The sequence below is a fragment of the Xyrauchen texanus genome, chromosome 17 (genome assembly GCF_025860055.1).
Source record: "Xyrauchen texanus isolate HMW12.3.18 chromosome 17, RBS_HiC_50CHRs, whole genome shotgun sequence".
Taxonomy (NCBI): Eukaryota; Metazoa; Chordata; class Actinopteri; order Cypriniformes; family Catostomidae; genus Xyrauchen; species Xyrauchen texanus.
The window spans coordinates 8,611,773-8,677,246 of NC_068292.1; the positions used below are offsets into that span (position 1 = coordinate 8,611,773).

At 41.2% G+C, this 65,474-nt stretch overlaps 2 protein-coding genes across 4 annotated transcripts in view; one reads left to right on the forward strand and one right to left on the reverse strand.

Annotated features, from left to right (window-relative positions):
• LOC127657530 (cytosolic 5'-nucleotidase 3) overlaps positions 1-5,976 on the forward strand; it is a 32,097-nt gene extending 26,121 nt beyond the window's left edge. For all 3 annotated transcript variants that reach the window (XM_052146371.1, XM_052146373.1, XM_052146372.1), the window contains exons 3-9: positions 3,927-3,996; positions 4,125-4,171; positions 4,253-4,338; positions 4,424-4,513; positions 4,986-5,148; positions 5,278-5,478; positions 5,557-5,976. In XM_052146371.1, the coding sequence (XP_052002331.1) occupies positions 3,927-3,996; positions 4,125-4,171; positions 4,253-4,338; positions 4,424-4,513; positions 4,986-5,148; positions 5,278-5,478; positions 5,557-5,658 (759 nt within the window). In that variant the 3' untranslated portion in view covers positions 5,659-5,976. The remainder of the gene's footprint in view (positions 1-3,926; positions 3,997-4,124; positions 4,172-4,252; positions 4,339-4,423; positions 4,514-4,985; positions 5,149-5,277; positions 5,479-5,556) is intronic.
• A 13,518-nt stretch (positions 5,977-19,494) lies between these two features.
• LOC127658161 (BMP-binding endothelial regulator protein-like) lies at positions 19,495-56,003 on the reverse strand. Its single transcript, XM_052147291.1, has 14 exons — positions 55,338-56,003; positions 53,056-53,141; positions 51,413-51,512; positions 45,276-45,358; positions 44,056-44,146; positions 43,456-43,538; positions 41,802-41,901; positions 28,600-28,844; positions 28,230-28,334; positions 25,674-25,719; positions 25,162-25,488; positions 24,315-24,651; positions 23,215-23,345; positions 19,495-20,479 (listed from the first exon to the last, which is right to left on the reverse strand). Exons 1-14 carry the CDS (start codon positions 55,426-55,428, stop codon positions 20,298-20,300), a joined length of 2,007 nt encoding a protein of 668 aa, XP_052003251.1. The 5' UTR covers positions 55,429-56,003; the 3' UTR covers positions 19,495-20,297.
• Positions 56,004-65,474: the final 9,471 nt, after the last annotated feature.

Consider the following 65,474-nt stretch of genomic DNA (forward strand, 5'->3'; position numbering starts at 1 on the left):
TTATAACTGGGGATGTGGCTGTGTTCAGAATTAACCAATCACATTCAAAGTCATGTTAAATAGAAGTCATTACACACCTGCCATCATTTAAAGTGACTCTGATTAATCACAAAGTTCAGCTGTTCTAGTAGGATTTTCCAGACATTTTCTTAGTTGCATCACAGAGCAAAAGCCATGGTCCGCAGAGAGCTTCCAAAGCATTGGAGGGATCTCACTGTTGAAAGATATCAGTCAGAAGAAGGGTACAAAAGAATTTCCAAAGCATTAGATATACCATGGAACTCAGTGAAGACCGTCATCATCAAGTGGAGAAAATATGGCACAACAGAGACATTATCAAGAACTGGACGTCCCTCCAAAATTTATGAAAAGACGAGAAGAAAACTGGTCAGGGAAGCTTCCAAGAGGCCTTCAGCAACATTAAAGGAACTGCAGGAATTTCTGGCAAGTACTGGCTGTGTGCTACATGTGACAACAATCTGTTTACAGAGCTGAGCTAATGGTGGTTCTGGTGATGGTGGTTCTGCAGACAGTGTGGTGTTAATTGGTGTGGAGTTAAGTGGTGTCTTCATGGAAAGTTGCTAATTAGTTTATGAAATACATAATGGAAAGTTAATAAAAAATTACCCCATCATTTTCCCTTTTCAAAATAACTAATATAACATTAACCCTGTCCCTGACAACCATGTCACTCCTGTTTATCACATCAGTTTTCTGTTAGCCAGCTATAGTTTGTCAGTGCAGTCAGTAATGTAGCAGATTGAAAGGTAAACATCGGAGCATCTTTTTGCTGCTCAGCTGACCACAGTGCAATGGTGGATTGTGTCTGTTGAGTGTTTATTTCATGCTACGTTGTTACATAGTTGGTGAGATGCAATGTTGTAAAGTAAACAAACAAATCTTATGTGTAAACATGTATTCACCAAACTGTTTTGTAGTTGGTGAAATGCAATGTTGGAATATTCTTCATATGAATGGGCTATGGGGTAGGGTGGCAAGACGGAAGCCTTTTCTTACAAAGAAAAACACCCAAGCCCGGATGAAGTTTGCAAAAACAAACATCAAGTCTCCCAAAAGCACGTGGCAAAATGTGTTATGGTCTGATGAAACCAAGGTTGAACTTTTTGGCCATAATTCCAAAAGGTATATTTGGCGCAAAAACAACAATGCACATCACCCAAAGAACACCATACCCACAGTGAAGCATCATGATTTGGGGCTGTTTTTCTTCAGCTGGAACCGGGGCCTTAGTCAGGGTGGAGGGAATTATGAACAGTTCCAAATACCAGGCAATTTTGGCACAAAACCTTCAGGCGTCCGTTAGAAATCTGAAGATGAAGTTCACATTTCAGCACGACAACGACCCAAAGCACACATCCAAATCCACAAAAGCATGGCTTCACCAGAAGCAGATTAATGTTTTGGAATGGCCCAGCCAGAGCCCAGACCTGAATACAATTGAACATCTGTGGGGTGATCTGAAGAGGGCTGTGCACAGGAGTTGCAATCTGACAGATTTGGAGTGCTTTTGCAAAGAAGAGTGGGCAAATATTGCCACTTCAAGATGTGCCATGCTAATAGACTCCTACCTAAAAAAGTGCTGTAATAAAATCAAAAGGTGCTTCAACAAAGTATTAGTTTGGGAGCGAACAGTGGAGCGCAAAGTCACATGGACTGAGCTTTGGAAGGCTGAACCCTACAGGATAAAATTCCAGATCCAGGCGGTCTACGACGTGTTGCCAAGTCCATCCAACCTCTTCTCCTGGGGAAAGGTGGAGACACCAGCATGCCCCCTATGCCAGAGGAGAGGAACGTTGGAACACATCCTGAGCTGCTGTCCAAAAGCCCTGGGCGAAGGGTGTTACCGCTGGCGGCATGACCAGGTCCTAAAAGCCGTAGCGGATTCTATCTGCAGTGGAATTAGCCACAGCAAGAGCCTTCGCCCAGTGAAGACCACAGCCTTTGTCAGAGCTGGGGAGAAGTCAATACCAGCTGCCCGGGGGCACCTCCTCTGGCCTGTTGGCAACGGCGCGCGACTGGGAGCTGGCAGTTGATCTGGGCAAGCAGCTGAAGTTCCCTGAAGCAGTTGCCATAACAACATTAAGGCCTGACATTGTGCTCACCTCAGAGGCCTTGGGAGGACCGTATGGAGGAGGCCAACGAAAGAAAGAGGGCAAAGTACTCCCAGCTTGTGGAGGGTTGCTGGAGCAATGGGTGGCGGGCAATATGCCAACCTATCGAAGTGGGATGTCGAGGGTTTGTGGGCCATTCCCTTTGCAGGGCCTACAAATGCTTGGCATCACAGGGGTGAGTCAGCGAAGGGCCATCAAGTTGGCCACTGATGCTGCAGAAGTAGCATCAAGGTGGCTGTGGATCAGGAGAGGAGAGGCATGGCGTGTAGGGTAGTAGCGCCACCTGGACATAAGCTGGGACTTGATCACCCCGGCTGGGTTGCCTAGGGGAGGGGGTCTGATTGTTGAAAGACCCGAAACCCCCCGTGATCCTAGGTTACATCACTGATGATATGTCCAGGTGCACCAGACGGTGTATCAAAAACCAGGGTGTGCACACTTATGCAACCAGGTTATTTTGAGTTTTTTTATTTCTCCCCCCCAAAGATTTCAGTTTGTTTTTTAAATTGAACTGTTCATGTTATAGGTCACATTAAAGGTGGAAAAAGTTCTGACATGATTTATCTTTGTCTCATTCATTTACATCACAAGAACCTGGCATTTTAACAGGGGTGTGCAGACTTTTTATATCCACTGTATGTATGCAATTTCCCACAAAATCCGTCCCAACAGCTCTAAAAAATTTATCGTTATTATAGATTTATCAAAGTGTATTTGGGTAAAGTAAATACATGGTTTGGAAGATGGATTTTTGTTGCACTTTTTCATTAATAGCATTTTGTTATTTTTTTAAAAAGTTACATAGTGTAGTTTCAAGTAATGAAACTAATGTTCAGTCAGCCGGTTGTTATCGCAAAATAAACCCAGACAGGGTGATCAGGATGCAAAGCGGAGGGGTCTTGTATCACCCTGAAGGGGTTAATTGTACGAAAACAACCGGGCCGACATTATCCCACATATTACATGGCTACTGACCAAATAAATAAATAACTGGATATAAAATATTGATTTGCATTGAAATTATGTAATTTGAGAAGAAAGAAATCGCTGAACAGCTGGAATCCTTATCCAGTTTGCGTCTGAGTTCTGTTGGTGTTTACTTTGTAAAAATGACCATCTGACAATATTCAGCCTATTACAAGACTACTTGCCAAATAAATGCATATGAAACATTGATTTGAGTTTAAATTGTTTTATTAGCTTACTTGTAGAGATCGCACAGTGATCCAAAAGGCAGGAGAAATGGCTTGCAGAACCCAGATGAGTGGTCTGATACATCTAAATCCCCAGATGTGTGGTTGTTACTTGACTTGACTTACTTGACTTAGTGTCGATACGGCATCTGTTGTCGCACTGAGGAGGCCACACCCAGCCTTTGTCGGTCACAAGCCTGTGATGCAAAATGGGGAGTGTTGGTTCTCGTGGCGACGGAACCATCAAAACCAGCCAAGAACCCAATGGCAGGACAAAGATTACAGTGTGGTTGTTACAGAGCAATATCTGACTGCTGGATAGCACCATTGACCAATCAGAATTGAGTAATTCCAGCCATGTAATAACTAAGATTAATGAATGCTGTCAAAGTATTGTTCTTCGTTTTTCACGTTAACTAATGTAATTTAGGTTAATGAATACAACCTTTTTTTAAAGTTGTACCATAATATATTCTTAATAAAAAAAAAACTAAAAAAGATATGCATCTTGAGTCATGATCTGGACCACAGTTCGCTAATTGGTGACCACTGAAGTAAACTTGTGCAAACAGAAATGTGCTGTTTTGTTTCTGTCCTTCAGATCATCACAGATTTTGATATGACGTTAACCAGGTTTGCTGTAAATGGAAAGCGCTGCCCAACATGTCACAGTGAGGACAAACTAACTCTATCTTTCTTCAAAATATGAATGCTGATTAATCCTAATTAACTGGCATATTTAAAAATCATATAAAATGTGTCATTGGAATGTACTGATCTGTACATTTCACTTTCACAGATGTTATTGACAATTGCAAGCTGGTTACTGAAGAATGTAGGAAGAAGGTATATCATTTTCAAATCATTGCTGTAATAATACTGTGCTTTTGCGACTATATCCACATGCTAAAAGTGTTCTTTTTCCAGCTGCTGAAGCTAAAGGAGACATATTACCCTATAGAGATAGACCCTCATCTGACCATGGAGGAGAAATATCCATTTATGGTGGAGTGGTGAGTGCCGCCCCCCCCACACACACACCATAACTTGCATCAAATGATCTCTCAATATTAATAAACTTGGCCCTTTTTCCTTAAGGTATTTTAACTCACACACATTATTAGTGGAGCAGAGATTGCAGCAGGACAAACTCCCCGAGGTGGTGCGAGAATCAGATGTCTGTCTCAGGTATGAACATCCATTCGCTTTTGGCAACAAATGGACATATGCTCAATCTTCAGTTTAGTAAAGACAAATGTAGCAGAAGTATTTTCCCCCAACTCTCCCAATGGCATAATTTGGAGTGGGGCGGCTGTGGCTCAGATGGTAGAGCGGGATACCAATCGCAGGGTTGGTGGTTCGAATCCTGGCCCACTCTGCTCCACATGCCGAAGTGTCCTTGGGCAAGACACTGAACCCTGAGTTGCTCCCAATGGCAGGCTAGCGCCTTGCATGAACTGGTGTGTGAATGTGAGTGTGGATGGGTGATTGGGACACAGTGTAAAGCGCTTTGGTAACCTCTAAGGTTAATAAAAAAGTGCTATATAAGTGCAGACCATTTACCATTTACCATCATTTCATAAAACAAATCACATCACATCAAAAGCAAATCTGGAGATCTTTGGCTGATGTTTCACATGTGTTTGGCCGCCTGTGACAGGGAAGGGTACGAGCAGTTCTTTGATCGGCTGCAGCAGCACACCGTTCCTGTGTTCATCTTCTCGGCGGGTCTGGGGGACGTGCTGGAGGAAGTGATAAGACAGGCTGGTGTCTACCACCCCAACATCAAAGTCGTGTCAAACTTCATGGACTTTGATGAGAAAGTGAGTCTCAATGGTCTTTCTCAGGCATGGATTGCTTTTATGGGGCTCAAGGATCATGTTTGCCTGTTATGATCATCTGTTGATGTAGATTAAAGCTGGCTGATGGAGATCTGCCATATTGTCTCGCAGGGCATTCTGAAAGGCTTTAAAGGAGAACTGATCCACATTTACAACAAGCATGATGGCGCTCTGAGAAACACTGAGTATTTCAAGCAACTGAAGGACAATGGCAACATTATTCTGCTCGGAGACTCACTCGGTGATCTCAACATGGCAGATGGCGTGCCAAATGTGGAAACCATCCTCAAGATCGGCTATCTCAATGATAAGGTGGTGATTTATTTGATGGGCCTGTTGTCATGTCGGTTGTCCAAATGTCACTGATCAATAAATTTTGTGTGTTCACAGGTCGAGGAATGGTTGGAAAAGTACATGGACTCTTATGATATTGTCCTAGTGAGGGATGAAACTCTTGAAGTGCCTAATTCGATTCTGCAGAAGATCTTATAATTGAAAACACAGCACAGCCTGCTGGCAAAGGACTCAAATTCCAGTATATCCAGGAGTCTCCTGGATGAAACTAGCACTGAGGCCAAGCTCCTTCTGTCTACATGCCCCACAAATCAATCATATACACCCTTTTACCTTTTTAAAGTCACGTTTTATCTTCATAATGAACTATTTTAATAAGTGCCCTTCCATTGTTGCATTCAACAAATATCAAAAGAAAGGACATTAAATCATTGGTAAAATTATTGTTTGCAGTATTTTTTATATGGAAATATTTGTATTTAGTGCTTGCAATAAAAGCTGAGATGGTGCACAGTGCGATGCCCAACGGATGTATCACATTCATGATCGTTTTTCACTTCATGCGCACTTTTGAAATCGGAAGAGCTGTTACAGTTCTCATGGAACTTTAGATTACATATGAGATGAAAATGAAAGCAATACTATTATATGTTGCTTCAAAAACCTTGATGTTTAACGTTTTATGTGTTGTGTCCTGTGATAATGTTTGTCAACATAATCGATCAACCTGTGTTGGTGATTAAATTTGCACTACCTCCTGATCACACATGAGGTGGGCAATAGGGTTACCACGGTTTACGGTGTTACAGGTTTTACTCAGTACAAGGGACAACACTGGTGTGAAATTTCATACTGAGGAAAATGGGGAAACATTATGAATGAAACTTCCAATAATAGCCTAATGAATAGAATAGCCTTAAATAAAGAATGGTTTCTAATGAAGTGTTTGCGAACCTAAATAACACATTAAAAGCCAGATGACAGCCAGCAAAGTACTCGCAATGACAGAAGACGTTTAATTGCTGGTAGGGAATATAATGTGCATGGTGGGTAACTGTAAGACGTCTCGGATTCGGAATGACACAAGAAATGCTGTTAGACGCACAGACATTTGCTTCAAGAAACACACTTTATTATCTTTTTAAGAACAGATGACAGAAAAGCCGACTATGCCCTAGAGCCCGAAGCCATTTGTTTTGAGAATAATGGCTGGCTGATGAAGTTATTGGCTGGCTAGCCGGCTCAGCCAAAACCTAAATGGCTGCTGCAGCCGCCAAACTTTTCATAGCTGCAAATGGCTGAAGCTGCCACTTCATGTCTACAGATGTCTATGTTCAGTGGTGGACAGTAACGAAGTAAATGTAATTCGTTACTGTACTTAAGTAGCTTTTTTGTGTATCTGTACTTTACTGAAGTATTTAAATTTGGGGAGACTTTTACTTTAACTCCACTACATTTCAAAGTCAAATATCTTTTTACTCTACTACATTTTCAAAATCAGTCGTTCCTTTTTATTTATGAGTGGATAAAAATGTAACTGGTCAAACGAGCCACCAATCACAGTACAGCTGCGCTTTGTTTTGAACTTGCCTTGGCGGCATCTACTAAGCGTGAACCAGGGGTGCGTTTCCCAAAAGCATCGTTAGCCAACTATGGTAGCAAGTTCCGTCGTTATCATCATAGTTCAACGAGTCGGTGTTTCCGAAACCATCGTTCCAACGAACATTCGCAAACAGCATCGCGAGAGATGTGTGGTTGGATTGACAGCTCTCGACCTGTGGTTAGAAGCAGAGTTTCTTGTTATTATAACATGTGGGCTTAATAAATTATTATCTTGAGCCAAATAAGCAAGATGACATTCAGTACAATCAGTATCTTTTATTTAGAAGACATACAAATGTCCTTTATGTCTTTTAGTTTGTCAATAGATTTAAAGCACCGTTTTTGAAGAGTGCGCATGTGTGAACGTGCTCTAGTGCGTAAGAACGAGCCTATGATTGAATCTGGAAATAAAGCAAATAACTGAGAAAAATATGAGAGTCCTCAGATGACATGTCCATAATTTATAGCAAAACATCTAGCATTAATTCGATCATTAATTCGAACAGATTCATTAAAAGTAGTTTTTAATCCACCACATGTGTGACATCATTAACCAACGTGGTTGAACAACCAATTTGCGACAATACGGTTTTGGGAAACAGTCGTGACTAGCAAGTTGATTTCTTCAACAGTGCATCGTACTACGGTAGTGGAGCAGCAAGTTACGTTGTTGTACGGGAAACGCACCCCAGAGCCGTTAAATATGAGAGTTGCGAACATAGATGGTTGCGACAGTGATCTCGCCGCCGCGCGGTCACGTGATTCGTGTAGCTCTCAATAGTTCCAAACAAATTGCGTTGCCAATGATTTTAAGCGGGGCAGAGAGCAGCAGCTATTATTGCAGCAATTATCGGTAAATATTGACGCATAATGTACATTGCTTATTATGTTGACACTAAAATGACTTGCATATAATAGCATTGTTTTTCTGGAGAGTAGCAGAAACACTGCATTAATACGTTTTTGTGTTTAATTTTGGAGGAAATTGGCTGCTCCCATAACATAGAATATATATATATATTCTATGTATGTGTGTGTCATGTGCGTGCGTGCGTGTGTGCGTGTGTGTGTGTGTATATATATATATATATATATATATATATATATATATATATATATATATACACACAATATTAAATATAAATATATATATTTAATGGCATTGTGCAGGTTTATGTGAATGTATCATAACATTAGGATGTTAATAATTATGACCATAGGCGCTCGAGAAAAATATATACAGTAAATACTGTAAATGTATTATACCTTATGGGAACAGTCCCTTCCTCCAAAATTAAACACACAAAAAATGTATTCAATTCAAATATAATATATATATATATATATATATATATATATATATATATATATATATATATATATATACACACACATCTGACTAATTAATGTCATATTATTAATAGATTGGTGTGCCAAGAGTGACATTAGTCTTCATGTAGACTGAGTTAAGCAAGAGCCTTGTGACAAATTATAATAGGACATTATGGCCATAAAAAATCATAGTACTTGGATACTTAAGTACATTTGAAGGCAAATACTTTTGTACTTTTACTCAAGTGAATTTTTAAAGGCAGCACTTCTACTTTTACTTAAGTAATATTTTACCTTGAGTATCTTTACTTTAACTCAAGTACATGGTATGTTTACTTAGATCCACCACTGTCTATGTTATACTGATTTATTAGATCTCAATATTTCCAAGCAATGCATGGCTTACACTATATTTCTACAAAATGCAATACAATGTAATAAAAGAAAACATCAGATTTTACTTTCACAACGTATGTACATATTTATTTTGTAGTCTGTATGCTACTAAACATTTTCAAATAGCCTACAATGTGTTGTGTTTAGGCTAAATGTATGTAGGCTAAGTTGTATACAATAACTTGGCATTATCATGGATGAAGCTTATCATATTACACCTTGATTAAGAATGCAAACTTTTGTTGAATTTTATGAGAAATCTACAGAGCATAAACAGACGAAGTGTAGTAAAATAAAGACCTAAATGTGTATTTCGGACTTTTTTTCACCACAAGTCTGAAAGAAGACATGTTATTGAAGACAAATATCCAAAAATCTCAAAATTGACCAGTAAAAAAAAAAACTATGTTTTTGCCTGCCGTGTCTCGCCTTAATATAAACACACACTGTTATCAGTAGCCTATTATTTTGGACAAAGTTTTGCACATTTCACTTCAATGTACACTGATGCATGCCTCGTGAATTAGCAATGTGGAAACGGTGGTTTGTTACTGCAGTAATATCACGTTCAGTGCTATACATCTCTCCGTTCCAGAATATTTGGTTCATAACATCAATCTTTGATTCAGATGTTTGTGCAACCGTGCCCTGAAGATTTAACAAAAGTCTGGGTAGGCCTAAGTTAAGAAAAAAGTAAGTAGGAATTAGAAAAGTATGTGAGAAGTGAGATCAAAATTACCTTGCTTGCTTGCTTCTTTCCGCCATTTCACCTCAGTGCGAGAAAAACATGCATCGCTTCTGTACGGAAAAGCGAGCAATTTTAATTGGTCGATCAATTCACTAGTGAGTCTGTGTATCGTAGCAACGGGCACAAGACTGCGCTGTTATGAATCCAGTGGGAAAATAGATCTCGTGTATTGTTTATATATTTCGTGTGTGTATGTCTCTATGTGATATAATTATTATTTGATGCAAATAATTCTAGCCGGCTCAGCCAAACTTTATCAGATGGCGGCTCAATTTGGCTTACGAAATTATTGGCTGGCGGCGGCTGACATTCTAAATGGCGCAAATGGCGGCGCCTGGCGGCAGCTTCGGGGTCTACTATGCCCATGTCTGACACGCTGTTTGTTCGGAGGTGTGCAGTCTCGTGGAACACACATATGTAAAGGGTTCTCACTCTTTGTTTCAATCTTCTGATTTTTTTTTGCAAGCACAGTATCATCTATGAGTGCTGTAAATGACCTCAGACATCTCAGCTCAGGTGGTGTTTTAAGTTCAGTTCACTTTATTTCCACAGAGCAGTTCATTGTGAACGCAACACTGCAGCCTATACATCTGTAATTAAAGCATAAAATAATACATATAACACATTCACCTCCAACCATGAATTATATTTCAGTGATTATTATTATCAGTATAATTATTATTTTACAATTATAATTGATTTTAGATCTTAATTTGTATAAGTCATTTTCCACCTGTTGTAATAGACGGATTCTTGCGTGACAGTACATTTTAAGGTGGTTATATATGTTACCACTTCGTTATTTGAATTGCTTTTTCGTTTTGTTTGAAGATCAGTTTGAATATAGAAATGTATTTGGTTTAAAATGAATATCATTTCCAATGCAAAATCATTAAAGCAAGAATATTCACTGATCCTTCAACTGGGGGGTTGACGATGTAATTGGGTATTGTGATATTTTATGTATTTATTATTTATATTGTGAACCTATTTCTTGCACACATTCAAAGTCATTACCCTTCCAAAGCAGCTAAACTGTGTCCTGGGATGAACGGTAATAACACCAACATTAAACCCATTACAACCCACAATAAGTGATGTATTTGCCCAGACAACGAAATACCCGACCAGTAGCCCATGATGGAGAGAATGCATGGATGAAGTAGGTTCATTGCCAAAGAGATGCTGCCCTTCACAACTGTTGAAAAACCATCTTTCAAAAAGTTGAACAACACATTTTAATTGCACTTAATTTTTTTTCAGTATCATTTGAATTTTTTGTTAAAATACATAAAAAATAAAGTTCTAAGTTTGAAATAAAGGTGTCTTGCTTTATTGTGTAGGCTGAACCCTAAACCTGCTTAATGAAAATTACCCCATACTACCACCTAGCGTCCAACCAGCACTAATACTGATGTGAGTTTTTTTTTCCTGCGACCAACTGACCAATCAAAACTTGGTTGACCAAGACTCTTCTCATCGATTAACGTTTGATCCACTATCAGGGTCCTGCTCTAGTAAACATGATTCATGTTATATAAAGGCAATTGTAGCTGTGCTGCTGTTCTTCTGCATTTATACATGGGTTTTTTTTTTCTCCAATAAAAATGTAAAAACAATACGATATGATTTTTACAATCTAATTGTGTTACATGCGACCAAGAAGTAAAGGCTTCTCAAAGTGAAACCTAAGAAAGGATGCAGCTAGGTGTTTGGATACTACAAAATTGAACTGTACAAGAACTGTTCTCATGCATTGACACTTATGTAGACAAACGTTTCAGGGTGGGTTGCACCAATAAGGATTAAATTAAACAGAGTTTAGAGGTAATCCAGGGTTTGTTGATACAAATTTTATTTTAATCCGAGTTGTGTTGCAGCACTTAACTTTTTAATACGGTTTAACAAATCAGAGATTAAACTTTTAACCAGTGATTAAATCCTTCATCTGTGATTAATTTTGTCCGTCCTGATGAATTCTGAAACTATCTCAACCGCTATTCTAACACAGGTCGATCAAGCAGCTTAATAAAATGTCTCTACAGCATGTACAATGTTACAAGCCTTAAACATGGCAGCATAATTTAAGAAAAAATTACTGCAGGGGTCTTGGATTGACTGCCTCCCCTCGCGTCAGCACTACTGTTGTGGTCAGAAATAAAGAGGGCAGGCTGCTGACTGAAGTGAGTATGAGAGAGGAGAGAAGCAATAGCGAACACCTGTCACTTGTAAGCGCTCTTGTTAAATGACGAATTTACACTCTCCTTCTGTTTGGAAGATCCGTCTGGCTCATCAGTCGCACCACCAACAGGATTGTCTGTTTCCTTGTTGGCGCAACCCACAATCAGTCTATAAACTTTGTTACGATTATAACCGCAGACTTTGATGCTGTGGAGATGTGATAGGTTCCAATGCAAGAAAACTCCATGGCTATGTTCAGATATGAGTAATGGGGGGCCTGTGCCCCAGTAGAGCTTTATGTCTAGCAACGCCCCTGCATGTAACACAAACACATTGTCACCAGGACTTGCACTCTAAAATGTTTTTTTTTTTTCATCTTTTAAAATATGACATTATCCTTAGTTATATACTAGAGAAATTGAGACAAACCTTTGATCCTTTCTGCTGATGTCAGCCTCTGTTTTCTTGTGGAGCGCTTGCTCTTTGACCTTGTAAATAAACAATGTCCCGTCTGATGGTATTTCTGTAAACTGACATCACCATCTAGTGATAGCTGCTTTGCTAACATAAAGTTACGTGTGGCTCTTGCAAGGCAAAACCAGCAGAAAGGAAGTCTCAAAATTCAAATGAATCAAAGGAAATCGACACAAATAGATGTCAATGAATGTGTGTGTATCTCTAGTTCCACAAATGCACATTCAGTGCTTCACAAGAACAGTTTGATTTGGAAGATCTCCCTTTGGTTGCACACCTAAACTGTGATGTATTTGTACAAAAAGGAACACTTGTATTCACAAATCTAGTCTCTGTTTGTACAAATTCCAACACATTTATTTAATGATAAATTTCACAGATGCAAGCTTAAATGCATTTTTTGAGGGTTGAAAAAAACATTTGTTAATTTTTTTCAAATCAGTGCATAGTTATGCACACATTTATGAATACATTTAGGACTTATTCATTGGTAGTTGTTTGTGTGTGAGTTGGACATGGTAAAAACAGCTAAACAAAGCCTCAAAATTCAAATGAATCAAACAGAATCAACACAAATAGACATCAGTGAATGCATGCGTGTTACTTGATCCACAAATGCACATTCAATACTTCACAAGACAATTTTGTGTTTGATTTGGAACATCTTCCTTTGATTGCATACACAAATTGTAAATTTGTTCACAAATATGTCTCTATTTGTCCAAACCCCAGCACATTCATTTAATTTTTAATTTCACATACACAAGTTGAAAGGCATTTGTCTGTGGATTGTAAGACACATTTGCAACATTTATCAAATTGATGGATAAGTAGGCACGCATTTGTTAATCATTTTGAGTCTAATTTCATCCCATAACTTTTCTGTGTCCCGCACCATTTCCCTGCCAATCATGATACAAGCACGCCTGTGTTTCTTTTTGTGCAGCTGATGATGTCATCATGCTTAAATCGCAAAAAGTAATTTTGCTTCCTGAACAAGTGCGGACCCGAGTACCTTGCTTTCTCACTCATGCGAACCGCGCCACAGTTCCAGTGCAACCGAACTCAGACCACCTCCTACAGGTAGTCTTGTGTTCTGTACTGCAAAACAGTTTTCACATTACCACATTTTCATGTGAACCGTGCTCTGTTTCGGACTAAACTGCCAGCATGAAAGCTCCCTGCTTTTGCTCCGGTACACAGAAAGATCAAGCGACATCAGTGGCAACCAGCACAGGTCTTCTCTCATGTTCCCTTTACAAAAGGCTTCACTACGATGTTGTGCTGCTAAGCGCTACGGGGAACAGCTTTCGCTGTGAGGAACACGTCAATGAACATTGACCGAATTTATAGCCTCGGCTGATGTAATCATTAGATGCACCTGAGGCCAGGCTATAAATGGATACGTCACCAGGTGTCGTCAGAAACTCTTTTTTCAGAGCGATTCTGTTTCTGTGTGTTTCACACACCCTGTCAAAACTTTCTTTCCTCTGTTAGGAGTTAGAATCAGTTAGACAGTGTGCAGTGAACTTTGTTCTTTGTTCTCTTTTCTCTTCTGTTTAGAAAATATTATATATATATATTTCTAAAAAAAGAGAGAATGACTGAAAGCCGCAAACGGTGCGTGTTCCCCTCTTCTCGCTCTATAGCTGAAGATGACACACATCAGTTTTTGCTGTTTGTTTGGGAGCACGCTGCTCTCGCGTTGCAGCAGGGTGGGTGCGAGAACTACGATTTGCTTTAACAGGCAGAGTGCGTCGTGCTCACCTCGCTTGCTTCCGGGAGTCAGCACTCTCGAAAAGAAGATCGTTCGTGGGGCTCTTGCATGGTTTTGGCTGAGGAGCAAGAGACGGGTTGATCCCTTTCTCTCAGTCTCTCCTCAAACCCAGCTGTTTCTTCACATGATCTCGACGCTCTTGGATCATGAGGTGGATCGCTATTCTCTTCCCGCCTCCGAGCTTTCCGTCCGTGATAAAAAAATCTACGGAGGAATTGCTCGATGTTGTTACTCGTGCGGTTGCCAGATTGGTCTGGCCACGCGTTAAGAGACCCCCAAACGCTCCAAATTAGGGGATAGATTTTATCTTCCAGTCTAAGAAAGGGAACGCCTCATGGGTTCCATCCCTTCTTTGATAAACCTCCATTAAGAGCTTTTTCGCTCATGGAGAACCCCTAAAAAAAAAAAAATAAATAAAAAAAAATTAAAAAAAAAAAAATATATATATATTTTCTTCCCGTGTTCACATACCCTCGACGTTATTATAGTCGACTGTCGTGGGTGCTGAGGCACGGCGGTATTCAGTGATGCCGCCGGTCGAAGAGACGCTTGCGGGCTATCTCTCGCCGGGCTCGGCATCGTCACTTAAGAAGCCCTCTCTCCCCTCAAAGCCTTGTAGGACAACCTCCACTTTAGTGGGAAGGGCTTATCAAGCAGCAGGTCAGGCTGGTGCTGCTCTGCACACTATGCTGCTCTGCACACTATGCTGTTCCTCCCAGTTGGGTGTTTTCGCTATTCCTGCATTTCAGGACTCGAAACACTCGACAACCCCTCAACAGGAAGTGTTAAAATATAATACCCATCTCAGAGATCCTGGCAGCGTGGGAACTTCTGCCGGATATATTATTTTCTGTGGGTCTTATAAGGGCGTCAGGATTTAATTCACTCGCCGCTTTTCCGTGTTTCAACGGCATGTTCTCACTACCGTGAACCGGATTTCTTTTTATGTAAAAAAATATATATATAACTTAATCTCCTGGTTAAAGGGGCCATGGTATGTGTTCCCCTTCCAGAGAGAGAGTTAGGTTATTACACTAAATACTTCCCGTTTCCCATGGAGGGTGAGGGGTGGCGTCTGGCTTAGATCTTAAAGCTTGAACTACCCGTGGGTGTTCAAGTCCAAGATGATGCCTGTCAAGACGGTCGTGTCTCAAGCCTTACAACTCGTGCATTCTCAATTATGTAGACGACTGGCTGATCCTAGCGCAGTTCCAGGAACTGGCAGTTCAGCACAGGGACATCGTCTTAGCTCATCTGTTTCTCTGGGGTTGAGGCTCAACGCCAAGAAAAGCGTCCTCTCTCCCACTCAGAACACTGTCTATCGGGGCATTGTATGGAGTTCAATCTCAATGCTGGCACAACTGTCTCCCGCTAGGATTGAGTCCATTTAGATCACCCTGAGCAAAGTCAGGCTAGGTCAAGGTTGCACTGTTATCAGTATCAATGATTTCCAGGTCTCAGGGCGAATGCGTCCACAGTGATCCCTCTGGACCTTCTGCTCATGAGACCGTTTTTGTTGTGGCCAAAAGCCAGGGGATTTCTTCCAAGGGCCAAAACCCCTAGGCTAAATAGGGTTACGCGCCTCAGGCTTCGTTCCCTATGTGGTTCAGACCCCGGTTTTCTGCCTTGGGTCCCACTCTAGATGCGTCTTGTTGTCGCAGGCTGCTGACGACAGACGCCTCCCTGATGGGCGGGGTAGCGGCCTTAAGTGGTCGTCCAGCTTAAGGGGATAGGAGGGTCGTCAGCTCGGTTGTCACAGTCTGTCTCGGGCTGATGGCTGTATTTCTGGCCCTGAAATACCTCCTCCTGAGGCTGCCATGTCTTGGTGCGGGTGGACAATGCAGCGGTAGCCTCTTACATAAATTATCAAGGAGACCCATGTTCTTGTCAGCTGTATTTCTGACACATTGGGTTCTCCTTAGGGCCCAGGGCAAGCTCCTGTCACTCAGGTCAGTTATATCCCTGGATGCCCGTATATGGGAGCAGATTTACGGTCCATACCAACGGGGGAGTTAAGAACTCCACCCTAAGGTAGTAGTTGCCCAGAGTTCGCCAGCAAGGGTTTTTGCCTCTTACTGATAGCACAGCGCTGGCCGAACAGGGTTTGGTTCTCGGAGCTAATCTCTTCCCTCGACGGCTCGCCTTTGGCGATGCCGAACAGGAAGGATCTTCTGTCTCAGGCACAGGGCAATATGTCATCCCTGCCCCAAATTGTGGAATCTTTCATGTTTGGCCCCTAAGGGTACCAACTGAGGGACACAGGGCTCTCTACTGAGGTTATCGAGACCTTTTAAATGCCGGGCTTTTTCCACTTGGAACAAGTTTGGGTGAGATCTTAGGGCAGAAGAGGACCTCTTCGCCTCTATGAATAGCGCAATGTCTCCTCTACTTCTCCCTGAAATCACCCAGCCCCCTTGGGTCTGGACGTTAAAACACATACATGACCCAGAATGCGTCTGTATGCGTTTCTTTCCCGGTTTCTCTGCTCCCGGGAGTCTTGGCAATGTTTAATGGCGCTGCGCTGGCTAAACAGGATATGGTTCTCGGAGTTAATATCTCTCCTCGACGGCTCGCCTTGGGCGATTCCGAACAGGTAGGACCTTCTTTCTCAGGCTCAGGGGGCATATTCATCCCCGGCCCTAATTGTGAAACCTTTCATGCTTGGCCCCTGTAGGGTACCAACTGAGGTTCACAGGGCTTTCTCCTGAAGTTATCGAGACCATTGCAAGTGCTAGGGCTCCCTCCCTTGGAACTGATCTGGGTAGATTTTACAGGGCAGAAGAGGACCTCTTCGCCTCTGTTGATAGCGCAATGTCTCCTCTACTTCTCCCCGAGTTACCCAGTCCCCCCCCCTCGGGGGTGCTGATCGTGGTGGCGCATACATGGCACAAATGCGCCTGCATGCGTTTCCTTCTAATAAGTTCAAATTACAGAACCAGCTAACTGCCAGTTTGCTTCAGTTCTGGATTTTTTTTTGGACTTGCCTCGCCACTGCCAGGTTCTATGTGGCTTCCACTTCGTTTTGCCACGCCTTGGTGGGCGGGGTGCCCTCTAAGAGGCATCCTTGCTAGGACCTCTTCATAGGGTAAGACCCCCCTTTTTAAAACCTCTAGAGCCAGCGTTTGGTAGACTTCTGACTCTCAAGATGGTTTTTCATATGGCAATTACATCTCTAAGGAGACTTGGGTACCTACAGGCTCTGTCTCATTTGCCGGCCTGTTTTGAGTTGCCCCAGGTAGGACCAAGAGCATTCTTTGCACCCTCACCCTGACTACCTGCCCAAGGTGCCTTTCTCGACCCTTGGCCAGTCATTCTCTAAGCCTTCTGCTCCCTGCCGTTTGTAATGCCGGAGCAGCTAAAGACTACTCAGACTTTGTCCAGTCTGTGCCCTTCAGAATTATGTCCACCGCATTTGCTAGTGGCGTAAAGTCAGGGCAGCAGTTCTTCACTTTGAAGCCGTGACCGGGTTGTCACTTTGGGTGAGGGACCTTACTGCCCGGGCCTACGAGGCAGCGTTCAAGCTTCGCCAGTAGGTTTTAGGGCGCACTCTTCCAGAGGGCTCTCCTCCTCTAAAGCCTTGGCTAGAGGTCTCCCTCTGCAGCAAGTTTGTGGTGCGGCAGGTTGGTCCTCTCCACGCACATTCATTAAACTTTTATAGTTTGGATGTTCTTGCCACTCTTGGCTCTTACGCCCTTGAGTTGACACCGAACAAGTTTGTGGTGCGGCAGGTTGGCACTCTCCGCACACACTAATCACATTTTATGGTTTAGATGCTTTGCTACTCCGGACTCTTATGTCCTTGAGTCGACATCTCAGCCCATGCCTAAACAAGTTTGTGATGCGGCAGGCTGGTCCTCTCCGCTCACATTCATCAGTTTTTATGACAAGTTTGTGTTGCAATAGGGTTCTCTTCGCACACATTCATCGAACTTTATGGGTTAGATGCTTTGCTACTCTGGGCTCTTATGCCCTTGAGTCGACATCTCGGCTCATGCCTGAACAAGTTTGTGATGCGGCAGGCTGGTCCTCTCCGCTCACATTCATCAGTTTTTATGACAAGTTTGTGTTGCGATAGGGTTCTCTTCGCACACATTCATCGAACTTTATGGGTTAGATGCTTTGCTACTCTGGGCTCTTATGCCCTTGAGTCGACATCTCGGCTTATGCCTGAACAAGTTTGTGATGCGGCAGGCTGGTCCTCTCCACTCACATTCATCAGTTTTTATGACAAGTTTGTGTTGCGATAGGGTTCTCTTCGCACACATTCATCGAACTTTATGGGTTAGATGCTTTGCTATTCTGGGCTCTTATGCCCTTGAGTCGACATCTCAGCTCATGCCTGAACAAGTTTGTGATGCGGCAGGCTGGTCCTCCGCTCACATTCATCAGTTTTTATGAAAAGTTTGTGTTGCGATAGGGTTCTCTTCGCACACATTCATCGAACTTTGTGGGTTAGATGCTTTGCTACTCTGGGCTCTTATGCCCTTGAGTCGACATCTCAAGCTCATGTCTGAGACCTCTCGCATTTTTGTGAGTACACTGCGCAACCGTAGGGGTCCGGACAGCCCCAAGTGCGGCGGCGTGGGTATTGCGTTCCCCGTAGCGCTTAGCAGCGCAACATCGTAGTGAAGCCTTTTGTAAAGGGAACGTCTCGGGTTACATGTGTAACCCTTGTTCCCTGAAAAAGGCGGAACGAGATGTTGCGCTGCTTTGCCGCACTGGGACGTCCCAGGACTGCTCTTCAAAAAGAAGTATCTGACGACACCTGGTGATGTATCCATTTATAGCCTGGCCTCAGGTGCATCTAATGATTACATCAGCCGAGGCTATAAATTCCGGTCAATGTTCATTGACGTGTTCCACAAATTATTCAGCTCGGCTCACAGCGAAAGCTGTTCCCCGTAGTGCTTAGCAGCGCAACATCTCGTTCCGACTTTTTCAGGGAACAAGGGTTACACATGTAACCCGAGACGTTTTCAGGAGAATGTATGTAAAAAACAGGAGAATGTATGTAATACTGAGACTTTTAATGATTGCTCCTCAAGAAGTGAATAAAAACACTGCTCAGACTCACAAGCAAACATCACCATAAACTTAATTATCATTAAAGTTATTACATACTAACATGTGAAACCTTAACATATTCAAACAATAATGTAAAAAACAATAGTAAATTTACTCATTCCTTGTACACTATCCATATGAACTTGAGCAATCATGAGCAAATGTTTCTATCGTTAATGATTTGCCAAAAATGACGCCTATTCACAAACTACTCAGTTTTATTTATGCAGCAATGCATTTTGCATACTGCTGCTTCGCGCAGGCTCTGAGTAGCGCTTATTCACGTTTCTCCGCTATCGCACCAAACTTGAAGAATTATTAGCACACACGTACTGCTGAAAATATTTGTTAGAAAATTCAATTACTTTTCCAAGACATTTGTTTTTTCATTCCACATGAACCCTGATACACGATAACATGGCTGAATATGAAGAAAAACACACTTGGATCTGGTCAGTATTGCAATTTTTATTAAATTTTTTTAATCAATTTACAGGCACTTAATTACATTATCCCCCTGTTATTGAACATGCAACCAGCCAATTCTTGCCATATTATAAACATTATGAGGTTAGTAAAAAACAAAAAAGTCTTTAGTTGTTTCTGGGCTCCTTTGCCACCATAGGAGCAAAATCATACTGCCAACCCAGTCCTGAATCAGTCAGCACACAAGATTTCTGATCCTGAACAAACTTCAGACTCTGGTATGGAGTCCCTGAAGACAAATACTTTAAGGAAATACATTTTTCTTTGATAGGATATTAGCTTTATACTGTTCATATATAATATCTTAGGTCAAGTAAAACAGTTGTAACACAAACACACATCACTACACTGAGCTGGACAAATACAGTACACTTCCCCTCCACTTAAAATAAACAACAAACACTTAAATACTTTCCCTTTCAGTCAGGAAATTGTGTATTAAATACCAGGTTGACCCAATAAATGGATAATACTATTAAATGTTTAAATACACCTTTACCACATTTAACTCACAGGTCCGTTTAGCTTGAATTTGTGGCAACAAACTGAGTTAATTCTAGAAGTCGGTAAGGCACTAAGGATTCAGTTTTCACCACGCATGACAAATCCTAGAGGCAAGACATCCATTAAAGACAGCTCAGGAGTGCGCAGGGCAGATGCACAGTTTGTGTCTCTCTGCGCTCTTTTTCTCAGAGTAATGTTGCCTCCACGTGTGCCTGAGCAGAACAGCCGGTTCTCTTCTGGACCGCTCGCAGCCCTCTTCAGATGTCACATGGGTCATCGGCCGGGGCAGGATCTGGGTTTAATGCAGTGGCCCTGAAACATGACCAGGCCGGCTTGACAGTGGCATCCAGCGACGCAAGGCCTGTGGCAGGGGCCGACCTCGTTCCAGTTACTGCAGGTTTTAGTGCAGCCAGGACCACACGTGGCGTAGACTGCACCATGTTTGCACTGTGTAGCTGCAGCACAAGAAGAGAAACAAGGGCAATAGCTCAAATGCAGAATTGAGACTCCCTTCTACAAGGTATGCTTTATGTATTCGTTCATAATATATACAAATCCAATTCTGAAAAAGTTGAGACAGTATTGAAAATGCTAATAAGATCTAAAAGGAGTAATTTGTAAATTCTATTCACCATGTGCTATTTTAAAACCCTACAACACATTATTTTTGATGATTTAATTCTTTGTTTTTATACACTCTTTTCATTTGAAAAGATTTCACAATTGCAACACACCCCAACAAATTGGGACATTCGAGTGTTTACCACTGTGTAACATCACCATTTCTTCTAATAACACTTATTTCACATTTGAGCACTGAAGACACAAGTTTGCTTAGTTTTGCAAGCAGAATTTCCCCCCATTCATCCATTATGCAGATCTACAGCTGCACAATTGTACAGGGCCTTCTTTGCCATATGGGGCCCTCACAGAAAGGCATGCTACCCATGCCATGGGCACTGACACACCCCCATACCATGACAGACACTGGCTTTTGGACCTGATGCTCATAATAGCTTTGATGGTTCTTTACCTCTTTAGCCGTGAGAATGCGACAAATGTGGACTCGTCGGCCACAAAACATGATTCCACTGTTCTACTTTCCATCTCAGATGAGACTGAGCCCAGAGAGGTCTGCAGCGCTTCTGGACATTTTTGATGTATGGCTTCTGCTTTGCATAGTAAAGACTTAACTTGCATCTGTTGATTGTGTTGACTGTCAAAGGTTTACAATGTATTCCCAAGCCCATGTCATTATATCCATTACAGACGAATTACTGTTTTTAAGGGATCAGAGAGCATGCACATTAAGCCTGGAGCGACCCAATACTGGGCCCTTAAGGGGGGTGCTAATCACAAAAGAATATATATATATATATATATATATATATATATATATATATATATATATATATATATATATATTAAGGTATTACTAAACAACCACTTGATCTGCACAAATTAGGTGTCGTTTTAAAGCTTAAACTCAAATTGTTACAATGAAAAAAACTGATCTGACCAATTCTAAAATTCTGCTTTTAAACTGGGTAATAAATTAGAACTGTTCCATTTAAAAAAAGTCACAAATTTGTGATAAAACACAGAAGAATAAAAAAAAGATAAAAAAAAAGATCACACAGCCATGTGTTGTATATCTTTGGAAAGGTCTTGATTAGTAGAACATAACAAGCAAATTTGTGTCATTCATACACCAAACTACATTGAGTATAGCGTGTAAATTCCAAATGTATTATCAAAAAAAAAAAAAAAACTTTCTGTCACATTTTGGTAATTACTTCATAAAAAATAAACAGAATATAGAAATCCTGAATCAAACAAGCCCTCAGTCGACATCATATGTTTTGTAAATCCAGAGATACTGCTCAAAGATGGATTGCTATAGCAACATTGTTTTCTGGGAGTGATTCACTGAAACACCATCACTCACCTCATAGATGTGTCAGATCACTTTAATTTGGGTCTCTAGAGAGTGTCAGATTCCACATTTGGACAAGCCGCACATACATAGACTGCGCACAAGAGGGAGCTCGACACACATTCTTTGGAGTAATAGAACAAGTGATGGAAAAAGAAGCCAAAGTGCAACGAAATGTATCAAATGGTACAAGTTTAAGTATTATACATATATTTTTAGATATTTGCATTCATAGTTTTCAGTTAGTCTGTTTTAATGTTCAATAAAACACATTAATTATAGCTTGGAGAGGTTATTTGGACATTTTGATAAATAGAAGTCCACCTTGGAAACCATGATTCAGTATGCTATAAGTTTGGATTGCTTTGTCCTATCAACAAAACAATGTTTACATGTAAATGTTTTGACCATCCATACTTCCCGTCTAAAACGTAAAATGTCAAACTGAATAATAACTGAAAAAGATTTCTTTATATTTTGTGTTATTCAGCAGTATTGTTTCATAAGTGCATCTGAGAGGGATCCAGATATATTTTCTTACATTTTGAAAAAAACAACAAAAATAAACAACATTCTTTGCTATTTTTTTTTTTTAAGTTATCAGCTCTTACTTTTGGGTATGCCATTGCCCAGATTACAAGTGCATGGTTGCGTAAGCAGAAAGTACGGGTGCTAGATTGGCACAATGTTGCTTTAGCAATCCATCTTTGAGCAGTCTTTTCCTGACTACAGTTGAGAATGTGAGGCACATTATGAAGTGCAAAAGATGGCAATGAAGGCAGCAGTAGATCTGCATAATGCATAAATGGGGTAAAATTCTGGTTGCTAAACTTAACAAACATTTTTCTTCAGTGCCAAAATGCTTAATAAGTGTTATTAGAAGAAATGGTGACGTAATGTTACATAGTGGTAAACAGTAAACTGTCCCAACTATTTTTGAGCGCGTTGCAATCTTCTGTTTTGAAATTAATGCATATTTTAAAAAACAATGAAATTCACAAGGTGAACCATCTAATAATGTGTTCTTACACCTTTAATATAGCACAGGGTTATATCATTTACAAATCCCTCCTTTTTGTTTTTTTTTTTGCATTTTCAACACTGCCCCAGCTTTTTGGAATTGGGTTGTATATATTATGTGAAAATTTCAATATTAATACATGTATTATTCAGCTTTCTAAAATAAAAAGCAGCACACAACGACTTAGAGTTTGTGTGGTTTCTGTCACTGGATGTGGGTCAGGTTTGACTTACTCATGCAGGTGAGCTCTGGTCTCCAGTGCAGATGTACACCCTCCCTCTCACACGCGCGACTGTACGCTATGAACGACTCACAGTAACAGTTTTTATGCACTGGACACTCGCACATGTCTGTTACACATGACCTAAAGACAAGAAGACATAAAGAGAGAGAGGGTGTCAGGGTTTGTAAAGGAGAACCCAATCACTAGCAGTCAATGCTCAAAAAATATATTTATTTAGAAAGCCGACAAACCATTAACAGGCTGTAAAGAAAAAACACCCATAAGAGCATAAAAGCAAAACAAACCTAACTAACAAACAACACAAAAAGCACTAATCAGAATCTAATAAAAGGTTAGAAAATTCTGCAACACCAACCAACTTTTGGAAGTAGAGGAACAGACTGAATACAGAGGGAAGAATACAACACAAGACAGAACACACGAGAGGGATATAAAGCAGGAGAAATCAAGAGGGCAAAAAACAAGGCAGGTCAAAGGAATAAACCAATAATGAGGCAAATGTGGAGGTGGGGGTCTGGCAGCTAGGGGAGCGGCTCCAGGAAGGGAGAAGGGTCCAACGGCCAAATTATGTGCTTCAAGAAGGGAGCAGGGTATGGCGGCCAGGGAAGCGCCTCTAGGAAGGGGACGGGGTAAGGTGCTTCTGGAATGGGGACGAGGTTAGGCAGCCTCAAAGTGGGAAGAGGTGAGGGATGGTGGCAGCCACTGGGGAAAGGATATGCCTCCTATATCTAATGTCAATCAGAACATGATCTCCCGCTGGGGAGAGGAGAGGGATGGCAGCAGCCACTAGGAAAAGGAGAGGGATGGCGGCAGCCACTGGGAAGAGGGTTGGTAGCGGGTGCTGGGAAGAGAGGAGAGGGTCAGCGGCAGCCCATGGGGAAAGGAGAGGGATGGCGGAAGCTGCTGGGGAAAGGAGTAGGACGGCGGCAGCCACTGGAGAGAGGGTCAACCCCTGGGAAGAGGAGTGGGAGCGCCTCCTGGCGGTCAGCTGCTGCCTCCTATATCTAATAGAACATGATCTACCTGTCCAGATATTCAAATACAGCAAATATGATTATGATGATTAAATAAGACTGGGTCACTCTGTACCTGTAGAAAGAGGTGAAGTCTACAGCAGAATGGCACTCCTGAAACTCCCAGGACTTGAGTTTTTGGCATGCTCGGTGTGCACGGAGCTTCACCTTCACTGTGCCTGCGCACAGGAATGGTCTTGGCCTGCGGTTTGTCACCTCACACACTTCGTTGTCCTCCACGCGCCACGACTCTGCAAATTCATCCACGTCAAACTTGAAGTGTCCATCTCCTCCTAGAGTGTCATCTCGCCGGTGACCGTTATAGTTTCCACACAGACCACAGAGATGCTCCATCAGATGTGGCGCTGCAACCACCTCCACCAGACTGTCCCCGTCCCAAGTGATCTCCAGCCCTGATGGACACACAGCCATCATAAGCATGAGACACAAAGGAAATGTGCTGTAATTAGCCATTTAGCATGCTAGCGTTTTGAAAGAGAAAGAGCAATTCTTTAGACATCCCCATGGATGTTATTTTCTCCTAAAACATTAGATAACAGAAACATTTCTCTGCAACAACATCCTAAACCCCTGTCCATTTTGAATCATTAGAGATTCATTTATCTGCAATACCCAGATGACCGGTGAATTAGACAGCCTCTATGTAAACCACACCATTGAGTACACATGATTACAGGATTGACATAGTTGGTGTCGTGACAACACATGATGTGTTGCGACACAGGCGTTGGATTACTCTTGTTAATGTTTTAACAATTGTATCAATATCTTATGAGACATGAGCTGCTAACATAAGAGATAACCCAGATAAGAGTGATACAGCTACAGGGTGGTTACTGAAATCACAATCCTCAAGCAACAGGTCAATCCAGTTAGCGTGCTCTATCAGAAATGAGCTTTACCTGCGATGGTGGTGAGTTTAAGCAGATATCCATCCAGGTCGATGTGAACTCCAGTGCTGTGGAAGGGCAGAGCGATGCGTGTGCCGTTCTGACGGACAGTCAGGTGTTGATGGAGACTGATGCTCAGGCCTGATGTGTGCAGTTCCACTGATTTGGTCCAGGAGAAGGAGCGTGTGCGCCGTGCGTTGTTCCTCACCAGTACAGTGAAGCTGGCGGCAGGCGAGCAGTCCTTAGTGAGCACATATTTACACGTGCCCTGGAAGTTAAATGTGCGGCCGTCAAAAGTGTTATAGTGAGGGTCTCCAAATACCGTACACACTCCTGGCTCTGGAGTTATGAAGAGAGTGATGGAGAGGATATTGGCTGGTGAAATATCCACTTTGTTAAATGAAAAATGAAATTTGTGTGCAAACAGATGACAAATGCAGGGTTTATACTTTGAATTTGTACAGTTAGATTGAGTTGACACTTCAGTGATGCGTGTCTGACACATCTGATTGCTTTCAACTTACTGTCAGTGCACACAGGACAGCAGCCAGTGCGATTCAGGATCTTATTCTGAAAAGACAAACAGAAAGATCGTCAAGACACACAGAGGGACAGACAGACAGAGACTCGCACTGACGCAGCAAATACATGATGTACGCTCTCAACCGCAATCTATTCTGAGTCAGATAAATGAGCTGCTGCTTAATGGTTTCCCTGCCAAATCTATTTAAGGCTGTCAAAATGCCTTAAAACTTAATTTACCACAATATACACAACTACTCTCTGACAATGTATTTGCCTGGCAAGCTTTTACATTCTTTGCGTTTAGCAAAATGCTGAATAATAAAAACGCAAGAAATAAATCAAAATGAAAGTGGTGAAAACCATATATTGCAGCAAGTGCTGGTTAGTCACAGTGTGTAACACTGAAATGACACTGACAGCTGTTGAGCTCATGATTGCTCAAGAAATATTCATACAACACCACTGACATTTCCTTTCATATTGCATTACATGCATGGATGTTTATTAATGAATAATAATTATCCTACTATAGATTTAATGTTATTAAGAGTATAGAAACAATATAACTGAAGTGTATTGCAAACTATTTAGACATTTACAGAGAAAAAGGTAGTTTGAGAGTGTAGAGAGAGTGACTCGTTTGTGTCATTCACAGTGCGTGATGGAAATGGGCGGTCGCTGCAGAGCTCTTTTGCCTCTGATTAGTGGATCTTCTTCATCAGGATCATGGGCAGTGCAGTTTTTTTATCAGAAATTCAGCTATTCAGCACAATTATAATTGTTTTAATTTAAGTTCAAATAATGCTGACTGATGTCTTCAACAGAAGCATATACTCTCAATTAACAACCTCGAGGCACATGGTATTTCTGTTTTTAATTGTTTATAAGTTATTGCTAAAAAACAGTTCACCAATGGAAAAATGAATGCAATTTTTACTTCCAGAACCAAATCACTCTATTGTTAAGGAGCAGTTATTTAGTAATTGTGTGTGTAGTGCAGAGCAGTCCTGATGTAGTTTCATGCTGTGGAGACATTCACATGTCATATAGGCTTTGTGTTGCTGTATTTAAAGGTGTGTTCTTGTCTTGCTAAATAAAGGTTTTAATTTGAAATTGATTGCTCATGTGCTTAAGTTAATCCTCAACAGAATCACTAGCCCTCATTAGTGACTACATTTCCATGGACACCAGAAAGCTGGTTATTGCGAGAAAACAGCGTTTCTGTTTACATGCACTGTATAAGTGTGGTACTCTTTACATGCGGCTTGTTCAGCAAGCAGTTTTCTCCACAGCAACATCATTTTATTTTTATTTACATATTTTATTCTCTGTTGCTTCACTTTATAAAAGATATTACAGAATTGTTGCTTCATTTGTTTCCTTCACTTTCTATCCAGCAGCTGAATTGTGCTACAATAGTGGAGCTTATAGTGTATGTGATTTTCCCACTCTACTCCCAGAAATCTTGAATTATTTCCGCTGTGTTGAGTTGTTGTTGGGCTCCATCCTATGACGTTTATTATCCCGATCTGTTCCACGCATGCGCACTCTTCAAACACCCATCAGAATGCCTCTTGCATGACCACATTAAGCCGCATTCTCCGAGAGAAACCCAAGTGTGTTAAACCATTTTTTCTTAATCGTAATGAAATCAGTGTTCTTGTTTACATGACGTTTCAAAACGTTGCTTTCTGCTAAAACCCTGGAATAAACCGTTGTTTTAAGAGCATGTAAACTAGGGCTGAAAAAATTAGTCGCCGTTATAGACAACGTCGACAATAAAAAATTGTTGAATGTTTTTTTCATTGTCGAATAGTTGTTTGACATAATTTAACGTACCATGGGATCACATTAAACTGTAATGATGAAAGCAGCACTGCAACTCATGACTGACTGATGAGAGGAAGAATTACACAGATCACAGATGCACTCTAAACTTTCCAAACAGCTTCAGCTGATGTACATCACAAAGTACAAGGGAATTATAATGCAAAAATACAAAATAAACTGATGGGCACAAACTGAATAATCATTAAGAACTAATGATTAATTGTCGCTATAATCGCCAAATAGTCGAATAATCCTTAGATTAATCGATTATCAAAATAATTGTTAGTTGCAGCCCTAATGTAAACATAGTCAGTGTTAAAACCTGTACGTGTACATGTGAGCACACTGAGAAAGAACACAAACAAAGACAAAACAAGGAAAAGTTTAAACTGTTCATTTGAATAAAAATCAACCACTGGGACATGAAAATGCTCGAAGTTGAAGAAACACACATATAGGAAAAGGCATTTTAGCCATACTTTTGCAGAAATAACATTGTTGAAATTAGATTTTTTTCCCTCCCTAAATATATTTTTCTGTCTTGCCTCTGTTGTTGTTTTGTTGTTCTTTTATAAAAAGTGCTGCAGAAAATTATAAACTATAAGTAAACTGTACTTATATATTATACATTTATTTATTATATATAAGTACAGATGACATTTAGATATAACTGTAAATGGGGTTAGGTGTCTGGGTGTGTTCTTTTTTTGTAAAGCATGACTTACCGAGGGGCAACTGGTGATGGGAACACAATTCTTGGGCTGACATTCAATATTTCCCTTCACACAAGTGCACAGAGTGCAGTTAACTGATGACCATCTGTCACCATCCTACACAAAAAGAGATAAAGACATTCTTTTCTGATCTGCACGCATATTCTTCCAAAAAAAAAAAGTTTGTCAAAGCAACTTAGATTGCATAAACAATAGCTAAACAATTAATCAATATGTGTGTTCCCCAGGAATCAAACCCATAACCTTGTTATTGTGAGTGCCATGCTATACCAGTTGAGCTGCAAGAACACCAATCTGTCATTGCATCACTTTCACATTTATTAATTATTGACCTATTCGTCCATATTCTTGAATGTCTCACCCTGTAGATCTTGCTCTTTACCCTGCAGTACTTCACATCCTCCATCTTGAGAACAGACTGGCACTCTTCACAGCACACAAGGCCGTGACAGCTGCTGGGTGGCGAACACCTACTCCTGCACACCACCGTGGAGTCCACACACATGCAGCTGGTGCAGTTGTCATAGCTGAAGGATGTGCCATTCTCATACACCTCACTGTGGAACAGACAGCTGCCAAATGACAGGTCAAACACCTTCCTCTGGCCTACAGAAGACAAACAGCACCCTATCATTTAACATTTCTCATGTCTGGACCGCCACCAGTGTGCAGCATCCACCTGGATGATGCGACAGCAGCCATAGTGCACCAGTACACTCACCACACACCAGCTATAGACCCAATTAATGCATGGGGATTAATATGCAATGATTGAGAAGGACCAATGGTGGGAATTTGGCCAGGACAACAGGGTTACACCCCTACTCTTTACAAGAAGTGCCCTGGGGATTTTTAATGACCAAAGAGAGTCAGGACCACTGTTTAACATCTCATCCGAAGGACGGTACCTTTTTATATAAGGTATATAGTTTCCCCATCACTATACTGGGGCATTAGGACCCACACACATCACAGGGTGAACACCCCCTTCTGGCCTCCCTAACACCTCTTCCAGCAGCAACCTTATTTTTCACCAGGAGGTCTCCCATCCAGGTACTAGCCAGGCTCAACCCTGCTTAGCATCAATGGGCAACCAGCCTCAAGCTACAGGGTGATATATCTGCTGAATACTTTGTTCATGTTAGTCAAGCCCCCAAAAAGGACAAAACATAAGGGCCCTCTTTTAAGAGTTCATTAATTGCAGTGTAACCATAAGTCATAAGTGCAAAGTCAGTGGGCATGGCCATGACATTTTGGTATTATCAGGCAAGTATGCGCTAAGTCTAGGTGCAAGTAGGTTTGGCGAAATTGCCCGCGAAATGTGGAAAAGGGCTGGATTTAGTGCCATTGAATTCTCAGGTTAAATTACAGGGAATGTAAATATTATTGTCATTTTCATCTACTGACACACAAATTATGTAATTAACACTGACTGTATCGACACAATTCACTTCTACTGGTCGATTTAGATTATTTTATTCATGTATTCAAACACGAAAATTAAACCAAAAATATTTCTAAATTCAAATGACACTTTAAGCGAAACAAAAATATAATCAAAATAACAAAGTGGTACAAAAATCATACCAAATCCAAATATTTTAGTCTCTCCTTGTTCTGCCAATCTCAACAACAGGTGGAAAATTACTAGTAGGCTACAACTTAAATAAAAAAATACAATTGTAAATATACAATAATCATAATCATAATAATACATATAAACATAACAATAATAATACAAATAATAAAAATAAAAAAAACATGACCTCTAGAAAGTTTAATCCAAATCTCAATCATTTACCATATTTCCCATACAATACACCCACAGTTTACATGCCTACACCCACAATAGCGCAAACACTCCCCCACACAGCTACTTGTGTTGGCTCGAAAATTGCACTTATAATTAGAGCTCTCACAAAAATTTTATAGGACATTGTGCACGCTCAAAGCACGTAGCTAGGCAATTTGTGCACTCACGAAAATAGAGCCCTAGGGCTGGGTAAAAAATATATTTTCAGATTAATTTCAAACTTCATTTGAGCAATTACAATATTGATTCTTAAAATCCCAAGATTGATCTTTTCCTCTATGCACAACTCTCAAATCACCTGCATGTTCAAGATTTACATATCAATGTAACTACTTGTAAACAGTACAAAATTATGCATAATGTAAACAATAAATATTTAAGTATATACTGTACATGCAATGTGTATTCAATTATTAAAGTGCAAAAAGTAATCTTTGTTATTGTATTATTTTTTAAAACATATTTTCCCTTTTCCTTTGCCAAAATCGTTCCATAATAATGAGGCATAATAACAGCATAGCCCCATCCATGGACGCACAGAAATCTGAGCAAGTAAAGAAGTGCACTTAATTGTAGACTTCATCTAGCACGTTTATATAAAAAACTATTGAAACAAGGACAGAGGAAACTTTATATGGAGGCTTGAGCGAGGATGTACAGGTGGATTAGTGTGGAAAAATCTTTTGTGTCGAACACCTGACGCACAAATAAATTCTCCTCCCCCTTTACATCTGACACAAAGTTTTAATTCATGTTTCATCGCTGTTTTAACTAAATGTAATTGTCACATACTTCGACATTGCATCTTGAGTTATTAGGATTTATTCTTAATATATCAAATAATGATATTTGAACAACATTACGGCAAGTGCTCCAAGGAAATGCAGCTGAGGCAACGCTCTGAAATGACGCTTCAACGAGTGGGACATTTCACATGAATTCCTCTGTCCTCATTTCCAAAGAGGGAGCTGACAGGACACGGTGGAAAGGGACAGTTTTAGAAACATGAATCCAATAGACGAGAGTCGCTCAACTGTTTTTGATCAACAACTGACAGTAAAGAACATAAGAAATATTCAAATAGACATCATAAATAGAGTTCATGCATTACTGATAGCTGACCGTTGTGGCCATTTTACAACATTTTAAAGTCATGTTCTTTAGAGTTTATTAGACATTTGCCGATATTCAATAATAAGGTATATCATGATAATTATCATGCACAATATTGTCATCATGAGCGATTCAAAATACCATGAAAATGTCTAAATAACCTATTAAACAAATTGTTTTGATTTTTCAAATAAGGTCTGATAAAGCAAAATAATTGTTTTGTTATCTTTTCATTTAAAAACTACAAAACAAGTATGAAAATCTTGTAATTAAGAACAACAATAAAGTTGAATTATCTTTCAACCCATTTTGTAATTCAACACAATACCATGATAATACTGTATACCGTGATAAATGCTTCAGCAATTATCATGATATCAACATTTGATACTGTCACATGCTTTGAGTATATAAAGAGACAAATACAATAAGAAAACGACGTTGTGTGGAAGAAGCGACACTAGGGGTCTCTGCCTTGAGTGCCGAATATACATCTGATCTATGAAAAAAGGCCAATGAGAAGTTGGCGGACAGAATTTGCATGTCCCTCCCCCGGACGTACGGGTATAAAGGTGGGGAAATGTGTCCGTTTCATTCAGAAATTTTCTTCGGAGCCGATGGTTGTGTATGCAGTGAGCTGCGAGTCACACACCTGTTCCTTACCTCTGATCGATAGTGCTGTTGGATCTACGGCGCACATCAGTGGCTTTCTCCTTCTCTGCACGGCAGTGCAGTTTGCCCCTGGGCGCTTCGACAGCGCAAAACTTAAAAGAGTGTTACATAAAGAGGGATTTTCTCTAAAAGAGTAATTCTCTCTAAAAGAGCAATACACAGCGGCGTTGAATGTCCTTTTCAGGACGTGTCTTTGTAAAGATGCCTTTCCACCCCTGTGTAGTTCCTGGATGTGGTAGAGTGCTCTCCGCTTCAGACGGCCACAGGCGCTGTCTCGTGTGTCTTGGGCTGCGATCACAACGAGGCAGCGTTTGTGGATGTTTCATGTTCTCACTGCGAGAACATGACCATGGCAACTTTGCGGTCACAGCTTTCCTTCAACCAAAGGAACGGCACTCCAGCCACCCCCGCGTCGCTCCTTCTTCCACGGGATTGAGGACGATGCGGCGGGCGATGGAGGTGCATGGGTTTACGGCGATTCCCCAGGTGGATAGGGCGGTTGCGATCCACCTATGCCCCGAGACACTTTACCCCTGGTTTGTGATTACAGCTTGTTTCCTGTCGCCGCTTCATATACACACCGTCTATGAGACCACAGAGGTGGTAGTGTGCAGCGTCTACTTATGCTTGTGCTGCTCTTATCATGGACACGATTGGCCGAACAAAATGCTTGTTCACCTAACACTGAAGTTTACCTAATCATTAATATGGATATAAAGGCTACTTCACCCCAACTAAAAAATAGTCGACTAGGCGACTAGTTTGCAAGGTATGTTTACTCTAACGCATCTACCACTTATTCCAACGTGATTGACTTGATTGTGCAGTATCTCACCTGATAGAGTTTTGGACTTTGGACTCCAAGGCTCAAGCCCAGTCAAACATGCTTAAAACTAAACTGAAAGTGTAATGAAAGTGTCATAGAAGCAACACAAAATGACATGGTTGCTTCAGAAAATGTACTTTTCATGTTGCATTTGCTTTCAGAACACAATTGTTTAGGTGTAGGCGTTGGTAAGGAGGTCTGTTTTGTTCAGCTCTCATTTATCTTTTAGGAAACTATCGGTTTGGTTTAGGTTAACCCTCTGGGGTCGATGGACGCGCAGGCGCGTCCTGCTGGATATTTTAATTTAATTACAGCGGAAACAACTTAAAATACTCATTTTTGGGTATAAGACATCATTAGAAACTATAAAGGGTCTACTTTTATTTGTGTACACTCACAATAACAACAAAACCTTGTGCTTTTGTAAAATAAAAAAATAAAAAGGGTGAGCAGTCTCTGTGTTCATGAGCATATTTTAGAAACACGTCACAAAAATGAACTGAAAATCCGCAAATACTTTTCACACAAACGTGAAACATATGTCAAAAGAAAGCTTAAAATGTATATTTTTAAACAAAAATATTCAAATTTAAAACAAATATTCTCCTACAATGTAATCTGTATGAAACAAAGCGATGTACATTTTCTTCTGGCTCAACTCATTATCTCTAATTTGATCACACCCACCAGCAGATCGCACCATTCATACGCTAATGTGCTGAGACAATCAAGGGAAATGTGCACTCCCCCGACGGTGAGGTTTAATGTAAACACAACACAGCTCAACTTTTCTGCGTCTTTGTAATGATACACATGCGATCAAACTCCTGGATATTGAGGAAGAGTTAACATTTTCCTCAGAAGAAGAGCAGGACTCCGATGAACATTTGTATTTTGAAGAGAGACTTGATCCAGCCGAGGATACAATTTCAGACGATTAAGTCCTTTCTTTTTCATTAGCTGACATGCTATTTTATATAAACGGACATATTTTACTAGTTTTTTCATTTTACTCATTATACTAGGGACTGTTTCCAGACTTTCCAGCCAGGATTCAGAGTATTGACATTTGAAATATGTCCTAATAAGCAAGTTTTTTGTTACATTTAAATGCTGTTTCAGCTAAAGTAGATATTTAAATTGTATGCTGTATGATATAAATATGATATGTAATATGATATAAAAATAATATGAATGTTTAGATTATATTTTAACCAGCGTTTATGCCGCCTTATTATCATCAACAAAGCTTGTGCTTATGTGTTCAGGTTAAATGAGTAAAATACACTTTAAATATGCCCATATTAGAAAATCATCATATTATAATGATTTCTAAAGTATCATGTGACACTGAAGACTGCAGTAATGATGCTGAAAATTCAGCTTTGATCATAAATTGCATTTTACAATATATTCAAATAGAAAACTGTTCTTTTTTAAATTGTAAAAATAGTTCACACAATGTTTTTACTGTAAAAACTGTTTTACTTTTACTGTATCAAATAAATGCAGCCTTGGTGAGCAGAAGAGACTTCTTTTAAATGGTAGTGTAGATATAAAATTAAGTCTTTATGTAAAGAAAATGTATAGTCAGATTACTTCTTTTAACTTAAAACTTGATTTTGATCATTAAGTCTCCTCACATTCATTCTCTATCCCTCATTGATAGGCCCAGGGGAGGCGTCTTTGTCTCTTCAGGTGTAAATTACCTTCATATTCATGATCGTTCACGCCTCCTTGCATATTACCTTTCAACACTAAAATTGTCTTACAAAAGTTCAATTACTACATTGTTTGTATGAATGAGTGATCAGGATGGTTTTCACATCATTTTGTAGCAAAAACTCTAGGCTACAAGATCCAGTTCTCAAAAGTCTTGTGGACAAATATTTATTATGTGTTATATGGCCTTATTTCGATGACTTAAAATTTAGTTTTTTCAAAAACCAAGCATAAATGTTATTTTCTCAAGAATACAAACCTGTACACACATGTTGCTCACATATTATTGTAGCCCAGTTTATGCTGAATACAGTGCTATCAGACTTAATCCATTAATATGTTTTTAAGCAACTGAAAAAAGCACAAATGTCAAGGCATGTCAAAACTTCTCCAGGGCTCAAAACACCCTCAGACCCCAGAGGGTTAAAGTTTTTTGTTAGGGAGGTGCTTTTTACTCATTATAACATCCCTCTTTTCACTCATTTCACTAGGGAAACTACAGCAAAACGTATGATAGCACCTCATTTTTGTTTGCAAAATGTTTGCCATGCTCATGCAAATTTCATGAGATAAGGCTGGAATTTGTACATTTTAAAAAAACTAAAACGTGACCAAAATGATAAATAAATCATGGCAACATTTGTAAAATCAATATTTTGATAATCTGATAATCTTTCCCTCTTCCTAAAGCTCACATTCAGTCTGCTTTTACATTGACAATTCAAAAAGATGTGGGCACTATGAACTGGCATTGTATGGAGAGAGTTGCATAAAGATTCTTCAATTATTTCTACTTTTGTGTTTCACAGAAAAATAACAGTTCCCCTTCTGTCGCTCTCTCCACGTTGTGTCAGAGAAGCGACACTAGGGGTCTCTCTTGAGCGCCGATATTCACCTCTGAACTATGAAAAAAGGCCAATGAGAGTTGGCAACCAGTATTTGCATGTCCCGCCCCCGGACATACGGGTATTTAAGCGGCGCAAATACGGGAGTTCATTCAGAAAATTTCTTCGGAGCCGATGGTCGTGTCTGCAACTGCTGTGTGTACACACCGAGTTCATGCTATCCCTCTGCTGCATGCTGTTGAATTCTACGGCGCACAACAGCGGCTTTCTCCTGTTGCACGGCTGTGCACTTCCTGCCCCTGGGCGCTTCGACAGTGCAGATTAAAGAACTCTCACAAGTTTTTTTCATAAAAGAGTGATTTTATTTAAAAGAGTAATTTCCTCTAAAAGAGCAAAACACAGCGGCGTTGAACGTCCTTTTAAGGACGCGTCTTTATAAAGATGCCTTTCCGCCCCTGTGTTGTTTCTGGATGCGGTAGAGTGCTCTCCGCTTCAGATGGCCACAGGCGTTGTCTCGTGTGTCTGGGTAGCGATCACACCGAGGCTACGTTTGTGGATGGTTCATGTTCTCACTGCGAGAACATGACCATGACAACGTTGCGGTCGCGGCTTGCTTACAACCGTTTGCCCCCCGTGTTGCTCCTTCTTCCCACGGGACGATGAGGACGATGCGGCTGGCGATGGAGGCGATTTGGGGATGGCAGTGGGTGCAGCTCCGCCGGGTACGCCCCCTCGGTCCACCCGCACCCCAGCACGCTCGTTGATTCCCTTCCGTGCTCGAGGCGGCGGCGACTCGCCTCACAGCCAGTCTGCCGACCCTCTTGTGATGGAAGCAGATGAGCTCGTCGCGGCATCGGAGGGCGTGGTATCTGATGCTGAGGACTCCCCTGGGCTGCCGCTTTCGGGCCTGCACGCCCAGGCTGAGGCCGACGCACAGATGAAGGACATGCTTTCCCGGGCAGCCAACAGCGTGGGCTTGGATTGGAACCCTCCATCCTCCCCACAACCATCACGGCTGGACGACTGGTTCCTGGGGTCTGGTCGCCACTCACAGCCTCGCCCCCCGGTTCCGTTTTTCCCAGAAGTGCATGACAAGCTGACGTCTTCGTGGAGAGCACCCCTCTCCACTCGTCACACCACCACAGGCTCGTCCGCCTTCGCCAACCTCGACGGCGGAGCGCGCCACGGGTACGAGGCGATTCCCCTGTGGCTGAACATGGTCGAGATGCGTGAAGCCGACAAGACTCGCTTCCTCAACGCCCCTGTCTCCCAGTTCGGCCTCTTCAGCGACACCATCGAGGACTTTTCCCAGCAGTTCTCCACGGTAAAGAAGCAGACGGAGGCCATCTCTCACATCATGCCTCGCCGCAAGCATGCTGCCATGGCCCATGCCCCGTCTGCTCGCCGAGGGCATCCTCCCGCGGCCAGAAGACAAGCTCCAGCTCCGCCTAAACCCGGGCCCAGCTCTCAGCCCCAGCGTTGAGCAAACTGCGGGAAGCACACGCCCCCTGTCTCACGGACCCCCTCGAGGACCGGGAAGGCTCCCAGGCGCTCCTGAGACAACGCACCCAGAGCCCAAGACGTTAGCTCCGGAGGTGGTAAGACCGCTCCGTCCCCCGGTGGAGGGCCGGGAGGAGAATCCTTTGTTTCTTCATTTGCCGCACCCCCTAACAGGGGCTGCGATACCCAAATTCTCAATAAAAGAGCTATTTCCTTTGTCTCTGGGGCACATGGCCCGCAAATGCCGTTCTCACGGCACTCTGCTTTCAGGCCTCAACAGTCCCGGCTCCATGGACACGGTGTCCCCGCCTTCAGCCTCACGACTGTTCCCCGGCCGGCCGGTTCAGACGAGTCCAGAGGATGCCAGCATCAGACCTCCTCCTCAGTCACGAACCCGCCCCCTGCCGGATGTGCAGAGCAAGGTAAGTGCTTTGAGTTTATTCTCAGCACCAGAGCCTCTGGACACCACGTTGCCTCCTGACGCCGCGTTACCTGTTCCGCACTGCGGCGAAGCTCCGCTGGGTACGTCCAAAAAAACTCGTCCCCTTGGTGCCCCTAGCACGGAGTTTAGAGGCGTGGCTTTCACTGCCCAACCCGTCACGCTGGCTGCACCGGACCATTCAACTCGGTTACACAATTCAGTTTGCCAGGTCTCCGCCCCCCTTCGTGGGCGTACATTTTTCCGCAGTACACGGCCAACATGCCCATTCCCTGGGTGAAGAAATCGCCTCCCTTCTATTAAAGGATGCGATAGAGCCTGTCCCTCCAACCGAAATGAAGAAGCATTTCTACAGCCCTTACTTCGTTGTACCCAAGAAAGGTGGTGGCTTACGACCGATCTTGGACCTGCGAATTTTCAATCGGACCTTGTCCAAACTCCCGTTCAAAATGCTCACCCAGAAACAAATTCTATCTGGCGTCCGGCATCTAGATTGGTTCGCAGCGGTAGACCTGAAGGACGCGTACTTCCACGTCTCAATTCGCCCTCGACATCGACCCTTCCTACGGTTCGCGTTCGACGGCCAGGCGTATCAGTACAATGTCCTCCCCTTCGGCCTGTCTCTGTCCCCTCGCGTCTTCACGAAAGTCGCAGAGGCAGCTCTTGACCCGCTCCGAGAAGCCGGCATACGCATACTCAATTACCTCGACGACTGGCTCATACTGGCCCACTCCCGAGAGTTACTATGTGCAAACAGAGACCAGGTGCTCAGCCACCTCAGCCATTTGGGGCTTCAGGTCAACTGGGAAAAGAGCAAGCTCTCCCCGGTCCAGAGCATCTCTTTTCTCGGTCTGGAGTTAGACTCAGTCTCAATGACAGCACGTCTCTCCAACGAGCATGCTCAGTCAGTGCTGAAATGCCTCGCTTCCTTCAAGCCAGGCGCCGTGGTTGATGCATATGAGACCACTTCAGCACTGGCTTCGGACTCGAGTCCCAAGACGAGCATGGCGCCGCGGCACGCACAACGTAAAAGTTACTTCTGCCTGCCGCCAAACCTTCAAACCCTGGACAGACCTCTGCTTTCTAAGGGCAGGAGTACCCTTGCAGCAGGTGTCCCGATGCGTTCTGGTCACAACCGACGCCTCCAAATTGGGTTGGGGCGCCGTGCGCAACGGGCGCGCAGCCGCAGGCCGGTGGAACCGAGGCCGCTGCGCTGGCACATCAACTGCCTAGAGCTGCTGGCTGTTTTTCTGGCCCTGCAGAAGTTTCTCCCGTTAATTCGGAACAAACACGTCCTAGTCAGGACAGACAGCACCACGGTCATAGCCTACATAAACCGCCAAGGCAGAGTACGCTCCCTCCACATGTCACAGCTCGCCCGTCGTCTCCTCCTTTGGAGTCAGCAGCGACTCAAGTCACTGCACGCCACTCACATCCCCAGCAACCTCAATGTGATAGCGGACGCGCTGTCAAGACAAAGCTTGCCCGGCGGAGAGTGGAGGCTCCACCCCCAGTCGGTCCAGCTGATTTGGGACTGGTTCGGCAAGGCTCAGGTAGACCTGTTTGCCTCCCAAGAAACCTCCCACTGCCTGCTCTGGTATGCCCGGTCAGAGGCTCCCCTCGGGGCAGCCTTCTTGCACAGTTGCTATGCAAGGTCAGGGAGAACGAGGAGCAAGTCATTCTGGTAGCCCCTTACTGGCCCACCCGGACTTGGTTTTCGGACCTCTCGCTCCTCACGACAGCCCCTCCCTGGCGAATTCCCCTGAGGAAGGACCTTCTTTCTCAGGGACGGGGCACGCTCTGGCACCCGCACCCAGACCTCTGGAACCTCCACGTCTGGCCCTTGGACGGGATGCGGAAGATCTAGCTGGCCTACCATCGACCGTCATAGATACAATCAATCAAGCCAGAGCCCTCTCTACCAGGCATCTTTACGCTCTAAAGTGGCGTCTGTTCATGGACTGGTGTTCTTCCCGAGCCGAAGACCCGCAGAAGTCGCGCAGTTAGGTCAGTGCTCGTGTTTCTTCAGGAGAGGCTGGAGAGGAGGCTGTCCCCCTCCACCCGCAAGGTGTATGTCGCCGCCTATCGCGGCCCACCACGACACGGTAGACGGCAAGTCTCTTGGTAAGCACGACTTAATCGTCAGGTTCCTAAAAGGTGCCCGGAGGATTACTCCCTCCCGGCCTAACCTGTTCCCCTCCTGGGATCTCTCGGTCGTCCTTACGGGACTCCAGAGACCCCCCTTCGAGCCGCTTGACTCAGTTGGACTCAGGGCCCTCTCTCTCAAGACCGCCATGCTGATCGCGCTCGCTTCCATCAAGAGGGTCGGGGACCTGCATGCGTTCTCTGTTAGCGACGCTTGCCTGGAGTTCCGTCCGGCAGACACTTTCGTGATCCTAAGACCGCGACCGGGCTCCATGCCCAAGGTTCCTACCACACCCTTCAGGGATCAGGTGGTGAACCTGCAAGTGCTGCCCCGGGAGGAGGCAGACCCAGCCCTTTCACTGCTGTGTCCAGTACACGCTTTGCGTATTTATCTGGACCGCACACAGAGCACCAGACGCTCTGAGCAGCTCTTCGTCTGCTTTGGGGGACAGCAGAAAGGGAACACTGTCTCCAAGCAGAGACTCGCCCACTGGGTTGTCGACACCATTTCCCTGGCTTATCACACCCAGGCCGTGCCCCCCCCTTGCGGGTCCGAGCCCACTCCACCAGGAGTGTTGCGTCCTCATGGGCACTGGCTAGGGGCACTGCCCTAGCAGACATTTGTAGAGCAGCGGGCTGGGCAACACCTAACACTTTTGCGAGATTCTACAATCTCCGAGTTGAGTCAGTATCGTCCCGTGTTTTCTCAGGTACCAAGCCCGTAGAACTCAGTAGCACGCCCACGATCTGACCGAGTGAATCGCTTGCACCTAGCGCCCTTCCCCCTAACCAGGGGAAACAGTGCGCCTTCATTCCCAGGAGATCCCAGGATTGGGACACTGGTTGATTCCTCCCTAGCCCTCGTGGGTCGCAGTTCAGTGGAGGAACTCGCCGACCCAAGCCACTGCGGGTACCGCAAGCTACCCTGTACTGGTATAGGTGCTCCACAGGTAAGGCCTCTTTCGGACTCCCCCTGTGTGTAACACCACGGTTCTGTCCCCTCTGGCGAGCGGACTCCCGTGTTTCCCTTAGGCAGTCACGGCTGCCTCGGTTGCCGTGCTGTATGTTCCCCCTCTATGAGGCTGGATCCACCACCGCACCAACTTTTCCACATAGGCCCTAAGTCAGGCCTCTGATGGTTTTGCCACTTAAACTTGCCTCCCTCTCGGGTAGGCGTGGCCTCCACAGGGTCTTCTCCGCCCTGAATAAGGGCTAAGACCCCCTTCCCTCAATGCGTGTAAGGGCCCCGGCCTTAGTGGCTCTATCGCGAGAAACATAGAGAGAAAGAGGCCTGGCCAGGCTTGGCCCGTTCCCAGATTGGCGGCCAGCACCTTGTTCCCCCTCCAGGGTAGCGATAAGGAATCCTGATGGCTTAAATGGGGCATTAGGGAAGGGTACGTGCAGCCTGATACAGTTGGTCGTCCTGCACGTAAGAATACCTGCTCGCTCCTGTATCAGCAGTTCACGTACACGGCTCAGCGCATGGCACTTTTATAAGTCGACCCCTAGTGTCGCTTCTCTGACACAACGTGGAGAGAGCGACAGAAGGGGAACGTCTAGGTTACGTATGCCTCCGTTCCCTGATGGAGGGAAGGAGACGTTGTGTCTCCCCTGCCACGTCGCTGAGCCGAGCCACTGTTGTGGCCGGACCATTTCCGGCTCCTCAGAAAAATCCTGAATGAACTCCCGTATTTGCGCCGCTTAAATACCCGTATGTCCGGGGGCGGGACATGCAAATACTGGTTGCCAACTCTCATTGGCCTTTTTTCATAGTTCAGAGGTGAATATCGGCGCTCAAGAGAGACCCCTAGTGTCGCTTCTCTGATACAACGTCTCGTTCCCTCCATCGGGGAACGGAGGTTACATACGTAACCTAGACGCTTTGGAATGTCAAGTGGTTGAGTAAAAATAAAAGAATTATAATTTTATGGGTGAACTATTCTTTTGAGAAGGATGTCTTAGTTACAGTATTGTGTGGCAGTTTGCTTTTTGAATGTCTTGCTGTAATGCAGTTACAGAATATTAGCTAAATTACAGGAAAACCATTGGGTTGCTTTTACCATGTGCTGTTCACACATACCATCAGTATGGACATTTCTAGGTAATGATACATCTTCTTATTAAGAGAAATTGCCAGAGCAAAATTTACCAGTATTTTCAATAAGGTTGTGTTCACACATGACCTCTTCCAGAAAATTACCTGCAAATTTCAGGTTAAAGGCTGTATGTGTGAATGGGGCTTCTATCTTGGACGTAAATAAGAATTTAATATATCTAGGTGATTGTTTTACTAACTCAGTGTAGAACTGTTTGTTCAATGGCTCAAAATGTAATGTGACTTGCAAAGTGCTGTAGGAGACGCTTGGCCAACGGGAATGGTCAGCATCTGATAACGTGAAATGTTCCTTTAATAATAATGCCGTGTGTGTGGCGTTCTTTATTGTGAATAATCAAGAATTGAAGTTGGCGTGAAATGGAAATATCTTACCATGACATCTCGGGCAGCACTGACCAGAGAGGGTGTGAGTGAGATGAGATGGACAGGAGAGAACTGGACACACCACTTTACGACACATACTGTGACCTCCCTGAAAAAACACGACACAAACACTATTACACAAACAAGGTAAAGAAAACAATGGGTCATTCCTAGGAATATCATAAAATATTAATACACGTTATTTTCTCGATATGTTTTTGAGGTATTGATATATTAACATTAACCGACATTTAAATTAGAAGCCTAATTTGTGTGCTTTCCAATTCATTGTGTTGGGTGTTTCTAAAGTAATTACTTAATTTTTAATTGAAAAAAGTAAAGTGATTACTTTAAATTTTTCAGTAATTTAATTACTGATGTAATTGTATTAAATACTTTATAGACTCTAGAACAATTCTATATTAAACAATAATTAATTTTAAATTGAAATTTAACATCTAATGTTAAAATATATGTTTTCTAATTTAGAGCTGCCACCTTAAATTATTTGGCCAGTTCATTAATAATTTTAGATTTTATATTATTTATTTGAAAGAATTAAAAGACAGTTTCATGTCTATTCTTGAATTGTTCATCTGGTCAGGTTGATAAGAGTTTTAGAAAGTAATTAGTAATTTTTACACTTTAAAAGATGTAATTAGTAGTTAGTAATTAATTACTTTTTTTGAGTAACTTACCCAACACTGACTGTAAGTTGGCCTTCTGGTTTAATAGCTTAGGGAGACCACAAGAGGGTGATATAACATTTACTGTACTTGATACTGAAGGACGCATCGATGCAGTGGAGGTGGAAGTCCAAAGTTGTGAATCTAGTCACCATACTGAAATGTTATGGAAGTTTATGTATGACGTATGAAACTGGTGTAACTGTGTAAACTCAACGATTGGAAATGGCAACATTTATTATCCATTTTCTCTGTATGTATTCTTAAAAGGTTTTCATACGAGCTGTCAAACCACAAAAAGACATCCTTGTACTTGATAATACATTGTGTAGGCTATATGAAAAATACATACAATATATCATCCAGTGATGGTTAGAGTAAAAAATCTTTGTCCTTTGATAATGATTTGGGTCGAATTTAATCGGAAACGATGCGAGTTGAGCTCTGTGGTGATGCAGAATTTTAAGCAGACTCCGGAGTCGTAGCTGGACAACAATAGACTATGAGCGGCGATGTGCGAACCTTTACAGAAACAGTTTCTAATTTTAGAACGTGCTCTTTTCTTGCTCCAGATGCGTCCAGTGTGCGACCCCCTTTAATTTACCCCACCACTCACACTTTACCAAAGTTGTGTTGAGAAATATATATGAAGAAACAAACACTACTGTGCTATGAGTAGAGCTATTTATATCTGAAAAAATGCCAATATATATTGATAATCATCTGGAAAATATTCTAATAATCGATGTATGAAAAAAGGCATGTATCCCAAGTCTAGTCGTTTCACTCAACTACTGTATATACTGAATATAAGAAATATTTTAACATATTTAAATAATGAAGGTCATCACCTAAACTGAGGACAGCATCACAGTTACCCACAGTGGGATGATTTGGACGTTATAAAGTGTTCCAGATCTGTCTGTTTTGTCTGTTATCGGCTGCAGTCTGTGAACAGTTAATTCAGACATACTTACAGTGCAGATGCATTTGATACAAGGATTCCCTTCAGGGTGAAACTCCTCCTGTTCTTTATATAGACGCCCCTCAAAAACACATCCTGTGAACAGCCAGCATATAGACAAGAACTGTGAGGAGAATCTGGAAGAACGCTACTTTAAACTACTTTAGTCCATGTAGGTTATTTGATCCTAGAAGTGAAATGATTAAGGACATACTGTATTTTGTACACAATATGCAGAATGCTGTTTATATCATTTTGAACACAGCATGTTTACGAGTCTCGATTTCAAAAGTTATAAAACAGCCAGGTCTGCCAAACTCACAACCAATTCTCATAATTTAAAACTCTGCTTTAAAGGAATATTCCAGGTTCAATACAAGTTAAGCATAATATTGATTACCATAAAAATTAATTTTGACTCGTCTCATAAAAAAAGGAAAAATCGAGGTTACACTGATACTCTAACAATGGAAGTGAATCGAGCCAATTTTTGAAGGGTTTAAAGCAAGAAATGTGAAGAATATAATGTTATTAAAGCATTTACATTTATTCTTCTGTTAAACCTCAAGTTATCCTGATAAACCTGAACACTCACATAGTAATATTCACTCACCAGGGCAGGATGGGCAGCATTTCTTCGGGTGGATTTTGGGGTTCTTACAGTGAATGACGCACCTCATTTCTGCTTCAGTGACGACACCTTCCTGTCCAAAACAAAATCAAAATATACCTTTCAATGTTTCTCTTCAAATGCTTGATTTTGCATGTCTCCTTATCGGCCCAGCGACTACCTGGAGCCCCCTTCCTAGGTGCCGGACCACACCCCTTTCCTGGATTCCCCTCCCCAACCGCTAGACACGGCCCCTTTACTGGACCATCCTCCCTGTCTGCAAGACCCCATTCCTACTGCCTACGCCCTCCTGGTCTGTCTACTGCCCTCCTGCCCTCAACTAGTTTGCTCTGCCCGGGTCCCCTCCCTGGACCGCGCCTCCTGCCCCGCCTTGGAGCGCATCTCTTGCCATGCCCCAGTTTCCCGCTCCCACCGTCCCCTGGTCTGCTCTTCCCTGGACTGTCCCACCAGCTTCGCCCTGGCCTGCAGCTCCCTTCTACTTTTGGACTTGTGTCTGTTTTCTTTTATTGAACTACCTACCTTTATTTGTCTTTGTTCAGGTTGGGACACCTGGAAGTCATCCCATAGAAACCCATAGGGGTAGTGTCAGGTTCCCGACACTCTTGTGAAGTTTTTGTTCAGTGTTGGGAACCTGTCACCAGTTTTTCTGTTTTAGTTTTCCTGTCTAGCACATGGCTTTTGTATGTTTCTTGTCACCATGTGCTCCATCTCGTTTCTGGACCCCACCCCCTTGTTTGTCTTGTTATTGATTAATCTGTTTCACCTGTTCTCCATGTTTGCCTTGTGATTTTCCTCTCTATACATTTTGTCAGTTACCTATTGTGTTTGCCAGTTCCTGTCTGTGTTTGTTCTTGTACCTGCCCTTGCCTTTGCCTGTTTTGCCTGTGACTCTACCCTCCCTGGAGTCACTCAGCACGCCCTGGATTTGAACTCATGACTCCAGGTGTGGTAGTCAGCGTCAATACTCGCTGAGATAACCAGGCTCCCCTTTGCAGCACTTAATTAACATACAATGCACCCACTTGCACTGGCACAAAAAATGTGCTTAAAATTAGCACTCACACAAAAGCTGCATGATCGTTGCACACATCGCTGCACCAAGCACAGCCACACAAATAGAGCCCAATACTTTTTATAACCTTTATGACAATGAGAAGCAAACTGAAGGAAAAAACATTGAAGGAAAACCAGCTGAACCTCACCTGACAGCTGTATGTGACACAAGGTTTGACAGGGCTGATCCACTGATGGGAGCTGTTGTACAACTTCCCTTTCAGATGACAACCTGCAGAGAGACAGAGAGAGGAAATCATGTGGTGAACACACTATCAGGATACATTTCTATTCATGTCATTAAAATTAGGCTATCATTTAATCCTCATATTATAGTAATGGCAGTCTATCAAAGACAAATTCTATACATGAACATCAACTACAGATTAAGATTTCATTGAGATCAAATTTACTAATCTATAATTCATTATATGAAGTAAGCATTCGTGTTATGATTATTATAATGTCTTGAAATGTTGAATTCTTCAGAGGTCTTCATTTTAAAGAAGACAGTGAAAACCTTGGATGAACTCTGACCTCACTTAAAATCAACCAAACAAAATATCTGCCAGATGAATGAACTTGACATGACAGGAATGAACACACAACAACAACCTAAACCAAAAAAATTTAGTAGTACATGCAGTAGTCACTCTTGTCCATAGTGTGGCAGTAGTGCTAAACACACACAATATGACTTTAACCCTCTATTGCCAGCATTATGAAATCATTGTTTAAAAATGTTTGATTCACTTTTCTTGTATTAAATTGACCTCATTACTAAAAAATTTACAAAATGTAGAAAAATAATAATTTTATATAATAATTTTAAGTATGATTGGCAACATTAAAATAAATTATTCAAAGACATGTTTTTATTTATTTAAATATTTGAAGTGAACATGAGTCACTATACATTTTGAGGATGTCAAAATACAAAAAGTGTTAAATTGGGATTTCTGAGGTGGGGGAACCCTAAAAATGGTTGATGTCGCAGTCATGACATTTACACAAGAAAAAACACACACAAAATAAAAATAAAGGTTGAATCAACATTTATTGGAGTACACACATAAATATACAAATAACAGTAAAAACTTTTCCAATGTGTTGGTCGAGTGGTCTTTTGATCTATGTTGCATGTGAGTATACCCTTCGTGTATACAGCTTTTTCATAAACTAAGAAAAATCACTACTGTGTATCAGTGGAAAGGGTGAGCAGTTGATTCCATATTACATGATTTCTATGAAACAGAGATCGGATCACAGCGCGAAAAAGAAAGGAAAAGTGTGTCTATGCGGCTGGTCTCGTGCCACTCTCGAATATGCTGCCTCTACCAGTGTCTGTAACGGACTAGGCTGCATTTCTCAAAATCATCATAAGCCATTGATCATAGAAATTATCATACAAATCATCTTAGAATTAAGGGCTGTTTCCCAAAATCTTAAATTAAGTAGCACTTGAAAATGGTTGTAGATCTGCAAGTGTTCTGGAATAATCATAGAGCACTTAAGTGCATCGTAATGACATTATGTTATGCAGACACCTGCAGGACATGTGCAAAATTACAATGCATACAATTAAATACAGTGAGTTAATGTTCAGATTCTTTAACTTTATGCAGTAGCCTAGTATACAGTGACAATTATACACATTTTTTTAATGTAGTTTATATATATTTAAATAGATTATAATTATATCAATCTGCTTATGTCAACTACATGGGTATGTTTTATTATATTATATATAATAGCGTAATATAATTTTATATAATTTAAAATGAGGTCATAAAAAAATCTGCCTATTGTAAATCAAAAGATGACTTGTGTCAAAGAATTGTGTGCAGAACCTCGTAGTTGGTACAAAGTGGTTGATTGATTGTATTACAAATTAAATTCAGAGGCAATGGAGATGTTATATTTAAGAGGAATACTGTCTATCTTTGCTCGTATTTCCACCTTACTCTTCTACAACATCCTCATCTTCTTCTTTGACACCCAAGGACGCTGTTACCTATATCGCAGCCTTGTGCTGCATTGATGTCATTAGTATCATTTTGGTAGCAGATGTCCATTTGATCAGTGAATATATGTACTGTACATGCACCCCACATAAGTGCTTCCATCGGCCTATTGTGCACTTGCAACACAGTAAACCTCATTATACAGTATTATATATACAGTATTTATATACACACTACCAGTCAAATATTTGGGGTCACTTGACTGAAATGTTTCTCACGATTGTAAGATCTGAAGGCGTATACTTAAATGTTTTAAATTAGTTTTGTAGACAAAAATATTATTGTGCCACCATATTCATTTATTTCATTATAAAATAAAAATGTAATTAAAAAAAACTTTTTTGAAATGGACACTTGGACCAAATAATAAAGAAAATCAGCCTATAAGGGGAACTCCTTCAATACTGTTTAAAAAGCATCTCAGGGTGCTTCCTCAAGAAGTTGCTTGAGAAAATGTCAAGAGTACATGTCAGCAAATTCTAGACACATATATATATATATGACTATATATATGTGTATATATATAACTGACTTGAAGGTCAGTTGAACACCACTGACTCCACAAGTATGTGGCAGGGAATTAACACAATCACGGACTACAAACGGAATAAAGTCTCCGCCATGAACACCGCTGCATCTCTCCCGGACGAACTCAATACATTTTATGCTCGTTTCGAGGACTACACCACCGCCCTCGCGGAGAGAGCACTCGCGGCTGACGCTACAGAGGCTGATTCACTCTCCGTCTCTGTTGTGGATGTAACCCGATCCTTCCGACGGGTGAACATCCGTAAAGCTGCGGGTCCAGACGGCATTCGGGCCGCGTCATCAGAGCGTCGCGCGAATCAACTGGCTGGTGTTTTTACGGACATTTTCAATCTGTCCCTCTCCCTGTCTGTAGTCCCCACATGCTTTAAAACATCAACCATTGTGCCTGTACCAAAGCAAGCCACAATCACTTGCTTAAATGACTGGCGTCCTGTTGCTCTGACCCCCATCATCAGCAAATGCTTCGAGAGGTTAATCGGAGATCACATCTGCTCTGTTCTGCCCCCCTCTTTGGACCCATTGCAGTTTGCCTACCGCAACAACCGCTCCACCGATGATGCCATTGCATCTACAATACACACTGCTCTCTCTCATCTGGAAAAAAGGAACACATATGTGAGAATGCTGTTTGTAGACTACAGCTCAGCATTCAACACCATAGTGCCCTCCAAGCTTGATGAGAAACTCCGGGCTCTGGGCTTAAACAGCTCGCTGTGCAGCTGGATCCTGGATTTCCTGTCAGGCAGACGTCAGGTGGTCAGAATGGGCAGCAACACCTCGTCATCACTGACCCTCAACACTGGAGCCCCACAGGGCTGTGTTCTCAGCCCACTCCTGTATTCCCTGTACACACATGACTGTGTGGCAACACATAGCTCCAATGTCATCATTAAGTTTGCTGACGATACGACGGTGGTAGGTCTGATCACTGACAATGATGAAAGAGCCTACAGAGAGGAGGTGCACACTCTGACACGCTGGTGTCAAGAGCACAACCTCTCCCTCAACGTCAGTAAAACCAAGGAGCTTGTTGTGGACTTCAGGAAGAAAGACGGAGAACACAGCCCCATCACCATCAATGGAGTACCGGTGGAGAGAGTCAGCAGCTTCAAGTTCCTCGGTGTCCACATCACTGAAGAACTCACATGGTCCGTCCACACTGAGGCCGTTGTGAAGAAGGCTCACCAGGCCTCTTCTTCCTGAGACGGCTGAGGAAGTTTGGAATGAACCAACACATCCTCACACGGTTCTACACCAGCACTGTAGAGAGCATCCTGACTGGCTGCATCACCACCTGGTATGGCAATAGCACCGCGCACAACTGCAGCCCTGCAAAGGGTGGTGCGAACTGCCAGAACATCATCGGAGGTGAGCTTCCCTCCCTCCAGGACATATATACCAGGCGGTGTGTGACAAAAGCTCGGAGGATCATCAGAGACTCCAGTCACCCGAGTCATGGGCTGTTCTCACTGCTACCATAAGGCAGGCGGTATCGCAGCATCAGGACCCGCACCAGCCGACTACATGATAGCTTTTTCCCCCAAGCAATCAGACTGTTGAACACTTGATCTATCAGGATCAATAATTAGCACTGCACTTTATTCAGCTGTAATCTCACACTGGACTGTCAACATATTCTCCTCAATATACTACTTCATATATATATATATATATATATATATATATATATATATATATATATTTCATATACTCCTTACTTATTGTATTGCATATTGTGTATTCTATATTGTATTCTATATTGTGTGTATTGTATATAATTATCGTGTTGTGTAAGTATGTGTACATTTGATATGTAAATTGTGTTGTGTAAGTATGTTGTTTATTGTAATTGGTATATGTCTCGTCACTGTCATGACTGCTATGTTGCTCGGAACTGCACACAAGAATTTCACCTACTGTTGCACTTGTGTACATGGTAGTGTGACAATAAAGTGATTTGATTTGATTTGATTTGATGTATGTCTTCACTGACACTGTGCTTGCACCTCAACTCACAGATGATTTGTGTAAACAAAACATTACAATCAAATGTAGGCCTGCATTTGATGAACAAAGCAGCGATTGTAGATCGTAGTCTACTGCACAACATGTTGAAAGAGAATAAAATTTCCAAGCGCGGTAAATGATGTATTTATAACGTTACGCACCAAGCTATAAAAAAATTACAATGACGAGTGTCACAATACCGTCACATTTCAGCACTCACACAGGGACAGCGACTCTTAAGAGGCACTTAAAGTGCGTAGTTGCAAAGTGCAGTTTTGGGAAACGCATGTGAAAAAGGAAAGAACATTCATAACTTAACAAATAGAGAATGCTCTTAGAGCAAAAATCTATGGTTTTTGGGAAACAGCCTAGTGAGCATAGTGAGCTTGAAATATTTTGAACAAGTGGACTCGCCAAATACAGACACTCGTTAAATGGATCAACAAAAACCACATTGGAGAATACAATAAATGGAATGGATTGACAAACAAGCATTTATTTTCTTTTTGGAACTGAAGGTGAAGAAACGGTGTTCCAGACCGTTACAGCCCAATTTAACAGCTGAATATCATCTATAGTGGCTGGATGTATGACATTCCACTGTCACACAATTAATAAACGCATTTCAGAAATATCTCATTACATACAAATCATTTATTTGACTCTAAATGTTTTAAAATAAAATGTTCTTACAAATTCTGAATCATATATTTTGGAGGGTTTCAAATTACTACAAGGATGTAGTGTGACCAAGAAAAAGCTTTTAATTGTTTTATTCAGTCATTTCTTCATTATGACTATTTTATTTTGAATCTTGTATTCATCATATGCTTGCAAATAAAATGAAGCTTGTTACCCAGAGGCAATAGATCTTGCAATAGAGGGTAAAGCCCTAGACAGTTGATGAACACAGATTATTAATACAGCTTGGTCTCATGAATATTACATGACCGTGACAACATTTTTGCAAAAGAAAATTATGTGCCTTATAACACATTTGACTACAGTTTCCCAGTGAAATGTCCAGCGGGTCATAATCAGACGAGGTTTTAAAGGTGAATATTAGATGGAGGTTTTAAAGTAAAAAGTTAGTTAAAGCTAAAACTTTAACCTAATCTTAACCAATAGTGTCCTAAAAGATAAATAAGAGTTTAACAAAACAGACATCCTTACCATTAACCAACACCTAAACCAGTGTCTAAAAACAATAGCAGAAATGAAAAGCAAATATTCTGAAGATACCATGTCATATTGTGTTGCTTCTATAAAACTTCTGTCTCATGTGTCAGCTTGCGTGTTTGGCTGAGATCGAACCTCGGTCTTCTGAGTCCAAAGTCCAACACATCAGGTGAGCTACCGCATATGTGAACCATAATGGAATACATTATTAAATGTAGTTGAGTTTTTCATATGATCCGTTCGAGTTCAATATCAGAACATAGAAGTGTGTGAGTAGTAGTGTGAAAAATATGTTTTTATAAAGTGATAATCAGCCGTTGTACCCGTGATTTGTTTGAAAGTGAATAAAACACACAGTTGTAGCCTCTAGTGTTCAGTTCACCAAGAAACTGCAGCAAAGTGTAGACAACTGCACTAAAAACTCAGAACTGGGCTGCATTAATCATATCACTTTATTTCGAGGTATAATTTCTCATATTTCACAACATAAGTGTGTTTAGTGATCTCATTAGGGTGCATGTATTGACCTTTGCATCTTTCACAGCAGGCTCCTGTCTGTTTGACAACCAGTGCACAATCCTCTGACACCAGCGCACACTTCTCCTGCTTACAGTCTGCTTTCTTGTCCTGTAGAAAGAAAAGAGAGAATTAGAGGCCAGTACCCTGTGTAATGCAATATTTCAAGATTTAACTTGGTGACAAAGGCAAGCTATGGATTTGTAGAGAAGTGTGTTTGTTCTCTTGATAGATCAGTTTAGTTGAATCATGTTTGCTTGATGACAGCAGATAAATGTCAGGAATCATCTTTCACTGCATCAGTGATAAACTCTTCCTGTATTGATCTCCATTCATCAAGTAACATGCTCCAGAATCAATACCAGACATTCATCATGCCATTATATCAGCTCTCTCTCACATACACACACAGACACACACACACAACATGACGTGTTCAATATCCTCAATAAAACACCTTATTCCAGGTTTAACGTCTACACTCGACAAAGTTTCTTCCCCAGTGTACTATTGAAAAGCTGTTCTTGCACATGACTGTCTGCAGTCAGGTTGAGACATTTTCACCTGTCATGGTGCTTGATAATGCAGAGATTTAGCTGTTTTTCAATCCATACTGTTGTAAAAATCTTACGTATCACAGTAACGATACACAAACCATCGTCTATATCACAATCCATGTGAAGGGTTGCAAAACACCAAAAAACAATCTCAGACAGTCCAAAGAGCTGCTTTACAGACAGATACCTGAAAACAGCCCCAGAAGACACACAAGAACTGCATACTGATAAAAAGACATGGCCTTACCAAAACTTCAGTCATTAACTTTTATAGCATCATCACAGTTTAGCAAATACCGTGGTTTGGGAACATTGCGACTGGATGGATCTTAAAAACCAGTAGCATTAAGATCAACACCCACTGCAAAAACAGCTTGGATTTTATCCATCAGTTTAGTGAAACAACCAAGTCTTCATTCCACCTTGAATATTAATCCCACTGTGGATAAATAATCACTTTATCTGGGGTTGTTTGAATCAGTGATGTATTCACTGAATCGTATGGAATCGTATGGATGACGTTTATGATGACTGTCTGTGATTTTTGGAGCTTCAAAAGAGAAATCTCCATTCACTTGCATTTTAAGGACCTACTGAGGTAAGATATTTTTCTATTTTTCTTCAAATGTGTTCTGGTGAAGAAAGAAAGTCATAAACACCTGGTATATCATGAGGGTGAGTAAATAATAAGTGAATTTTTATTTTTGGGTGAACAATCCCTTTAACTTTCATTTCACTCAACGTGCCCCACAGAGCCAGAGCGCTGGACACAACTCAAGCCCTGTCCTGAGCCAGCCCGGAAACCCGCAAAGTCTTGTTTGCTCACCCCTTGCAGGATCCAACAGTGCCAACTCAAAACAGATCATTTCTTAGATGGACTGTTATAATCAGCCAAATTATAACAGAAATCTGTAGATTTGTGAAATCTACAAACTGTGCAACAAATATCCACCCGTCTTCTCAGGTGTAACTGTGACTGTCTGTGCCTCACTGACTCTCAGGTAGTTGCTCTATCTCTCTCCTTTCTCTGGTTTCTTTAGCACATCAAAAATAATGCTGAACAAGAACAACAATGATGCTGAGGTTGAATTTCTCACCAGACAGACACAGGAGATGCAGGGATTGTCTGTGATGTTGGGGATGTGTAACACCTCTCCCTCGTCCTCACAGCTCGCCTCTGTGCCTGAATGAACAACACGATCACAAATTCACACAACTTTACATGAACTATTTCCTCTAAATATGTTATTTCATTCAACATTTCATACAGTTCCTTACACAAGTTACTGTATTTGACAGTAGGTCACTTTATTTTTACAGCGATCAAGTTACTATGTATCTACTAATGAACAACATGCACTTACTGCTTACACTTACATTTTGTTATTGTTAAAACAACAGAAATTAATATTAATCACATGTAATACAGTTGAAGTCAGAAGTTTACAACATTTAAACTCAGTTTTTCACAATTCCCGGCATTTAATTGTAGGAAACATTCCCTGTCTTGGGTCAGTTAGGATCATTACTTTATTTTAAGAATGTGAAATATCAGATTAATAGTAGAGAGAATTATTTATTTCAGCTTTTATTTCTTTCATCACATTCCCAGTGGGTCAGAAGTTTACATACACTTTGTTAGTATTTGGTAGCATGCCTTTAAATTATTTAACTTAGGTCAAATGTTTTGGTTAGCCTTCCACAAGCTTCTCACAATATGTTGCTGGAATTTTGTCCCATTCCTCCAGACAGAACTGATGTAACTGAGTCCGATTTGTAGGTCTCCTTCTTCGCACACGCTTTTCAGTTCGGATTGAGGTCAGGGCTTTGTGATGGATACTCCAATACCTTGATTTTGTTGTCCTTATGCCATTTTGCCACAACTTTGGAGGTATGCTTAGGGTCATTGTCTATTTGGAAGACCCATATGGGACCAATCTTTAACTTCCTGGCTGATGTCTTGAGATGTACCTTTAATATATCAACATAAGTTTCCTTCCTCATGATGCCATCTATTTTGTGAGGTGCACCAGTCCCTCCTGCAGCAAAGCACCCCCACAACATGATGCTGCCACCTCCACGTTTCAAGGATGGGATGGTGTTCTTTGGCTTGCAAGTCTCACCCTTTTTCCTCCAACCATAATGATGGTCATTATGACCAAACAATCAGACCAGAGGACAAGATCTTTGTCTCCATGTGCACTTGCAAACTGTACTCTGGCTTTTTTTATGGTGGTTTTGGAGCACTGGCTTCTTCCTTGCTGAGCAGCCTTTCAGGTTATGTCGATATAGGACTCATTTTACTGTGGATATAGATACATGTCAACCTGTTTCCTCCAGCCTCTTCACCACTTGATTTGCACTTTTCGCACCAAACTACGTTTATCTCTAGGAGACAGAATACGTCTCCTTCCTGAGCGGTATGATGGCTGTGTGGTCCCATAGTGTATACTTGTATACTATCGATTGTATAGATGAACGTGGTACCTTTAAGCGTTTGGAAATTGCTCCTAAGGATGAACCAGACTTGTGGAAGTCCACAAGAGGTCTTGGCTGATTTCTTTTGATTTTCCCATGATGTCAAGCAAAGAGGAACTGTGTTTGAAGTTTGAACTTACAATACATCTACAGGTACACCTCCAATTCAATACAACTCCTATCAGAAGCTAATTGGCTAATTGCCTAAAGGCTTGACATCATTTTCTGGAATTTTCCAAGCTGCTTAAAGGCACAGTTAACTTAGTGTATGTAAATTTTTGACCCTCTGTAATAGTGATATAGTCAATTAAAAGTTAAACAATCTGTCTGTAAACAATTACTCATGTCACAAAGTAGATTTGCCCAAACTATTTTTTGCTAATATGAAATCTGTGGAGTGGTTAAAAATTAGTTGTAATGACTTCAGCCTAAGTGTATGTAAAATTCTGACTCCAACTGTATGTGTAACAGACAGTGTAAAACAGTGTTACTAGACTGTAACATCTTTTCACAGGACATTAATTCTATTTCAAACCGAAATAAATCTAAGTTTTATTAAATGTTATAGAAACATGTAATGTGTGACACGGGCCCTGTCAAATTATTATTATTTTTAGAAATGCACGTTTAGTGTTAACGAAAACATATTAAAGAAAACTGCGCGATTTTACCAGATTTGCCACAAAAAAAAAAGAATATTTTTTTATCCAAAAGCGACATTTGAAATTTCAAGCCACGCTTACATGAGCATAATGAGGTTGATCAAAATCAATAAAACTGACCTGATGTGATTATGAGGGTGATGTGTATTTTATTTGACACACACTATAAATGTAGCAGAAATGTTTACATGGATTGACTGTGACTCATTAAGAACGTTTAGAGTTTGAATGATTTTTACCTGTGATTAAAGGTGCAGTTAATTGCGTTGCTTGTAAAATTAAAAACCAGAATAAGAGGTTGTGGGTTACTGGAGGAGACAGACACAGCATCCTAAATTCACTCCAGACGCAGAAAAAAAGAAAAGAAAAATGATGGTGTGATGATGATGATAATAATAAAATAATAATATTATCCACAGCCTGTAGAAATAGTTTGCGTTATGATCCTGAGGGAAGGAGACATGGGCGTCACAAGGGATTTAATGCCACAAAATTTAACGATTGACAGTTAGCCGAACATTATAATGACAAAACCAGAGCAGCAGAGTCCAAAAAACGTCGACAGCGAATCAGACGATGACAGAACTTCTTGAATATCCAGATTCGCGGATCATAAACTACCCGAAGAGCCCAATTCTGAGATAACATGGCGAGATCTTCTGAAGAAAAGCCTGTGGAGAGATGACACGGTCATAGCTGATGGAAAATGATCCCAATGTAGATAAAGATGGAGTTAGAGATGTCCAACAGGACTCGTGTCCGGTCAAACTGATGTGGTTTGATCACCGGTGCGTCTCTCGGTGGCGCGGGGATGCACGGCTGCTCACGCGAGCTCCCGAGCTGCAGTTAAACATTACCGCGATGTGGTACTGTCCTGTGGTTCACACAGATCTGTCCCTCTTTATTTAAATGTTCGTGTTGGTTTATAATGCCGCTGATCTGCAGCAGGGTGAGGTATATTGAGATACGCCCTCAGCACTCATGTGTCTTTACCTTCAAACATGTGCGCTATAAAGACGCTAAAGCTGTACAGGAACATTCCAGACCATATGCATTTATTTCTCTGTGTATTATCACTTAGAATAACAATGGCTTCATGCATGGACCATTAACTAAAGTAGGTGCCAAATGCCCAGAAAAATCCAGAGAATCTACATGCACAAAGGAGTGTGTCCATATGCATTTCAAAGATCAAATTAATATCCATAGATTTCGGCTCAAACAGACACTAGTCCCTAACTAGTCTGCGTACACATGGGAGACTGTATATGACAGGAGAACTATCGTCTCTAAGAAGGGAATCATTTATTGCGGTAATATTACTCACTAGATGGCGCCAAAGAGCACTTTTACTGCAGTTGTCGCTAACTCGCCTGGTGAAAATGGCATTTTGCCAAACTCAGAGGATCACTGCAGGTTTGATACATATAATGTACCTCATACATTTGATAAGCGTTGATAATGACGTTTATTTGATTTAATCATCAATAGCAAATGGTACCTAGCCCATAGCAAACCAATAACCGGGGCTAGTTGTCACAATTTTGGCAAGTTTATTTTAATGTCTGTTTCTGTATAGGCACATACTGTGGAGTCGTGTTCCCTTTATAAATGGGTTCCTTAATGACTAATAATTAATTTACAAATGCATTATAAAGAATCAACATGCGGTTATTTATAAAAAGGGTGACTTGCATTCAGTACCTGTCAAATAGTGAGCCATTTTACCTCAAATGTTTGAAATGCTTAATAGCACTTATTCAACATTAGTAACCTGTGAAAATGTACTTCAATGTAAAGTGGACACTTCTGAAGCATTTATTAAGGAGTTTCTAACATTAGAATCATATGTACATAACGTTCAGTCTGGTTTAATGATCATCAGTCTTTATGATATGAGATCTGCTGTGAATGAGCATGAAGATCTGAAAAGTGTTTCTGCAGAGGATTTTATGTAACTAGGACTAGTTAAATTGGGACATCACTTGGAGTAACACCATTCTTTTCACATCAACATGACAAGAAAAGTTACAACACAAGTCAAGACATTACAGTCATGAACAGAAACACTAATTGACATAATCCCTACTTTTAGTCTCATTATAATAGTCGATTTTTGTTCTGCATTGTCAAATTAATCATGAATTAGACAATTTTTTGTTTTTGATTAATGTAAGTTTGGTTATAAGTATTTATTAAGCATTCACAAAATGTAAATGAAAATTCTCACTATTTGGCAGGTATTGCATAAAGTTGCCCTTTTTATTCATATTGTTATAACTGCATACCAATCATTTATAATGCATTTGTAAGTGATGTTGTAGTCATTCAACCAAAACATTGTGTTCCCAAAATGTTCAACTAAGTTTAAATGTGTTTGAGACTAACATTTACTGCTAGGGAAAATTTGTGAAATTGGACGTTCGTCTCAAAATTGTATAGTTATCGAGATACAACCCTTGTACCAGCTAGTGCCACACAAAGGACAGATATGTGTTCTGTGAATGCTGTGTGAGTTAACACAGGAAATAAACATCTCCACAGTGTCTGCTGTTGTGATCAGATTGTCGCCTCTTGTCTTTAATGTGAACTGTGAGGTTTTATCTACTGGTTTACCATTAAACTGTTGGTAATCATTAGGAATGGATATAGCAGTTCTCATCTAGCAGTCAGTGGCTGTATAGATTAAAGATATGACTAATTTCTTCCCACTAACAGCACAGAGTGATGATTTTGTGTAACTGAGGAGGATTATAAATGGCCCTATCGAGTTGCCAAAATGGAGCAACATAATACAGAAACTAAGTCCATTCAAATATCTCTAATCCTTATATAGGTGTACAAATGCAAACTCAGACACACACAGAGAGAGACCTTCCATTATCTAACTGAAGCATTTATAAATTGTAATATCTGGAAATTCTAATAATTAGTGAAATTCTTTTTTGCCTAATTTGACAGTGTAACTGATGTACAGAGAGAGATCTTATCTCATCTTACATAAAACACACATACACACACACACACACACACACACACACACACACACACACACACACACACACACACACACACACACACACACACGCACATGAACAACTCTATATAATGGAAGTTCGTGTACATGAAATATTCATTCAACAACAACCAGAACAGAAAAATCATGAATAATAATAGTAATAATAACAATAATAATAACAATATCATGGAATTAGGAGCTATTAATATAATTCTTGAGGACTAAAATGCTAAGACAAGTACATTTTTGAAGATATATTTAATAGATGTTGGACATATTTATGGGATTCTGGTGATCATTCTAAATTCTGGCATTAAATTTGTACACATTATATGGAAACAAGTTCTACAGTATTTCACAGTAGCCTTTAAAAAATGACAAGGACATCAAGCACATCTAAGCCTAACAGGGACATAACCTCATCTACAAATCCTACTTTTCTTAACATTTACATTTATGCATTTGGCAGACGCTTTTATCCAAAGTGACGTTCAGTGCCCTTATAACAGGGACAATCCCCCCGGAGCAACCTGAAGTTAAGTGCCTTGCTCAAGGACACAATGGTGGTGGCTGTGTGGATCGAACCAGCGACCTTCTGATTAACAGTTATGCGCTTTAGACCACTTCGCCACCAACACTCCACGCTAACAGCACATCCATCTACAAAAATGGTCTGTAGATTACTCTGTAGTGGGAAGCAACCTTTCTCTGACATCTGTGATTGTCTCTTATCCTCTACATGGGGTTGAATGAAAGTGACAGTGTTTGAGTGTGAGTGTTATTAGTAAACTGCATGTCTCACTCTCCCAGATAAAGAGAAGATACTGTGAGACAGACAGTGAGAGATAAAGAGCAGACAGACAGGGCTATTCTTAGTGGTCTCAGTGGGGCGTGGTGCCTGTAAAGAGACGTTATAAAGGGCTGAAGACAAGATATGATGGGCACACAGACTACATACTGCAGTAGCAGACAGCTGAGTTTAAATATAATCTCTCCTACACACACGGTTTCCCTCAAAGAAGGTGCAAAACATGCACTTTTTCAATGGTTTTACTGCCACTATGCTATTAAATCTGGAATTACAGCAAAAACATCAGGATGAGGGACTGGCCTCGACACAGACACGCTGCGTAATGCCTGTTTTACACTGCACGCCGAAGCAGGACAGAAGCAGTGTGTGTTTTTCGTTGTTCATGTTAACAAATTAGTGTATTAACAAATGAGTGTATTTACATCGGAAGCAGAAGCAGTGCGTCAGTCATAGGAATATAAAATAAATTAATAAAAAAATGTCAATGACACAAAAAGGTCATTATTTTAATGATTTAGCTTAAGCAGACATGGTATTGTCATTTAAAACTACAGTATACTACAAGTCGTAGCCTTAAACAAACAAAACTACCCTATTATACAGTATATTATTAAATAGAGAGCAGGTCTAAAGGCCAATACTTATTCACAGCACAGCACAGCACAGTGCTGTCAGCTTAGGTTAACAATTGCACACAACAGCACATGTGATCGGTAAATTCAGAACTTACCTCAGTCTTGTATTGAAAGACACTTGTATTGAAGTGCTCTATTGCTCTCAACTTTTTACAGTACAAGGATTAATTAAGGGAAAAATCATGGGATGCTGTACCTGGCTGCTGGTGAAGATAGTGAGTTAACATATTGGAAGTGCAAAGGAATTAGAACAGCCCAGACATATTTCTGGATCCTGAATGCTCGTGGGCAGTTTGGGCAGCTATTTTTCTATACAAACAAGTGGCATGAAAGTACAGCTCCAACCTACTTGAATGGGGAAAGACTGAAATCTCCAAAACAGTTGGCCAAGATTATGATCAAAGAACATATTTCAAATCAGCAATAAAATCTTACAAAACTGTGTGATGGTGTGAGCAAGAGACGGACACAGTGGGTGTGGTGTCAGGCATTAATTTCAAATGAGCGGCCTAGCATCCTGGCCCATTGGCCGCGACGCATTCTCCAGTCCCAGGCTTTGAATCTAACTTGCAGCGAAATGGGGAAAAGTCACCACGGGCACGGGCAACATTCATTTTCGTTCTTTCACAACAGTATAACATTTACATTTATGCATTTGGCAGACGCTTTCATCCTAAGTGACTTACAGTGCACTTATTACAGGGACAATTCCTCCGGAGCAACCTGGAGTTAAGTGCCTTGCTCAAGGACACAATGGTGGTGGCTGTGGGGATCGCATCAGCGACCTTCTGATTACCAGTTATGTGCTTTAGCCCACTACGCCACCACCACTCATATAATAAAAAAACGTCCACAGAACACAAAGCATCACACTGGTTCGGAACAACATGAGCGTTATTTAAATTATGGCTGAGCAATCACTTTAAAGGGGTAGTTCACCCAAAAACTTTTATGTGTAGGAGAGAAACAGATCAATATTTACAGTAAGTAATTTTTTTTGCGATATGCAGAGAAGAATGTGAAAGTGATCTGTTTCTCATCCACAACTATAATATCGCTTCTGAAGACATGGATTATTTTATGCTGATTTGTGTGATTTTTATTTATTTGTTTGCTTTAAAACGTTGTATCCCTTTCACATGCATTGTATGGACCTACAGAGAAATTCTTCTAAATATCTTATTTTGTATTCAGCAGATGAAAGAAAGTCATGCACATCTGGGATGGCATGAGGGTGAGTAAATGATGGGAGAATTTTGATGATTTTTGGGTGAACTATACCTTTAAGCGCTCTTGTCAGATTTGGATGATTATGTCAGTAAGTGAGGTTTGGAAAACTGGTCGCAGAACACTCTCTTCGCCATCTGCATATCTCTCAAGTGCGCACATTGCTGTCTGTAACTTGGATGTTTACATGGATTTATACATTAGGCAGTTTAATACACATGTTAAGAATGTTTCCCTGCTCTAATCATCCCAGAGTAGTTGCTATAGTTTCCACAACCTCAACAAGGGTGTGGGGTAAATGTGTAAATACTGACTTGCCAGATGCACTGATATATTGCTGCACTGATTTAAAAATGTAAACTTAAAAACTGATCCCATATTTACAGAAGAACCCTGAAAATGACCATCACCATGTCACAGAAAAGACTGTGTTATCATTAGTGCCAAAACTTACCAGCGTGCTGCCTTAAATTGGAGCTGTGACTTTAATCTTGAAATATCAGCTTGTGTTGGTGTTAAATGAAGGCATTGGATGACAAAACTATTCTTTTTTCACTGTGCGGACTGAAGAAAGTGTTTCACTTTGAATAGCATGATGTTGCAACAGTGATGGACTCGGCTTGAGTGACAGTATGTGACAGCGCGTGCCGCTGTGTGAACTTCCGCTGTCGTAAAATTCCCATTCAATAATCTCTCAATAAATTACATATTAATTAAAATTAAACCCAGTAATGTAATGACAGGTAAAAAAAAAAAGTCAAACATTTACTAAGAAATGTACTTGAGTGAGAGTAAAAAGTACCCACTTTTATACCTACTCTAAATTAGTTTCCCTTTTTTTCTTAAAAAATGTACTCAAGTAAATGTAGTAAATTACTATCCACCTCTGCACGCGTTGTTTGCAGAGAAACTGTCGTGACGCGCTGCTTCGGTTCATGTCATGTACTGCTTCAGCATGCAGTGTAAAACAGGCGTAATAAAGAGTCAGAACTGTATGAATGCAGCAGATGTGTGTGTTTATATGTGTCTCTTCAGCGGTCTCCTGCCTCTGACCTCTTCTCTTTGACGTTCAATGAGGACTTTCTGGACACCTTCGTTTTGTCCTTCCCAGACTCTTTTGTCAACTCTTTCTCTCTGCTTGACTCTTTGTCTTTTGGCGACTCCTTTATGGATTCTTTGGTGGGTTCGTTTGACTCTTTTAATGACTCTTTCGGCTCTTTAGATGACACCTTAGACTCCTTCTCTTTTGCAGAGTCTTTCTTGCTCTCTTTTGTTGTCTTTTTCAGATTCTAGCTCTTCTCTTTGGAAGATTCTTTTTTTTTTTTTTTTGTATATTTATTTTATTTATTTTTTATAATAATAAAAAATAAAATAAAATACTTGACACAGAAGCAAAAACAAAAGCAAATAAAAAAATTAAAAAATTCAACAACAACATCTGGACTGCCTCAGTTGACAGCACATACAGAGAAACTGAAAATATGAACATGAATGAAAATATTCATGATCGCTTTATAAACCAGATAATTTAACACATTTGGAGAAAATAGAAAAACCAACAATGAGGGGGAAAATTTGAAAAAAAAAGATATTATATTACATAATATATCGTAATTAAACTTCTAAAAGATTCAAGAGAGGTCCCCATGTGGCTACAAATCTTTTTTGTGAGCTGAGCTCACCAAAATGTAGCCGCTCCATTTGAATAATGTAAAGAATCTCATTTAACCATCTCGTAAAACAAGGTGCTTGTGGAGATTTCCAATCAAGAAGAATTACCTTTTTGGCTGCAATCATGACCACCATAAAAGCCTGTTGATGGGTATGAGGGAGAGCACCAGTCAGATCAGAATAGCCGAAAATCGCCAGATTGTGGTCAGGTTGAATATCAATTCCACATGCTCTTGAAAGCAATTAAAAAATGTTTGACCAGAAATCATGTAAAATAGGGCAAAACCAAAATAAATATGCCAATGTTCCCTCTGCCGTCCTGCACCTATCACATTGAGATGGTATGGAGGGAAATATTTTATGCAATCTAGTTTTTGAGTAATAACTTTAAACTGAAAAAATTTATACCTAGAATTTATTGAACAACTAGTTATTCTCAACAAGCCCTCTTCCCAGATCTTATCAGAGACTTCATCGTTCAGCTTAACAGACCAAGCCACCTTAAGGTATATCAAATGTCTGGTTTCAGGATCAGGAGATAGAAGATCGTCTAGGTTACGTATGTAACCTCCGTTCCCTGATGGAGGGAACGAGACGTTGTGTCAGAGAAGCGACACTAGGGGTCTCTCTTGAGCGCCGATATTCACCTCTGATCTATGAAAAAAGGCCAATGAGAAGTTGGCAGCCGGTATTTGCATGTCCCGCCCCCGGACATACGGGTATCTAAGCGGCGCAAATACAGGAGTTCATTCAGGATTTTTCTGAGGAGCCGGAAATGGTCCGGCCACAACAGTGGCTCAGCTCAGTGATGTGGGGTCTTTGGAAGATTCTTTAGAGGAATCTGTTATGGAGGAAAAACATATTTTGTGCATAAATATTCACAGGAATGTTACAATGTAAACACAAAACAAAATAAACACAAATTAATTTAACCAAAAAGTGACCATTTTACCCAATGTTTTTGTATATGTATTATGTATTGTGTTAGTAGCTTAGCTATGTTCACATCAAACTGTATGAAACACAACAGTGCCCACCCCACTGATCTATATATATAACTGGATAGCTCATGACGTCACAACAGTGAAGCTGCTGCGCCGCCATCTTGGTATTCCCTAACGTTCTGTATTCCTATGGGTCTCAATGGGAAATCGTCTGTTTTGGTGAGTAATTTTACCTATCCAGTCACATAAAATAAATTTTTTATGTCTGCATACACTGCATCACAATGCAATCTTCCTAAATATGTAGTTCATTATTTATTTTGATTTTCATTTCCCCCCCTGCTTATTCTAAATGTGAGCGTGTTATGTTACTATTTATTGCAGCAGCATTACATTCAGCGGCGCATGTGTTACCTCAATAGAAACAAGTTTAAGAAACTGAGGTAAGATATCAGTAGACATTTTCAAACATATTTTTAGCAGGCTTTAAAGTTTTTATTCTGAATACTTAATTATGTTTTGTAGCTTTTGTTTACGTTGAACGTGCATTGTGGTTATTTTCTTAGGATAAATGAATATTAGCTATGCAGCTAACGTTAACTTAGGAAAATAACCACAATGAATAACAGTATAACTCACCAAGTTAGCTTTTTTGGTCAAGTTGAATATCTAATTGCAGATCAACACCGGTTACATATGATAAATATAATGTGGGCTTTCATTAATTCTCTGTGTGTGATTTGTAATTTTTGCAGTGCTGGCCTGAATACGGTCCAGCTCACGGGCATCAATTATAAAGTGATCAATTGGAATAGACGAGGAGCAGGGCTGGACTGGTAATCTGGCCTACCGGACATTTTTCCGGTGGACCGACGCACTTTGGGGCCGATCAGGGGTGGACTGGCCATCGGGAGAACCGAGCGGGCCGCTGTGTTGTCTGCGATAAGCTAAAACGAGCTGCAGCGTTAGCGAACACTCTCCACCCAACAAATTTTGGGCCAGTTATGTCAAATCCCGTTCCGATTTCTCTTCCCAGTCCAGCCCTGACAAGGAGCACATGGATATTGTTGACGTCACAAGAGCAGCTCTCTTGAGAAACATATTTTGATAATTATTTAACATTTTATACTTTTATATTTGACTGTCATTCATATGATTTTGAAGCCTGAAAAGGAAATCATACCCTTATTTTATTATATGACTCAAGCTTGTAAAAATTTGTATAAATGAATTAGTTAGTTTGTATGGTAATTATTCATCATATTTATGAAACACCTAAAACAGGCAATTAATTGTCATAATCACAATTATTTGATTAATGCCAAACATGCAAAACATGAGCTTATTGATGTCATAAAATATCAGTCTTCTTTTTTATTCAATCAGTTACACCTGCTATAGACGTCTTCCGTAAATATTTAGTTTATACTTAGGGTTACGTCGTACTGAAGTTTAATGGTGCAATGCTCAAATATTTAGTAGTGCGTAAATTGTGACTTCGTGCCCATTTACTCCACAACTAGGCTAAGTTTAAACTTTTGTATAGCTGGTGCAACTGGCTCCTAATCTTTATATCAAACTTTTCTTTTCTCTTCTATTTTGCAGTACAAGCTTGCCCAGAGTTTTCTTAAGCCTTTTGGAGTGTGATGCAGCACATGTTTCCTTGGCAATGAAGTGGAGGCTGATGTTTGTGCAGCTTTCTGCAATGCACTGAGTATGAAGATGTGATTGTTGTATGGTTCTAGGTTGAACATGTTTGCCTCAAGTTCCTTGAATGCAGAACCACCATGGAGATCCAGAACATTTGTGGGGACAGAGATGGGCCTTGTGAGTGTGTGCTGTTGAAGAAATCTCTCAGCTGTCTTGCAGACTTTCAGGACGCTGTCTGACGGTCTTATAAATCCACCTCAGGACTTCATGTCGATCAGTGTGTTCATCTTGGGAAGAGCTCTCGACACTGAGTGCTGATAAACAGGTAGTGCACAGAATCATCTTCATAGTTGTTTTAACTGCAAAGCCTGCTATGTGCCCTACCGCAGCCTCTTTGAACATGGACAAGCTGGTAAGAC

What these genes read in the sequence shown, in the direction of transcription:
- LOC127658161 (XM_052147291.1), bottom strand. Translation starts at nt 55,428, where the DNA reads ATGCTGTGTCTGTCTCCTCCAGTAACCCACAACCTCTTATTCTGGTTT. An exon ending in GCATCTCCTGTGTCTGTCTG is followed by an intron (nt 51,513 to 53,055) that starts GTGAGAAATTCA and finishes TTCTTTCTACAG; the next exon opens with GACAAGAAAGCAGACTGTAA. An exon ending in CTGTCCTGTGTGCACTGACA is followed by an intron (nt 25,489 to 25,673) that starts GTAAGTTGAAAG and finishes TCATAACTCCAG; the next exon opens with AGCCAGGAGTGTGTACGGTA.